Source organism: Cetorhinus maximus, chromosome 25 (genome assembly GCF_964194155.1).
Source record: "Cetorhinus maximus chromosome 25, sCetMax3.hap1.1, whole genome shotgun sequence".
Lineage (NCBI taxonomy): Eukaryota > Metazoa > Chordata > Chondrichthyes > Lamniformes > Cetorhinidae > Cetorhinus > Cetorhinus maximus.
The window spans coordinates 10,672,846-10,741,482 of record NC_135903.1 but is presented as its reverse complement, the minus strand read 5'-3'; the positions used below and the strand labels follow the sequence as shown (position 1 = coordinate 10,741,482).

General features: G+C 43.5%; 3 protein-coding genes across 5 annotated transcripts in view; 2 read left to right on the top strand and 1 right to left on the bottom strand.

Moving 5' to 3' along the window:
* The first annotated feature begins 16,812 nt into the window (after positions 1-16,812).
* atp5mc1 (ATP synthase membrane subunit c locus 1) lies at positions 16,813-21,589 on the top strand. Of its 2 annotated transcripts, none has more exons than XM_078529432.1 (5): positions 16,813-16,894; positions 17,845-17,894; positions 18,461-18,535; positions 20,112-20,302; positions 21,300-21,589. In XM_078529432.1, the coding sequence occupies exons 2-5, from the start codon at positions 17,853-17,855 to the stop codon at positions 21,412-21,414; spliced, it is 423 nt and encodes a 140-aa protein (XP_078385558.1). In that variant the 5' UTR covers positions 16,813-16,894; positions 17,845-17,852; the 3' UTR covers positions 21,415-21,589. The 2 variants fall into 2 exon arrangements, with proteins under 2 accessions (XP_078385558.1, XP_078385559.1); XM_078529433.1 differs by having other exon boundaries at positions 16,865-16,966.
* An 8,480-nt stretch (positions 21,590-30,069) lies between these two features.
* On the top strand, positions 30,070-52,471 carry ube2z (ubiquitin-conjugating enzyme E2Z). The gene is made up of 7 exons (XM_078529429.1): positions 30,070-30,251; positions 37,962-38,034; positions 40,373-40,560; positions 41,198-41,309; positions 42,614-42,726; positions 46,663-46,753; positions 49,843-52,471. Exons 1-7 carry the CDS (start codon positions 30,082-30,084, stop codon positions 50,011-50,013), a joined length of 918 nt encoding a protein of 305 aa, XP_078385555.1. The 5' UTR covers positions 30,070-30,081; the 3' UTR covers positions 50,014-52,471.
* Positions 52,472-59,090: 6,619 nt separating this feature from the next.
* snf8 (SNF8 subunit of ESCRT-II) overlaps positions 59,091-68,637 on the bottom strand; it is a 9,698-nt gene continuing 151 nt past the window's right edge. Inside the window, exons 1-8 of one of the 2 annotated variants that reach the window (XM_078529430.1) lie at positions 68,406-68,637; positions 64,978-65,028; positions 64,695-64,833; positions 63,738-63,842; positions 63,020-63,092; positions 62,368-62,509; positions 60,851-60,925; positions 59,091-59,871 (exon numbers count right to left, since the gene is read on the bottom strand). The exon at positions 68,406-68,637 is cut by the window's right edge and continues 151 nt beyond it. In XM_078529430.1, coding sequence (XP_078385556.1) covers positions 59,734-59,871; positions 60,851-60,925; positions 62,368-62,509; positions 63,020-63,092; positions 63,738-63,842; positions 64,695-64,833; positions 64,978-65,028; positions 68,406-68,459 — 777 coding nt within the window. In that variant the 5' untranslated portion in view covers positions 68,460-68,637 and the 3' untranslated portion in view covers positions 59,091-59,733. Of the gene's footprint in view, positions 59,872-60,850; positions 60,980-62,367; positions 62,510-63,019; positions 63,093-63,737; positions 63,843-64,694; positions 64,834-64,977; positions 65,029-68,405 lie in introns of both variants that reach the window. The other variant, XM_078529431.1, reaches the window with a different exon arrangement.

Genomic DNA, 68,637 nt, shown 5'->3' with positions numbered 1-68,637 from the left:
ACCATGACTGAGAACTTGAATTTTTGGTTTTATAAAAATTAAATCTGGTATGAGTTAGAAACAAGTGAAGCTATCAGATGGTCATAAATCCCAACTGGTTCATTACATGTGACTCCAGTCCTACACCAGTGAGGTACTCTAATTAGCCTCTCAGCTTTATCAAATCAAGGCAACTAAGATTGGGCAATAATTGCCAGTATTTTCCACATCACAGGAAGAAATGAAATCCCCAAAACAGTCATCGCGAGGGGAAGGGGGAGACAATTGGAGGAGGAGGAGGGGGGAGAGAGGAGGAGGGGGGAGAGAGGGGGTGAGGGGTGAAGCTTTCAAAATTATTCTGACGATTGACAAAAGTGATCCAGACAAATCAATCATATTGATTAGGGACCCAGAAATTAAAAGGCATTTAAAATTGGGAGTGGACAGCGTACTCGGGTGAAAATATTTCACACAAGTGAACATGTGGATTAAGTTACCAGCGAAGGAGCGAAGGTCACTTGAGGTAATTATTATAAATAGGTTCAAGAGACAGCTCCATATACTTCCAGAGGAGGAGGGGATTGGTGAGGGGTCAGGAAGTTGGGGTTGAGATCAACCAAAAGGAGACAGACTTTTGAGGCCAAATGGCCTTTGCCTGTAGTTGCAATGTTTTAATCGACAGATCTCCACATTGAGGGCGGGAGCGAATGTCAGGAAGCTCCTGCAGATCTCGCCCGAATTCCTGCTTTCTGTTCCTATCGCAAACCGAACTTCCTGCTCAAATTCCCGCCATATGGTCCGAGACCTCCTTGGCACCAAGGAACCACTGTACTGTTCAACAGTTCCCACAGACAGGCTCTTAGGAGCCTCTATGCAGTCGTGACTGGGAAACGGCCAGTGAATCATTGAATTCTGCTGCATTTTGATGCTTTTGAAAATGCCCCAAAGTGGGGTTTTAAATTCACAATCCCTGCCTCAGGTGTGAGTGCTACCCACTGAGCCCCAGCTGTTTATAATGATAAGTACTCCATCACCGTGGGTCAGGTACAGAAGTCCTACACCACCTGTGGAACTAAATCCCAGGGCCAAGTCTTTACCTTCATTTTGAGGGGAAGCTTAGTTCAAGAGGGTGGGAGGAAGCTCTTTGGAGCATAGCATAGGCCAGTTGGCTCAAATGGCCTGTTTCTGTGCTGGACATTCTATATAATTTCTACATATTCTGAAAACTTTTCCTACTGCTGTGATAATCTGGAATTAAATTGTACAGTTGGTGAGTTACAATGGAAACCAGATGTTTGTTGATGGAAGGTTTATAACTGTCAGAAATTTCTGTACTAGCTCAATTTCACACAAGTAAATGTGCTCTCTCCTAGGGGAGCAGTGGTATTGTCACTGGACTAGTATTCCAGGGTGATGCTCTGGGGTTTGATTCCACCATGGCAGATGGTGAAATTTGAATTCAACAAAAATCTGAATTAAAAGTCTGATGACTAAGAACCCATTTGTTTCACTAATGCCCTTTAGAGAAGGAAATCTGCCTCCTTACCCAGTTTGGCCTACATGTGACTCCAGATTGACAACAATGTGATTGACTCTTAAATGCTTTCCAAACGAGCAATTAGGGATGGGCAATAAATGCTGGCCCAGGCAGTGACGCCCACATCCCAATGAACAATTTTTTTTAAATTCCCAGAAGAAGCAATATATTAATAACCCAGCAAAATATCTGGACACAGAGTAATACTTTGGCCAATGCATACCTGAAGGAATATGTTTTCATTGCTTCAGAAGAAAAGATATATCCAGTTTATCATCACTAAAAACCCATATATAGTGTTGGGAGGAAATGGTCTTTAAATAACATGAAAGCTCATCGTGCTTTCCACAGATATCTCCTAGCTTAGGTGCAAATGATGTACAGATCACAGTGGATGAAACTGGGATGTATATGAAACAGATGTGACAGAAGTAGAGGAGATTACTGCATTGGGGATACTGATTGTCAATCAGAGTCAGGATCCCATCGTGCCAAGCAGTTCAGTCCTATTATTATGGGATGTTAACTGTGTTTGAAATTAAATAACTTCATACTTGAAAATAAAAGTAAAACATATCCATACCCAGAGGGGGTGAGTGTGGAGTAAGGGTCTAATAATTATGAATGCCTTAGCTTCTCACTCATTGTGATGCTGCATGCATGTGGAAGTCCAACTGTCAGAGCCTCTAATTCAGATTACAAACAGGGGAAACATTGCAAATACAACCTACTTATAATGAGGTTGACATCAGGAAACTGCCCCATTTTTCATGGGAAATGTCAACCAGCCAATTCTCTTACCATTTAGCTGAATGGGATCTTGTTTTTTTTTTATTCATTCACGGGATGTGGACTTATATATTTCCAAGTCAGGATGGTGAGTGGCTTGGAAGGGAACTTCAAGGTGGTGGTGTTCCCATGTGTCTGCTGCTCTTGTCCTTCTAGATGGTAGCGGTCATGGGTTTGGAAGGTGCTGTCTAAGGAGCCTTGGTGAATTCCTGCAGTGCATCTTGTAGATGGTACACACTGCTGCTACTGTGCGTCAGTGGTGGATGGAGTGAATGTATGTGGATGTGGTACCAATCAAGTGGGCTGCTTTGTCCTGAATGGTGTCAAGCTTCTTGAGTGTTGTGGGAGCTGCAATCTTCCGGGCAAGTGGGGAATATTACATCACATTCCTGACTTGTGCCTTGTAGATGGTAGACAGGCTTTGGGGATTCAGGAGGTGAGTTACTCGTCGCAGGATTCCTAGTCTCTGACCTGCTCTTGTAGCCACAGTATTTATATGGCTAGTCCAGTTCAATTTCTGGTCAATGGTAACCCCCAGGATGTTGATAGTGGGGGATTCAATGCTGGTAATACCATTGAACGTCAATGTCAAGCAATGATTAGATTCTGTCTTGTTGGAGATGGTCATTGCCTGGCACTTGTGTGGTGCGAAGGTTCCTTGCCACTTGTCAGCCCAAGCCTGGATATTGTCCAGGTCTTGCTGCATTTGGACATGAACTGCTTCAGTATCTGAGGAGTCACGAATGGTGCTGAACATTGTGCAATCATCAGTGAACATCCCCTTATCATGGAAGGAAGGTCATTGATGAAGCAGCTGAAAGATGGTTCGGCCGAGGACACTACCCTGAGGAACTCCTGCAGTGATGTCCTGGAGCTGAGATGACTGACCTCCAACAACCACAACCATCTTCCTTTGTGCTAGGTATGACTCCAACCAGTGGAGAGATTTCCCACTGGTTCCCATTGACTCCAATTTTGCTAGGGTTCCTTGATGCCACACTCAGTCAAGTGCGGCCTTGATGTCAAGGGCAGTCACTCTCGCCTCACCTCGGGAGTTCAGCTCTTTTGTCCATGTTTGAACCAAGGCTGCAATGAGGTCAGGAGCTGAGTGGCCCTGGCAGAACCCAAATTGGGCATCAGCGAGCAGGTTATTGCTAAGCAAGTGCCGCTTGATAGCACTGTTGATGACCCCTTACATTACTTTACTGATGATGGAGAGTAGACTAATAGGGCAGTAATTGGCCGGGTTGGATTTTTCTTATCTTTTGTGTACAAGACATACCTGGGCAATTTTCCACATAGCTGGGTAGATGCTAGTGTTGTAGCTATACTGGAACAGCTTGGCTAGGAGTGCGGCATTTTCTGGAGCACAAGTCTTCAGTACTATTGCCAGAATATTGTCAGGGTCCATAGCCTTTGCAGTATCCAGTGCCTTCAGCTGTTTCTTGACATCATGTGGAGTGGAGTGAATTGAATTGGCTGAAGACTGGCATTTGTGATGCTGGGGACCTCTGGAGGAGGCCAAGATGGATCATCCACTCGGTAATTCTGGCTGAAGATTGTAGCAAATGCTTCAGCCTTATCTTTTGCACTGATGTGCTGGGCACCCCCATCATTGAGGATGGGGATAGTTGTAGAGCCTCCTCCTCCAGTGAGTTGTTTAATTGTCTGCCACCATTTACAACTGGATGTGGCAGGACTGCAGAACTTAGGTCTGATCTGTTGGTTGTAGGATCGCTTAGCTCTGTCTATCACTTGCTGCTTATGCTGTTTGGCACGGAAGTAGTCCTGTGTTACAGCTTCACCAGGTTGACACCTCATTTTTAGGTATGCCTTGCTCTTGGCATGCTCTTGGCATGCTGCTCTTATGCTCTTCATTGAACCAGGGTTGATCCCCTGGCTTGATGGTAATGGTAGAGTGGGGGATATGCCAGGCCATGAGGTTACAGATTGTGTTCAAGTACAATTCTGCTGCTGTTGATGGCCCACAGCACCTCATGGATGCCCAGTCTTGAGTTGCTAGATCTGTTCGAAATCTATCCAATTTAGCATTGTGGTAGCGCCACACAACACAATGGAGGGTATCCTCAAGGTGAAGGCGGGACTTCGTCTCCACAATGACTGTGCAGTGGTCACTCCTACTGATACTGTCATGGACAGATGCATCTGCAGCAGGCAGGTTGGTGAGGTCAAGTATGTTTTTCCCTTTTGCTGGTTCCCTCACCACCTGCCACAGACTCATTCTAGCAGCTATGTCCTTTAGGACTTGGCCAGCTCGATCAGTAGTGGTGCTACCAAGACATGTTTGATGATGGACATGGGAGTCTCAGAGTACATTCTGCACCATTGCCATCCTCAGTGCTTCCTCCAAATGATGTTCAACATGGAGGAGCACTGATTCACCAGCTGAGGGAGGGCTGTATGTGGTAACAGCAGGAGGTTCCCTTGCCCATGTTTGGCCTGATGCCGTGAGATTTCATGGGATCCATAGTCGATGTTGAGGACTCCCAGGGCAACTCCCTCATAACTGTGTACCACTGTGCTGCCACCTCTGCTGGGACATTATCTGTAAGGTATGATTCCGTGAGGATGATTATGTCAGGCTGTTGCTTGACTAGTCTGTGAGACAGCTCTCCCAATTCTTGCACTTGCCTCCAGATGTTAGTTTGCATGACTGGCAGGGCTGAGTTTGCCGTTGTTGCTTCTGGTACCTAGGTCAGTGCCAAGTGGTCATTCTTTTTTCTGAGATTTTGGAGCAGTTTGTTACAACTGAATGGCTTGCTAGGCCATTGAAGAGTCAACCACATTGCTGTGGGTCTGGAGTCACATGTAGGCCAGCAGGTCTCCTTCCTCATGAAGGGACATTAGTTACCCGCCCCTCTCCCTCATATCTCCTTCTCTGGTTCAGAGTGAAATGTTTGTCTAATTTCACTCCTGTGGAGTGAACCAGATGGGTTTTTACAACAATGATCATTTTAATTCCAGATTTTTATTGAATCCAAATTCCACCAGCTGCTGTGACAGGATTTGAACTAGGTCCCCAGATCATTACTCTGGATTTCTTGGATTACTAGTCCAGCGACAATACCAGTACACTATCACCTCCCCTTGAAATTACTACCTACTTACAGTGAAGACCTGAGGGTGAATGCTCTTTTTCTCTGAAATGATTTTTCTTCTTGCCTTAGGTTATTTTTGGGACTGACAGTAAACTCTCCCATCCAGTCATTCACATCATATTGTTTCTCAGGAGTTCACCTTTTCTACTGCACCAAGTCAGCTCACACTTGCTGATGTTTAGAACCATGGAAGCATAGAATCTATGCCTAAAATTTAAAATTTTCATCTGACCTCGCCCTTCCCTATCCCTGTAACCACCTCCAGCCCTACAACCTTCTGAGATCTCTGCACTACTCCAATTCTGGCCTCTTGTGCATCTTGATTTCCTTCCCTCCATCACTGGTAGTCATGCTTTCAGCCATCTAGGTCACCATCTCTGGAATTTCCTCTCCTAAACCATTTTATCTCTCTAAACCTTCTTTTATGCGCTTCTTACAATCTGCCACTTCAACCAAGCTTTAGTCATCACCACCCTCTCCATTCCAATCACCTGCCCCTCTCCAAACCTCTCCGTCATATCTCCTTCTCTGGATCAGAGTGAAATGTTTGTCTGATTTCACTCCTGCGGAGTGCCTTGGGTTATTTTTCTTCTTTAATGGTGCTATATAAATGTAAGCAGTTTTTTTTTGTAGTTTCTGTAACCACAAGCTGCAGGATGTAGAACAAGTCAGAAGCACCTTCAGAGGTGCTGACCCATACATTCGAGAAGATCCAATTACCACCTTCACGCTGGCTGATCTTGGCTGAGTTTTTATGGGATGTTGGCATTGCTGGTAAGGTTGGCATTTATTGCCCACCCTTGCTGTCCTGGGAAGCTGCTGGTGAGCCTCCTTCCTGAACCGCTGCAGGCTGTGGGGTATTCTTTGAGGTTTGAGACAACTGAGTGGCTTCAGGGGGAAGTTAAGAATCTATCACAATGGCATAAGTCTGGAGTCACATACAGACTGGACCAAGTAAGGAGGGCAGGTGTCTTTCCATAAAGAGGTTTCTTCAGCCAGTGGGTTTTTAAGACAATCCCACGTCCTCATTCAATTTTCAGATTTTGTAAAAACCGAATTCAATTTCTCAAGCTGCCATGGTTTGAACTCATATTCTCTAGATTACTAGTCCCATAACGTAACGGCTAACTACTGAACCCACAGGTGATTAGAAGGGTAGCAATAATTTCCCTCAGTTCCTCTGTTTTAAGGAGGAGTCATTGATGGATCCTGACCAACCACTGGCCAGGAATCCCTTCTGGACAGTGTTACTTGGCTATGCTGTGATGACCCCACCCCACATTGGTCAAATCCTCCAACAGAATTATACAGTACAGAAGGAGGCCATTCAGCCCATTGATCCTGTGCCAGCTTCTTCAAAGAACAATCCGGTTAGTCCCAATCCCTCACTCCTTTCTCATATCCCTGCTATTTATTTTCTCCTTCAAGTTTTTATCCAATTGAAGGCTACTATTATCCTTTAGAAGGCTAGTAATGAATCTGTATCCACCGCTCAATGAAGCAGTGCATTCCAAATCCTAACCATGAAAAGAGCTTTCCCTCATATGTCGCCTCTGATTCATGCTACCTGTAATCAGAGCTCTATAGCACAACATAGGGTGCAGCAGTATAGTGGCTATGTTACCAGATTAGTAATCCAGAGTTATATGCTAATAAATCTGGGGATGGGAGTTCAAATCCTACCATGACAATTTATGAATTTTAATTCAGTTAATTAAATAAAAAGCTAGCATCAGTAATGGTGACTTTATCAGTTTGTTGCATGGACCCAAATAGTTCATTAATGTACCCTAAAGAAGAAAATCTGTGATCCTTACCTGGTCTGGCCTACATATGACTCCAAACCACAGCTTTGTGGTTGACTCTTAACTAACCTCTGAAATGGTCTAGTAAGCCACTCAATTGTCACCACCACCTTCTCAAGGGCAATTGAAAATGGGGAAGAAATGCTGCCTTGCCAGCGACTCCCACAGCCTGTGAATGAATAAAAAGAAATAGGTTCACGCATCACGATGGCATAGATGGAACATCACCTCACTAGAGGCAGAACCTTCAAGACAGGGAAGAGGTCTAGAGGGAATTTTTTTTAAAGCACCATCTTTATAGAATTCACTATAACATTCACTGATCTTAAATATGTTGTTTTTGGTTCTGAAATATGCCAATGATCTATCTCCTTTATAACATTATTTTGGATTGGCTGCCAAAGGCAGACTTTTAGAATGGGATGAACAGTAACACTCAGCCCATTCTTTTAATTCTGCTTTAGAGTGTTCAGTAGGTAGAATCATTGAATGGCAACAACACAGATGGAGGTCATTCAGCCCATTGTGTCTGTGCTGGCTCTCTGCAAGAGCAACCCAGCTCATGCCACTCCCCCTGCCCCTTACTTATAATTTCAATTCCTTTTGAAAGCCACGACTGAATCCTTCCACTCTTAGGTCGTGCAAGTGGTGGAGTTATAAAGACAAAAATTCCTGCAAATGTGAAGCAGTATCCAACATAGTCCAGTGCAGCAACTGAAAGTGGAACAAAGGGTTAATGTGGAGATGGCTGCACACCTTCAGTGCAGTCTCTCTGTGATTCTTTGCATGATGTCGCTGAATGGTGAATGCATGGGGCGCGAGAAGGAGGAATTATATCTTTCGAGTTGACTTAAGCATCCATGGCAGTAAATATTTCAAATGCAATATTTTTTGAATTCAGTTTCTGCTATTATCATAAACGAAGACTCGAAACAGTCTGCACCCAGAACTTTATTGGCAATGTCACGTTGCTCCCTTCTTGTCAATTGGTGCCTTGGGAAGATGATCAAAGTGATTGGCTGAGATTCAATTTATCGCAATTTTTGAGGTAGTAGACTAATGCTAGGAGCATTGAGTTTCCATTGGATGAGAATGCCAAGGCTCCCTCTTACTGTAACCTGGATTAGTTGGTTAAAGTTGAAGGTGATGAATGAAAGGGGGGAAAGACTAACTGGCAAAGTGACTCGTAAACTACTGTTCTGGATTTTATCCTTGGGCGCTAGTGAATTGCTCTGTCTCCTACTAATATTGAAAAATGATGACAAATCCAAGCATCCCTTTACAGTCTAGGACACGGACTTTAAATTTTAAATGGATTAATAAATCAGCTTTGTCATTTTGAGGATGGAATTATGGTCTGGATTAATCAGGACTGGTATTAGCTGCTTTATTTAGGTCAGAGATAGGGCCAACAACAGAGACACTGGATTCAAAATTAAAAGATAGGAACCTGAATGGTTGGTGAAAATCCCTGGCCAAGAGTCAAATCCATGTCAAGGGAGAATGTACACCAAAATCCGGAAAGCACAGGTGTATTGTCTAGAGCAGCTTTGTAAGAACATAAGAAATCTAGAAATAAAATTAAACATAACAAAAAATAAAAAACATAAATATTTTAAAAAATATATCCAAATCAGTCCTCAGAGCCTGTTCCCCTATTCAATAAGATCATGGCTGATCTTCCAGTTTAACTCCACTTTCCTGCCTCATTGCCATATCGCTTGGTTACCTTAGCATCCAAAAACTTAGTGATGTCTGACTTGAATAAACTTATCAACTGAACATCCACAAACCACTGGAGTAGAAAATTCCAAAAGTTCACAACCCTCTAAGTGAGGAAATTTCACCTCATCTCAGTCCAAAATGGCCAACCTTTAAACTTTTTCCTTTGTTTCAGACAGTGGGCAATCCCTTCTGTTTTTGATTCACCTAGCCTCAATTACCTATCTTCCAAATCTCATCTACAAGTTTTGGATATATTTTAAAAAATATTTATTTTAAAAAAACTCGATCAAGTTAGTAAGACACGACCTCCCCTTCACAAAACCATGCTGAATTGATAGGACAGTTGGAGCCAAACTATTTACACTAGTGGGCAGAGTTCAGAGCAAGGCAGGTATACCCTTAAAATTAGAGCCAGGCCTTTCAGGGGTGATGTCAGGAAGCACTTCTTCACACAAAGGGTTAGTAGAAATCTGGAACTCTCTCCCCCAATAAGCTGTTGAGGCTGGGGCTTAATGGGTGTGTCAAAACTAAGTTTGATAGATTTTTGTTAGACAAGGATATTAAGGGAGACAGGACCAAGGCAGGTGGATGGAATTAAGATACACATTAGCCACAGTCTAACTGGATGATGGAACAGACTCAAGGGGCTGACTGCCTACTCATGTTTTTAAATTCCTCTAAAATCATAGTGAACATATACTGAAATTAAATGTGTTCTTTGGTCCATTAAACAGGGAAGCTTCTCATGCTGGTGGTCATTTTGTTGCATTCTATACAGGACTTAATCACATTAATATAGTCTTGCTCCTTGCCCATTCCCCATTATACAACAAGCCAACATTGTCCTCACTGTAGAGTGCTTGGGCATTGACTGGGCACAGATTGTTCCTACAATCAAAGTCACTGTAAGCTGTAAGAACATTGTAAAGTTAGAATAGCAACAGCATTATTATCAAGATAAAGTACTAAATGATTCAGCATGGAACCAAGTTATACTTCTGGTTTAGCGAGCTACAAGGTAGCAGTCAATGAAAACTAGAGACAGGTGTGTGAAGAATTCACGTAATTTAATGGGATATATAAATGCACTTTATGTAATCATGGAAATCATCATTACAAGTCATCAAAAAACATTTCTTAATATTTGGCAGTATTATAAATAAAATAACACATGATGGCCCACAGTGTGGCAGCAGTGACTGGGTAACAATCGAGGGGCATGGGTACATAGCATTTATCCTCAAAGACTTGGTGACACTTCCCTGGGGAACTCCTGCAGTGCTCTCCTGCAGAGATACCTCTAGACACCAATGTCCACCTAACCAGAGCATGCACAAGATCGGGAGCAGCAGATAAAATATCAGTGGGGAGAGGAAAATAGTTTGGATCCAGCAATAAAACCTTAGGCCTTGCTTGCTAGTGCATCTCCATAATTGTGCACTTCCTTTTAAGTCCAGGTCCAGATGGACTTCATCCTAGGGTCTTAAAAGAGGTGGGGCTAATGAGGTAGCAGATGTGTTGACGTTGACTTTCCAAAATTCCCTAGATTCTGGAAAGGTTCTATCAGACTGGAAAGTAGCAAATATAACCCCTCCATTCAAGGGAGAGAGCCAGTTAGCTTGACATCCATTATGGGAAAGGTGTTAGAGTTGATCATTAAAGAGGTTATAGCTGGGCACTTAGGAAAACTCAAGGTGAAGAGCCAGCATGGTTTTATGAAAGGGAAACCATGTTTAACCAATTTATTATTCTTTGAAGGAGTAACATGTGCAGTGGGTAGAGGGGATCCTGTATATGTACTGTACTTGGACTTCCAGAAAGCATTTGATAAGGTGCCACATAACAGATTTGTGAGCAAAATTCTAGGTCATGGAACAAAAGGGAAAGTAGGCACTTGGATAAGAAATTGGCTGAGTGACAGAAAACAGAGAGTAGTGATAAATGGTTGGTTTTTAAATAGGAGGAATGTTTGTAGTGGAGTTCCTCAGGGGTCAGTATTGGGACCCTTGCTCTTTCTGATATATATTATGACCTAGGCTATGGTGTGCAGAGCATGATTTCAAAATTTGCAGATGATGCGAAGATTGGGAATGTTGTCAACTGTGATGCGGATAGTCTTGAACTTCAAAAGGACATAGACATGTTGGTGGGTTGGGCAGGCAAGTGGCAGATGAAGTTCAGTGCAGAGAAATGTGAGGAGATTTGTTTTGGCAGGAAAGATATGATGAGACAGTATAAAATAAAGGGAGAGCCTCTAAAGGAGGTGCAGAGACAGAGGGACCTCGGTGTATATGTACATAGGTCATTGAAGATGGCAGAGCATGTTGAGAGAGCAGTTAATAAAGCATACAGTACCTTAGGCTTTATTAATAGGGGCATTGACTACAACAGTAAGGAGAACTTGCATAAGTCACTAGTTAGGCCTCATCAGGAGTACTGCATCCAGATCTGGGCACCATACTTGAGGAAGGATGCGAAGGCTTCGGAGACAGTGCAGAGGAGGTTCACAAGAATGATTCCGGGATGAAGAACTGTAGCTATGAAGTTAGACTGGAGAGGTTGGGGCTCTTTTCCTTGGAGTAAAGAAGGCTGAGAGGAGACTTGATAGAGGTATTCAAGATCCTGAGGGGTATGGACAGGGTAAATAGTGGGAAACTGTTCCCACTCAAGAGAACATCGAGAACTAGAGGGCACAGATTCAAAATAGTTGGCAAAAGGAATAAAAGTGATGTGAGGAATTTTTTTTTCACCCAGAGGGTGGTTGGAGTCTGGAACAAACTTCCTGACAGGGTGGTGGAGGCAGGTTCAATTGAGGTATTCAAAAGGGAATTGGATTCCTACCTGAAAAGAGAGAATGAGCAAGGTTACAGGGATAAGGCAGGGAAGTGAGACTAGGTGGAATAGTCTCTCAGAGAGCCAGTGCAGACTCGATGGGCTGAATGGCCTCCTTCTGCACTGTAAAGATACTGTGATGCTGTGATACATCAAAGGTTATTTTGGAAAATAAAAGCTCATGGTGTAGTGGGTAACATATTAGCCTGGATAGAAGATCGGCTGGCTGGCAGAAGACAGAGTATGCATAAATGGGTCTTTGTCTGACTGGCAGGATGTGACGAGTGGAGTCCCGCAGGGCTCTGTGCTGGGGCATCAACTTTTTACAATTAACGTCAATGACTTAGATGAGGGGAGGGAAGACATGGTAGCTAAATTTGCTGCTGGCACAAAGATTGGTACGAAAGTATGTTGTGAAGAAGACATCAGGAGTTTGCAGACAGAAATAAATAGCTTGCGTGAGTGGGAAAAAAATCTGTCAGATGGAATATAATGGGTAAATGTGAAGTTGTTCTCTTTGGCAGGAAGGATAAAAAAGCAGAGTCTTAATTAAACAGAGAATGACTGCAGAATTCCGAGGTGCAGAGGGATCTAGATGTTCTCGTGTATGAGTCACAAAAAGTTAGTACGTAGGTACAGCATGTAATCAAGAAGGCTAATGGAATGCTATCCTTTATTACGAGGAGAATTGAACATAAAAGTAAGGATGTTATGCTTCAGTTTTACAGGACATTGGTGAGCTCTCATTTCAAATACTGTGTGCAGTTTTGGTCTCCTTATTTAAGGAAAGATGTAAATGCATTGGAGGGGATTTACTAAATAGATACCTGGAATGAGCAGGTTGTCTTATGAGGAAAGGTCGGACAGACTGGCCTGGAGTTTAGAAGAGTGAGGGGTGATTTGATTGAAGTATACAAGATCCTGAACGGTATTGACAAGGTGGACATCGGAAGGATGTTTCCTCTTGTGGGTCAGTCCAGAACTAGGGGGCACAGTTTTAAAATTAGGGGTTGCCCTTATAGGACAGAGATGAGGGGGAATTTTTCTCTGAGGGTTGTGGGACTTTGGAATTCTCTCCCTCAGAAGGTAGTGGAGGTGGGGGTCACTGAATATTTTTAAGGCAAAGGTAGATAGATTATTGTTAGGCAAGGGAATCAAAGGTTCTTGGGGGTGGGTGGGAATGTGGAACTCAAAACACAAACAGATCAGCCATGATTTTGTTGGGTGGCGGAGCAGACTTGAGGGGCCAAATGGCCTACTTCTGCTCCTATTTCGTACATTCATATTACTACCAGGTATGACCTATCTTTATGAGCTTGCTTGACCTGTACTGTAACTGAGCAGCTTATATTAACAGAACACATGTGGCATCTTCTGGTCAGTTACAGAACTACACAGGAAGTGATTTCGAGACAGTGCAGAGTTCAGGCTGAGCATTGCTCCTGCATTGTGGGAAATCAAGGCCGATTGCATGTTTGCTGCTTCTTGCAATTGTAAGAGTTTTCCAGCCGAATGTAGCAGGGGCTGGTGTTAGGATAATTGGGGCTGCTAAAGACAAACGAGTGTGGGCCTTTTTCTCATACTTTCATAGACTTGATACATTGCTTATTGTTCAGAGTTCATTCAAAATTGATTGTTTTATCCATTAATTTCCCACAACCCAGAAACTCTCAATCTCCTCTACCTCTTGCAATCTACATTTTTTTTTAAAACAACAAGCTTGGTGCCAATTGGCTCAGTCTTGAAAAGGAAGGACTTGCATTGATGTAGCCCCTTCAAAGGATCTCAGGATGTTCAAAGCTTTTCAACGCCAAGAAGATACTTTTGAAGTGTAATCATGGTGTCATGTAGGAAAGGCAGCAGCTAATTTGCATAAATCAAGCTCCACATGCAGCACTGTGAGTATGGCCAGAAAATCTGTCGATTGAGGGACAAATGTTGGTCCAGGGAGAACTCACCTGCTCTTTCAAGTAGTACGATGGGAGCTTTAACGTCCACCTGAGGGGGCAGACAGCACCTCCAACAATGCAGCACTCCCTCAGTACTGCACCGGGTGTGTCAACCTGAAATTTGTACTCAAGTCTCTGAAGTTTTTTCCTTTATTCTTTGCATCACTGGCAAGGCCCATCTCCAATTTCCCTTGAACTGAGTGGTTTACTCAGCCAGTTAAGAGTCAACCACATTTCTGTGGGTCTGGAGTCACATGTACGCCAGACTGGGTAAGGATGGCATTTTTCCTTCCCTAAAGGGCGTTAGTGAATCAGATGGGTTTTAACAACAACTGATGATAGTTTCAAGGCCACCATTACTGAGACTAGCTTTTAATTCCAGATTTATTAATTCCGCAAACGGCGATGGTGGGATTTGAACCTGTGCCCCAGAGCATTAATCTGAGCCTCTGAATTAAAAGCCCAGTGGCATTACCACATGAGGAGAGGTTCAGTAGGTTAGGCCTGTACACATTGGAATTTAGAAGAATGAGAGGCGACCTTATTGAAACATATACGATTCTTAGGGGGCTTGACAGGGTAGGTGCTGAGAGGTTGTTTCCCCTTGTGGGAGAGTCTAGAACCAGAGCGTATAATCTCAGAGTAAAGGGGTGCCCATTTAAGACAGAGGTGAGGAGGAATTTCTTCTCTCAGAGGGTGGTCAATTTGTGGAATTCTTTACCGCAGAGGGCTATAGAGGCTGGGTCGTTAAGTGTATTAAAGGCTGAGAGAGACAGATTTTTAATCAGTAAGGGAATCAAGGGTTATGGGGAAAAGGCAGGAAAGTGGGGTTGAGGATTATCAGATCAGCCATGATCTCATTGAATGGCGGAGCAGACTCGATGGGCCAAATGGCCTACTTCTGCTCCTACGTCTTATGGTCTTATGGTCTACCAACTCCCTCAAGTAGGACTAGATTCATATACCAACATAGAAAACTTTCAAAGCAGAAAATCCTTGGAGTGGGAAAACAAATTGTTGTACAGACAATAACTGGATGTTCCTTCAATTGTGTTGGAGAGACAAACAAAACATAAAAAGTCTGAAATGACAAATCCAAAATATTGAAAGCATGAAATGTTGGTACATTAAAAATGACATAGTATATAAATCACTTTTCTATGTCACATGGAGATGTTATTTCACTCGCCCTCTCCAGAGCCAGCTCACAGTAACTGTACCCTAACCAACTCCCTCCTCAGTCACATTGATCCCAATTTTAAAGGGGGTGGGTACAGGGAGCAGACAGTCATCAGTGTAGCAGAAATTAGGATAACAATTTCTTCATGTTATAATCCCCTTCATTTTCTTAACCAAAGGCTGACACTTAGAATAACATGACTGAAGTTTACTGATAGCCATTGTTCAGAATTATCCTTATTCTAATTTTATACTGAGTCCCTGCACTTTTACACCATATGGTCCCAATTTGTACATCGCAGAAGAAGCAAGGAAGAAATCACTAAGTAATAATTACAAGGTAGTAATCTCATCAGATGATTTATTTCATTTATCATAACAGCAATGTTTACAACTTTCATCTAACTTGCAAGAGAAGATTAGATCCCTCGATGTATGTTATTTATACCCTGTGGTTTTTATGGAGTGGTTTCTATTTTGTTTGTGGTCCATATTTTTGGGATTGGTGATATCAAAAAAGACATCAAATGCTATCACTCATCATGCATCATTCTCGCTTGATCCTGACTACACATTAACAGGTTTATTTTGTAAGTGCTTTTTTCCTTTTACTTATTTCTTTCTCTCTTGCTGCTGTTCTGATCTCCATGGGTGCTAGAAGTTTATTAGTAGCTCATCCCAGGAACCATTCATTGCTTCTAAGCCTAGACAGTGAGTGTCGGCAAGCAATTTGACTGTGGAAGCTATCACAGCTCAGCTTAATCCTGCTTTCACACAATGTTGGTATCAATGAGTCACTGGATGGTGACCAACCCCCCAACCCCAGCTGATTTTCCCTTCACATCCCCCAGCTCACTCTGAGAATGGAACGGAGGACATCCTTGGAGTGACTCACTACTTCAACCAACCAACCCATCAAGGGAGCTGCAGGAATAACAATCCTGATATAATAGCTCCAAGTTTATTTGGAGTTTGAAGTCTGAAAGTGTAGAAATTCTGAAGGTTTCTGAAGTCCCTGTATTACTAACACAAACAAAAATAGCTGGAAAAACTCAGCAGGTCTGACAGCATCTGCAGAGAGGAACACAGTTAACGTTTCGAGTCCATTAGCTGTGTTCCTCTCCACAGATGCTGTCAGACCTGCTGAGTTTTTCCTGCTGTTTTTGTTTTTGTTTCAGATTTCCAGCATCCGCAGTATTTTGCTTGTATCCCTGTGTTACTATCTGGCTGCTCTGCATCTTTAATACAATAATATTTAAGTGCTGGAAATGGGATTAGAATAGACAGGTGCTTGATGGCCGGCATAGGCACGATGGGCTGAAGGGCCTGTTTCTGTGCAGCATAACTCGAAGACTATGACTTTATTGAAGTGGTTCTTTGAAAGAACTGTCCAGGTTGCTCAGAGGCCCCAGGATTTTCTCAAAACCCTGCAAATTAATTGCCTTTTGAAAGCTCCTACAGAATCTGATTCCACCAGGACCACCATCCTTTCAGATGATGCATTCCAGATTTTAGCAAACCTCTGTCTGAAGAAATTCACATAGTATCATCCTGCTAAACATTTCCACACTCTCCAAGGCCTTGTCATCCTTCCTAATTATTCTGACATATTTCTCTATGTGCTAGTAAAACGTAGAGTCAATAAATAACAACAGCTCCCTTCACCTCAGTCAATTTCTCCCAGTTTGCAATGACCTTGACAGTGCCACCAGAATATTGTATGGGAGAAAGGACATTGCAGCTCACTGCCGCCATATCGGTCCTCCCAGCCACCAGGAGGACGCAGCGCCACCAGCGCACCAGAGTTCTCTCCTGGCCAGAGCACTCGTTGCTCGTTGTTAGCGCTCTTATTGGGTGGCCGAGGTGCCAGTCGGGAAAGGTGTCCAATCAGAGAAGGGGGAAGTGGGAGGTGGTGGGCCGGACGTCCGGCGGCGGCAGCCAATGAGCAGCGGGGAGGTTCGAGGTGACTTAAAGGAGAAGGTGAGTGAGCGGCGCCGCCATTGGGGAGCGAGGCTGAGGAGAGGGAGAAGGACAGAGAGACTCTGAGACCGGGTAACGACCGCCCCCCCCCGCCCCTCCATGTGGCGCCGTTGCAACTTAAGTCAACCGCTTTCCTCGGCCCGCTAGGCCTCAAAGCCTGGGGCTCGAGTTGGGAACCAGCCCGGGCCAACCCTCGATAGGCCGGGGGTGACGCTTGACCTTCCCCACTCCCATTGCTTTTGCAAATATAAATTAATACGAATTAATATAACAATTGTTCTGCTATTTTTATTCTGCATTAAATATTTTCTTTGCCCCATTAGAGAGTTGCCTTGACCTATTAATGATTTGGAGCTGAAGCTTCTACAAGTGATTGCTCCTGGTTTATTGCAGTGGGTTTAAATCCATTATAATCCACGCTTGCCTCTAATGCAAGTTTTTTTTTTGCCGCGGGATGGGCTCTCTGAACATTGACCTCTCAATTAGAATTCGTTCAATGGAGTCTGCCTGGAAATGTAGAAAATTAGCTAGGTTTCTGAAGTCCCTGTATTACTGTCTGGCTGTTCAGTGTCTTTAATACAATAATATTCCTCTTAAGGTCTACAGTGATTGTGTTTTATTTTCTGCTTTTATTTAATACCTTCAGTATTGTGCCTTGACCTCCAGATTGCAGAAAGGGTCATTATGCTCAGTGACATGTTGCTGACTTATAGGCTCCAATAATGAACTCAAATCATGTAGTTCATGTCCTTGATGCTCTCTGGGTGAAAATTCATGTATTGCTAACTCTAAGCTTTACCTGGATAATAGTCTGCAGCTAGTGGGCCAAGCACTACCAGTAACTGTCAGGTTAACCTTTGTAATTAGTGACCAGTTCTAACCAGGTATTGTGCAGATTAGATTTGTAGTCCTGTTTGTAACTGGAATTTTTTCCCCTTTCTTTCTAAAAGGTAAAATCATGATGTACGCTTGTGCTAAGTTTGTCTCCTGTCCTGCTGTGGTGAGTGTTTTAAAAGAAGGATTATCTGACTTTCTGCCCTTTACTGTGATTTGGGGCTATTCATTGTGTTTAAGGAAATTAAGTTTGTTATCTTGCAATACTTCTGACTATTGTATGTTACTTTGATTGTCTTTATGTACAACTTAAGGGGAAAATGTACCTTAATGAGCTCACCTTATAAATATTTGTGTTAAGTCATTGTGCACCCTTACTGCTCAGTACTGTCTCTTGTCTTGTAATGCTTGTTCTACTTAGAGATTTGACAGGCCTGATGATGTTCAGGAGTTCATTAGGCTAAAAATTAATTAGACTACCTGCAATCAGTGAGCAGATTTCCTGCATAAAATATTAAGGGTGTTGAGAAAGATGGATGGTCTGTAATATAGGTTTGGATTTGCAAATTAATTTTCAAAATAGTACATGTTTGAACATGGAGAAAGTGCTGTTGGGTGGGGCAAGGAGTGACATAGGGCATGAGCCGGTGACATGAGGCATGCATGCACTGTTGGGTAGGGTAGCATGGAATCGGTTGATGGTAGGTGAAACACTTCTGATTTGCCTTCCAGGTTCGCAGTACTTCGAGGACATTCCTTCGGCCAATGTCGGCCTCAGTCTTCAGACCAGAGACCCAAAACGAACAAGTAAGAGTTTGTTTGAAATCTTCTGTGTCACCACCTCTGTGGCAATTGAATTATTGAGTGTTGCATGGCTCCTGGCCTCTCGGTGAGCTGGCCGAGTACACAGCCATGGTGGGGTAAAGACTATTGCCGAATGCAGCAACTATGTGTCAAATTATAGGTAATTGGGGGAAAAAGTGGACCATCAGTGGACAGCCTGGTCCAATGGTGTTAATGTTACCTCAGGGTGCTAATGTAGGAATGTAGTGGCTGTCTTTCAGTCTCCATCTTGCCCCATTTCACCCCCCCGGCCCGCCAATTATGGGCTATTTTTCATCTGTGACTGCTGAATGGTTAATATAAATTTAAGACTGAGGCTGATGGAATTTTGTTGCTTAAGGGCATTGGGGATATGATGTAAAGATACAGGTCAGTCATAATCTAATGGAACGGTGGAGCAGGCTTGAGTGGCCTTCTACTGTTCCATGAGCGCCCAGAGCCCTCTATACTTAACCCCAGGTGAGTCCAGACTGAGCATCTGACATGGAGTGCCTCATTTCTTCCATAGGAACAGGATGAGGCTGTTCTGCCATGCAAAGATTTTAGCTGATCTGTATCCACACTCCATCCACAAACCTTGGCTACATATTCTTTAAAATTCTTGGATAACAAAAATATCTCTAACTTAACATTAATTGAGCTAACATTTACTCTTTTTTTTGTGGGAGAATGTTCTACACTTCTGCCACCTTGTGTGAAGTGTTTCCTAACCTCTCAATGACCAGTCTCTCATTTCAAGATTATATCCCCTTGTCCTAAACTCTCCCAGGAGCAGCAGAAGTTTCTCTTCAATTCATTTCAAAACCCCAAAAACTTCACTCAAATCGCCCGATAACCTTTTATGAGCCTAGTTTATGTAATCTTTAGTCATGCTTTAACCAGTGGAACCCTAGTAACAGATTCTGATGAATCTGCACTGCACTCCTTCCAAGGTCAGTAAATTCTTTCTACCAAGTATGGTGCCTGGTACTCCAGATGTAGTATAAATAGGGCTTAGCAAAGCTTCCTTCTCCTTAACCTTCTAGTTATGAAGGCAAGCATTCCATTTGTCTTTTTGACTAGTTTTTGATTAATTTTAGCAATCTCTGTATGTAGGCTTCTAAGTCACATTGGACTTCCACTGTTTCTGGCTTGTCACCATGTGTATCATTTAAATAAAAATACTCTGATCTCTTGTTAAGGTCAAAATAGATGACCCCACACGTGCCAATATTGAAATCCATCTTTATACCCCCCACTCACTTCATCTAACTTTTTGCTTTGATTTTGCCCAATTTTGCTCTGTGTGTGCTTTGCAGAAGGGGTCGCTGGCTCAGGTGCAGGAAGCTCAACTCTGCCCTCCACCCCTTCTACCTACCCTAGGTATACCTTGCTGCAAAGCCCTTTTGAGTTCAGCTAGCAACACATGATGCATCTCTGACTGCAGCCTCCATCAAGTAGTGAGATTTGGGAACAAACCCTTGACATGGTCGACCATCTGAAAGGAATAGCTTTACATTTTGGAGGTCCTTTAAAATGCCCTCTCACTCTGTTTGTTTAGGCACAGCTCCTCCCTGCACCAGGGAATGCACTGGTGCAGACTGCACGGCGGGACCTCCAGACCAGCGTCACCTCCAGGGACATCGACACTGCTGCTAAGTTCATCGGTGCTGGTGCTGCTACTGTCGGAGTGGCTGGCTCTGGTGCTGGTATTGGGACAGTTTTCGGCAGCTTGATTATTGGCTATGCCAGGTAACGATCCTTATGCATCTATTCTTTGAGTTTTTGCCTCTAATTTGGTGGAACAAACCCCAAATATATTGAATCTTACAATGGCCTATGGTGAGGTTTATGCTCTGCCCCAGTGGAGGCAATCTAATAGAGGTGTTCAGGATAATGAGAGGTTTTGATAGAGAGAAAAACTATTCTCTCTGGTGAGTGGATTAATAACCAGAAGTTCTAGATTTAAAATCATCTAGAGTGAAGGTGAGAATATTTTCACTTGTCAGCATCTGAAATGCAGCACCTTATAAAGGTGGAAGCTGATTCCATAATAATTCTAAAAGATACTTGAGGGTGAAGAACTTAACAGGCTCAGTAAGTACAAGTGCTCTTTCGAAGAGTTCGCACAGGTACAAGGGGCCAAATCTGTGCAATGTGGCGGCGCCTGTTCCACAGGCCCTTGGATTGCACACTGACCATTTGCATCTTCGCTGTACTCTAGTCCAAATCAATGGGAATAAACTTCCTTTTGCTGTGAGGATCCCCAGTGAAAGGTCACACTGCTACCATCATAGGTTAGCTGCCTGCTTTTTGGTCCAAGTTTAGGAGCGAGTTGGAGCAGCTAATTGTACTGTATCTGGAAATGTTCACCCCACTGGTGCTGGGTGTTTAACGGTGGAGGAAGCACAGAATTCCTCAGCATCGACAGAGTATTGGGGGGTGCTGAGGTTATCCATGCTGTTTAGAGAGTGCTTTATAAGTTGGCAAAGAGCAGCTGCACTCTGATTAAAAACAGAAAATGTTGGAAAAACTCAGGTCTGACAGCGTTTGTGGAGAGAGAAACAGCTAATGTTTTGAGTCTATGACCCTTCTTCAGAGCACTCTGCAACTGAGTTCTGCCTCTGACATTACAAAACAGAAATAGCCTGTAACAAATGGCCTCCCCTAGGTCCTGTGTGCTGTTTGAACAGTTAGTGTAGCCATAGAAAGTGAAATTGGTTTAAAATTTTTTTTTTGTCTTCCACAGGAACCCTTCCCTGAAACAGCAGCTTTTCTCATATGCAATCCTGGGATTTGCCCTTTCTGAAGCTATGGGTCTCTTCTGTCTGATGGTTGCCTTCCTGATCCTGTTTGCCATGTAAATTCCTGTGGGAGAATCCGGAAGATGGCTGGGAAGAGTAAATTATTGCAGTGGGTGGCTTTGGCCTCTCTGTCACCACTAAGTATTCAAATGGGATTATTTTTTTCAATCCAATTGTGTAAGAACTCTGATTTAGTCCTGCAGGGGTCACCGTCTGAATAAAATGGTTAAACAAGTATATTTTGTGTATTTCATTAATGAAACTGGGTTTCCATTCTGGGAATGAGGCACTTTGCAGGAGGGGTGGTGGGGGTGGTATTTGGAGATGAGATCATTGGTTTGATGCAGCAATGTAGACTTGGATGGGGGCAGAGGATTAATGCACTTGGGATTGCTTTTTGCACATTGTCCCTTGCTGCCTGCTGCTCTAGTTTTTATTCCTCCGCTTTCTCCCCGTTGAGGGTAAGAGTATAGAATTTGTACGTAACCAGTTGTGTTTCTGCTTGTAATACTGAGACTAGATTTCCCCAGTACTGGATCCGCAGTGATCTAATTCCCAGTTATGTGGCCCACTTGGAGCTGGGCAGCACACCATAGAATCAAATAGCACAAGGTATTCAATTAGTCCCACTGACCATGCACTTTCACCATAGTCCTGCAAATTTTTCCTTTTCTACATATCAATTATCTTTGAAAGTTGCTTTAGAATCTGCTTCTGCTAACGTTTCAAACCATGCAGAAAGACCATTCCATATGACTCTAAATATTCCATGTGGCTTAACTTTCCAATTGGTTCCTGGAGGTCAATTATCTTAGTCCTGGGAGATTGCTGCAGGAGTTCTTCACGGTAGTATCCTAGGCCCAACCATCTTCAGTTTCATCAATGACCTCCCTCCATCATAAGGTCAGAAGTGAGGATGTTCACTAATGACTGTACAATGCTCACCATTCGCAACTCCTCATACTGAAGCAGCCAATGTCCATATGTAGCAAAACCTGGGCAACATTAAAGCTTGGGCTGACAAGTGGCAAGTAATATTCAATGTGCCAGGCATTGACCATCTCCAAGAGAATCTAACCATCTCACCTTGGCATTCAATGACATTGCCATTACTTAATCCCCTATTATCAACAGTCTGGGAGTTACCATTGATCAGAAACTGAACTGGACCACCCATAAAAATACTGTGGCTACAAGAGCAGGTCGGAGGCTGGGAATTCTGTAGAGAGTAACTCACCACCTGACTGCAAAGCACAAGTCAACATCCTAGGACACTACCCTGAAGAGCTCCTGCAGCAATGTCCTAGGACTAACATAATTGACCTCCAGCAACCAATTGTGATGGAGTACACTCCACTTGCCTGGATGAGTGCAGCTCCAACACAATCAAGAAGCTCAAAACCATTCAGGGGAAAGAAGCCTGCTTGTTTGGCACCCCATCCATCAACATCCACTCCCTGCATCACTGATGCACAGTGGCAGCAGTGTGTACCATCTACAAGATGCACTGCAGGAACTCCTCAAGGCTCTTTTGACAGCACCTTTCAAACCCATGACCTCCACCACTGAGAAGGACAAAGGCAGCAGATGCATAGGAACACCACCACCTGCATATTCCCCTCCAAGTCACACACCATCCTGACTTGGAACTATATCGCCGTTCCTTCACTGTTGCTGGGTCAAAATCCTGGAACTCCATAACAGCACTGTGGGTGTTCCTACAACACATGGACTGCAGCTGTTTAAGAAGGCAGCTCACCACCACTTTCTCGAAGGCAATTAGAGATGGGCAATAAATGCTGGCCTCCCACATTCCATGAATTAATTTTTAAAAAGAAATTCTTGCACCTGGAGTGATGCAAACCTAAACTAGGGTCCCATGTCACTCAGTAGATAAATCTGTTGCCCATTGCGCTGACTAATCCAGCCCATGAAGGCCCCTAATATCTCCTGGGTGTAAGATTGGTGTTTTTTTTCTCACTGCCCAGTGAATTGTGCAGGAAATCAGACATGAGCTGGGGCAGCATTAGGTTCTGATCTGGAATGAAATTGCCAGATGGCACTTAATCCAGTCACGTATGTCCACTCGAGCAACTGTACTAAAGTATGAGGTTGTACTCTATCCCATTATAGTTAATGGAGAGGACTGAGAATGGGGAGGGGGAGAACCATTTGAAACAGATATGAACACAAATTCATCCCTTACAGTGGGGACAGCAGCAAGCTCTATATTGCAGGAGACTGCACTCTGCGAATGACATAGAAACTGGGCATTTCACTGAATCACTTCAAGTCAGCATTGACTTGCCAAAGGAGTGTCAGCAGCAGCATTGGCTGAGGGTTGTTTTAGATTTGACGAGCTTTTGCTGTTTTAAGAAGTAGAATACGATGCAGATCCTTAAAGTGCAGTTAGTGTCGACAGAGATTTAATTCATAAATTGAAGCTCGATTAAGTCCCATGGATATCCCAAAGTACATTACGAAGGATCTATTATTGAAATGCGGATTCTGTTATGTGGCAGTTAATTTGCACACACTGAACAATCTCAAAATTGTCTTTATGGGTGAGGGAAGAATATTGAAGAGAGCATCAGGAAATGTGGGCTCTGTACCTTTTACTAAAATTTATTCTCTTGATGCATGTGTCACTAATAAATTTACCCTTCTCAAAAAGGGATTGTCCATTTAGAAATAAGATGAGATATTTCTTCACTGCGTTGTGATGCTTTGGCATTCTGTACCTCCGAAAGCTGTGGATGTTCAGTCATTGAGTATGTTCAAGGTGGAAATCGATTATGTTTTTGGATACTAAGGGAATCAAGGGATGTGAGAATAATATGGAAAAGTAGAGTTGAGATCGAAGATGAGCCATGATCTTGCGGAATGGAAGAGCAGACTCGAATGAATGACTCCTATTTTCTTGTGAAAAGGTCAAGTAAACAAGGTTTATTTCACTGTCTGGAATCTCTTTAGTTCGTTCTTGGGATGTGTGCATCATTGGCAAAGCCAGCATTTATTACTCATTCTGCGATGACTTTGAGACAGTGACAGTGAGCCACCGCCTCCAATTTTTGCAGTTTGTGTGGTTAAAAGGAAGGAGTTCCAGGTTTTTGACCCGACAGTGAAGGAATAGTAACATATGTCCAAATCAGGATGGTATGCAGTTTGATTTCTTGACATGACACAAGTGACAATACAGTGTATCACCTGAGCACTGTGTTGAACTGTCAGTCAAGCTAATGAGATCACCATAATTGGGGTTTGAATCTATGACCACTGGAGCTGGGTGAGAGTTATACTGTTAAACCAGAACTGTATGATGGACATTTTTCTGTTTGATTTGAACTATGATTTACAGAAGTAGATAATGTGTCCTCAACAAAATAATCCATCCCCATATCTAGTATTCCACCAAGTCCTCGGATGTTTTAAAATCTCTCCCTTGTCTCACCCCACCCTTTCTTTGTGCCTTCCTCCAGCCCTACAACCCACAAAGATCCCTGCACTACTTCAATTCTGGCTTGTGTGAAGAAAGAGTTGTCTAAAGTGGGCTGGGAAAATTGACTAAGGGGAAGGTCAGTGGATGAGCAGTGGCAGACATTTAAGCAGATCTTTCATAATGCTCAGCAAAAACTTATCCTAGTCAAAAAGAAGGACTCGATGAGAAGGATGAACCACCCATGGTTAACGAAGATGGTCAAGGAGAGTATCCAATTAAAAACTAAGGCATACAAAGCAGAGAAAACCAGTGGTAGGCCAGAGGATTTGGAATTTTTTAGGAAGCAGCAGCAGATGACTGAAAAGCTAATAAAGAGGGAGAAAATTGAATATGAAAGTAAATTGGCAAGAAATATAAAAACAAACAGCAAGAGCTTCTACAGGTATATAAAAAGAGAGTAGCTAAAGTGAGCATGGGACCTTTGGAGGATGTAACTGGAGAATTGATAACAAGAAACGGAAATGGAAGATAATTTAAACCAATATTTTGCATCGGTCTTCACGGTGGAGGACACCATAAAAATCCCAAAGATATCAGGTAAGCAAGGAGCTAATGGGAGGAAAGATCTTGTAACAGTCTCTATCACGAGGGACAAAGTATTTGACAAACTAATGGGACTAAAGGCAGACAAGTCGCCAGGACCTGATGGGATGCATGCAAGGGTTTTAAGGGAAGTGGTTGCAGAGATAGTGGAGGCATTGGTCGAAATATTCCAGAACTCACTGGATTCCGGGAGGGACCCAGTGGATTGGAAAACCACTAATGTGATGCCTCTGTTCAAGAAGGGAGGGAGACAAAAAGCAGGAAACTATAGGCCAGTCAGCCTAACATCTGTCGTTGGGAAAACACTAGAGTCCATTATTAAGGAAGAAATAGGATATTTAGAGAAGCTTAACACAGTCAAACAGGTGGATCAGTCCTAGGGCCTCAATTATTTATTATCTATATTAATGACTTGGAGGAGGGGGCAGATTGTAATGTATCCAAATTTGCTCACTATTCAAAAATAAGTGGAAGACATGTTGTGATGAGGACATAAGGAGTCTGCAAGGGGATATAGATAGGTTAAGTGAGTGGGCAAAAACTTGGCAGATGGTGTTTAATGTAGGAAAGTGTCAGGTCATGTACTTTGGTAGGAACAATCAAAAGGCAGACTATTATTTAAATGGAGAGAGACTCCAAAAAGTGCAGCACAGAGGGATCTGGGTGTTCTTGTGCACAAAACACAAAAAGTTAGCACGTAGGTGCAGCAAGTAATTGAGCAGGCAAATGGAATTTTGGCCTGTATTGTTAGGGGGTTGAAGTTTAATAATAGGGAAGTCTTGTTACAACTGTACAGGGTGTTGGTGAGGCCGCACCTGGAATACTGTGTACAGTTTAGGTCCCCGTATTTAAAAAAGGATATACTGGCAGTGGAAGCAGTTTAAAAGGCTGATTCCTGGGATGATGGGGTTGACTTATCAATAATGGCTAAACAGATTAGGCCTTTATTCATTAAAGTTTAGAAGAATGAGGGGTGATCTTATTGAAATGTACAAGATTCTGAGGGGATAAAAGCAAAATACTGCAGATGCTGGAAATCTGAAACAAAAATAGAAAATGCTGGAAAAACTCAGCAGGACTAGCAGCATCTGTGGAGAGAGAAACAGAGTTAACGTTTTGAGTCCGTATGACTCTTCAGTATGACAAGATGGCAGGTATGACAGGTAATAGATGCTGCTAGACCCGCCAAGATTCTGAGGGGGCTTAACAGGGTAGATGTTGAGAAGATGTTTCCACTACTGGGGGAATTTCAAACTAGGGGACATAGTTACAGAATAAGGGGACACTCATTTCAAACTGAGATGCGAAGGAATTTATTCTCTCAGAGGGTAGTGAATATCTGGAATTCTCTACCCCAGAGAGTTGTGGAGGCTAGATCACAAAGTATTTAAAGAGGAGGTAGATAGATTTTTGAATATCACGGAATTGAGGGCTATGAGGAGCTGGCATGAAAGAGGAGTTGAGGCCTGGGGCAGATGAGCCATGATCTTATTGAATGGTAGGGCAGGATTGAGGGGCCAAATGGCCTACTACTCCTCCAGTTTCTTATGTTTTTATGTACTGACTCAGGTGAGAGTGCTACCCACTGAGCCACACCGACACCTTGATTCTCGCCGGTGTAGATGTGGTAGAACATTGCACATTGTGTCGGGTAATTGTGGCCACCAATTTGTTTGATTTTTTCCCCCCAAAATACTTTGGTCACTAAAGCCAGATTGACTAATTTATCTAATATCAGTCTTTCGAAGAAAGTTGGGGCAAGAATTGACTCATTATAGGTGAAGCACTTTAAGATGCTTTGAGGATGGGATGAAGAATTGCATAAAAAGCATTAAGCTGCATTAACTCTTACACCATGCATTTATTTTGTCCTTCCATGAACCTTGGCCATTATTAGATTATTAGATCCAGCAACTCAAGACTGGGCATCCATGAGGCGCTGTGGGCCATCAGCAGAATTGTACTCAACCACAATCTGTAACCTGGTGGCCTGGCATATCCCCCACTCTACCATTACCGTCCAGCCAGGGGATCAACCCTGGTTCAATGAAGAGTGCAGGAGGGCATGCCAGAAGCAGCACCAGGGATACCTAACAATGAGGTGTCAGCTTGGTGAAGCTATAAAACAGGATTACTTGCGTGCCAAACAGCATAAGCAGCAAGTGATAGACAGGGCTATGCGATCCCACAACCAACAGATCAGATCTAAGCTCTGCAGTCCTGCCACATCCAGTCGTGAATGATGGTGAACAATTAAACAAGTCAATGGAGGAGGAGGCTCCACAAATATTCCCATCCTCAATGATGGAGGAGCCCAGCACAGCAGCAGTGCAAAAGATACAGCTGATGCATTGGCAACAATCTTCAGCCAGAAGTGCCGAGTGGATGATCCATCTCGGCCTCCTCTGGAAGTCCCCAGCATTACAGATGCCAGTCTTCAGCCAATTTGATTCACTCCACATGATATCAAGAAACAGCTGAAGGCACTGGATACTCCAAAGGCTCTGACAACATTCCGGCAATAGTACTGAAGACTTGTGCTCCAGAACCTGCCGCGCCCCTACCCAAGCTGTTCCAGTACGGCTACAACACTGGCATCTACCCGGCTATGTGGAAAATTGCCCAGTATATCCTGTATACAAAAAGCAGGACAAATCCAACCTGGCCAATTAATGTCCCATCAGTCTACTCTCGATCATCAGTAAAGTAATGGAACGGGTCATCAACAGTGCTATCAAGCGGCACTTGCTTAGCAATAACCTGCTCACTGATGCCCAGTTTGGGTTCTGCCAGGGCCACTCAGCTCCTGACCTTGTTACAGCCGTGGCTCAAACATGGCTGAACTCCCGAGGTGAGGTGAGAGTGACTGCCCTTGACATCAAGGCCGCATTTGACCGAGTGTGGCATCAAGAAGCCCTAGCAAAACAGGAGTCAATGGGAATCGGGGGGAAAACTCTCCACTGGTTGGAGTCATACCTAGCACAAAGGAAGATGGTTGTGGTTGTTGGAGGTCAGTCATCTCAGCTCCAGGACATCACTTCAGGGGTTCCTTAGGGTAGTGTGCTAGGCCCAACCATCTTCAGCTGCTTCATCAATGACCTTCCTTCCATCATAAGATCAGAAGTGGGGATGTTTGCTGAGGATTGCACAATGTTCAGCACCATTCGCGACTCCTCAGAGACTGAAGCAGTCCATGTCCAAATGCGCAAGACCTGGAAAATATCCAAGCTTGGGCTGACAAGTGGCAAGTAACATTCACGCTACACAAGTGTCAGGCAATGATCATCTCCAACAAGAGAGAATCCAACCATCACCCCTTGATGTTCAATGGTATTACCAACACTGAATCCCCCACTATCAACATCCTGGGGGTTACCATTGACGAGAAACTGAACTGGACCAACCATGTAAATACTGTGGCTACAAGAGCAGGTCAGAGGCTAGTCATTGTGTGACGTGTAACTCGCCTCCTGACTCCCCATAGCCTGTCCACCATCTACAATCCACAAGTCAGGCGTGTGATGGAATACTCCCCACTCGCCTAGATGAGTGCAGCTCCCACAAGACTCAAGAAGCTCGACACCATCTAGGACAAAGCAGCCCCGCTTGATTGGCACCCCATCCACAAACATTCACTCCCCCCACCACCGACACACAGTAGCAGCAGTGTGTGTACCATCTACAAGATGCGCTGCAGCAACTCACCAAGGCTCCTTCGACTGCACCTTCCAAACCCATGACCACTACTATCTAGAAGGACAAGGGCAGCAGATAGATGAGAACACCACTACCTGGAAGTTCCCCTCCAAGTCACTCACCATCCTGACTTGGAAATATACCACCGTTCCTTCACTGTCACTGGGACAAAATCCTGGAACTCCCTCCCTAACTGCACTGTGGGTGTACCTACACCACAGGGACTGCAGGTTCAAGAAGGCAGCTCACCACCGCCTCCTCCAGGGCAACTAGGGATGGGCAACAAACACTGGCCCAGCCAGCAAAGCCCACATTCCGTGAATGAATAAAAAAAAATTATCGTCGCACTTACATAGAATCTCACCCTGGCGCCTGTGGTGGTGTTGTTGCCTGTGTAGAGGGATAGCCCAATGCGGGCTGCCATCAGGTGGCGCCTTTCCCTGTCAACGCAGAGGATCAGGAGTTGGCGCTGTTTGCGGGATGTAATTCCCGGAGCTACCTGCGGGTGGCGATGTTTGATGCATGTGATTCCCGAAGTAGCCAGCTGGCGGCACTGTTTGTGGGCGTGTGATTCCGGGAGTAATCGGGCGGGTGGCGCTATATGCGGGGGTGTGATTCTCGGATTTACCCGCAGGCGGCGATGTTTGTGGGGTGTGATTCCCGGAGTTACCAGCTGGCGGCGATGTTTGCGGGGTGTGATTCCCGGAGTTACCAGCTGGCGGCGATGTTTGCGGGGGTGTGATTCCCGGAGTTACCAGCTGGCGGCGATGTTTGCGGGGGTGTGATTCCCGGAGTTACCAGCTGGCGGCGATGTTTGCGGGGGTGTGATTCCCGGAGTTACCAGCTGGCGGCGATGTTTGCGGGATGTGATTCCCGGAGTTACCAGCTGGCGGCGATGTTTGCGGGGTGTGATTCCCGGAGTTACCGGCGGGTGGCGCTGTTGTTGTTGGTTTTCCGCGCATGCGCAGTGTGGGCTGGAGTTGGGGAATATGGCGGAAGCTCCAGTGGAGGAGAGCGTGAGCCCGATCCTGTTACCAGGCACCGGCTCGGTAGCAACCGGCCTCCTGAGCCAGCTGCACGCAACTTCCTGGGACCCGACACTCAGCACCGACTGGGACAGCGAGAAGCCTTCACAGCCCTGCCTGCTCCGGATCAAAAGGTAATAATCATCCGGGGGAGGGACACGGAGCAAGAGACAGCCGGACAACCCGGGGGGGGCGGGGGCGGTGAGTGGAAGCGGAAAGGGGGCTGGTGTTAGCGGGGTAGGGAGAGGAGAGGCGAGGAGGGGTTGTGGGAAAAGGGACAGGAAGGAGGAGAGGGTGCGGGGGAGGGGTTAGAGAAGAGGGTGTGGGGGAGTGGAGGGTATGGGGGAGTGGAGGGGTTGGAGGAGAGGGTGCGGGGGAGAGGAGGGTATGGGGGAGTGGAGGGGTTTGAGAAGAGGGTGCGGGAGGATAGTGGTGGAGGAGAGGGTGCGGGGGAGAGGAGGGTATGGGGGAGAGGAGGGGTTGGAGGAGAGGGTGCGGGGGAGAGGAGGGTATGGGGGAGTGGAGGGGTTTGAGAAGAGGGTGCGGGAGGATAGTGGTGGAGGAGAGGGTGCGGGGGAGAGGAGGGTATGGGGGAGAGGAGGGGTTGGAGGAGAGGGTGCGGGGGAGAGGAGGGTATGGGGAGAGGAGGGGTTGGAGGAGAGGGTGCGGGGGAGAGGAGGGTATGGGGGAGAGGAGGGGTTGGAGGAGAGGGTGCGGGGGAGAGGAGGGTATGGGGGAGTGGAGGGGTTTGAGAAGAGGGTGCGGGAGGATAGTGGTGGAGGAGAGGGTGCGGGGGAGAGGAGGGTATGGGGGAGAGGAGGGGTTGGAGGAGAGGGTGTGGGGGAGGGGTTGGAGGAGAGGGTGCGGGAGGAGAGGATAGTGGTGGAGGAGAGGGTGCGGGGGAGAGGAGGGGTTGGAGGAGAGGGTGCGGGGGAGAGGAGGGTATGGGGGAGAGGAGGGGTTAGAGAAGAGGGTGTGGGGGGAGAGGAGGGTGTGGGGGAGTGGAGGGGTTTGAGAAGAGGGTGCGGGAGGATAGTGGTGGAGGAGAGGGTGCGGGGGAGAGGAGGGTATGGGGGAGAGGAGGGGTTGGAGGAGAGGGTGTGGGGGGAGGGGTTGGAGGAGAGGGTGCGGGAGGAGAGGATAGTGGTGGAGGAGAGGGTGCGGAGGAGAGGAGGGGTTGGAGGAGAGGGTGCAGGGGAGAGGAGGGGTTGGAGGAGAGGGTGCGGGGGAGAGGAGGGGTTGGAGAAGAGGGTGCGGGGGGAGAGGAGGGTGTGGGGGGGAAAGGAGTGTGGGGAAGAGGGGAGGGGTGCGGGGAGAGCAGGGTGGTGGGTAAGTGAGGGGGGGAGAGGAGGTGGTGTATGACTGGGGAGGGATAAGGAGGGAGCGGTGGGTAGGGGATAAGGAGGGATGGTGGGTAGAGCAGGGGATGGGGGAGAGAAGGGGGCAGTGAGTACAGGGGAGAAGGGGTGCGGTGGAGATGGGGTGGTGTGGGGGTGGGGAGAGGAGGGTCGGGAGGACAAGGACGGTAGAGAAGGGGTTGGGGGGGAAGAGAGGAGAGAGGAGGGTGAGGGGAGGGGAGATGACAGAGAGAGTGGAGAGAAGCAGGGAGGGGGAGAAGGGCAGTGGGTGAGGAAGAGAGGTGGGGGGTGAGGGAAGGGATGGTTTGGGAGCCTTGGTGCCCAAGCATTTTCTGATCTGAGCCTGAATATTCTCAACGACTGAGTATTCACAACTCTGAGGTTGAGAATTTTCAAGATTCACAACCCTCTGCGGTAAGATATTTCTCCTCCTTGGTCCTAAATGGCCGGTCCCGCCCCTTATCCTGAGACTGTGCCCCTTAGCTCTAGGCTGTCCAGCCAGCGGGGAAACAAGGTACTCAGCATCTTCCCTGTCAAACCCCTTAGCATTTTATGTTTCAATGAGATTTTTTTTATTATTCTGGGGAACAGAGACCTAGTCTCAATCTCTTAAGGACAATCCACTCCTCCCAGGAACCAGTCTAGTGAACTTTCATAGCACTCCCTCTAAGGCAGGTATAGTTTCCCTTCGGTAAGAAGACTCAAACTGGTTCACATTTCTCCAGGTATGGTCTCAACAAATCCCTATACAATTGCAGCAAAGCTTTTTTGCTTTTATACTCCAATCATAAAGGCTAATTGAGGGTGGGAGGTGGGTGAGACAGTGGTTGTGGGGGAAGGTGAAGTTGACAGGGGAGGGAGAAGCTGGGAGAAGGGGAGAGATGGTGCAGGTGACTGAAGGAGAAGAAACAGGCGGAGTCTGAGACCGTGGGTGTGGTTCAGTAGTCCCCTCAGCTCAGCCGCAACTCCAGTCACACCCCTTCCAAACCCAATGCTCCCCAACCAGCGTCCTCTTTCATTCTTAAAAATTCCCCATCCACTTTCAAAATATCCAGTTAAATTTTTTTATCCTCTGAGCCCAGTAAATAACCAACCACCTACCCCTGCCCTTTCCTCCGAGATCGGGGATTGTGGTTTGGCCGGATCTCTGACCTTTGCTTTCATTATGTGTTGACGGCGTGGGGCTTCTGGTCTTGGGTCGCTCCCAGCTGCGGTTTTGGGGTCTTTTCCCCTTCTTCACTGTCTAAACTCCCAGACGTTGGGCTTCGTATGTGTCGATTGCTGACCAAGACCATGTCAACACTTCAATGGTTTGCAGATGTTCTGCTGAACGTTTTTAACATCATTTGTCTTCTCTAGTTTTAAATGCCCTGTTAGGAATCTTGAATGGTGAGGTTTAATCATTATTTGCAAGCAAGCGTAGACCTTTCTGGAATAAGAGCAGTGTGGAGCTGGAGGCTGGGTAGCTAGTTCCATCTCTTAAAAAAGTACCAGTGAGAGCCTTAAAAAAGAAAAAGCCTGCATTTACATAGCGCCTTTCATGCCCTCAGAATATCCCAAAGCACTTCACAGTCAAACTACTTTTGAAGTGTAGTCGCCATCGTAATGTAGGAAACACAGCAGCCAATTTGTTCGTCTTCATGATCAAATGCACTTTAAATGCTAGAATGTGATCAAAGTTCTGTTTTAGAATTTGTTTATGGTTCACTTTTAACTGCCAATGCTGCTGTTCTGGACAAAGAATTCTGTTCAACCAGCTGCTGGAGAGAGGCATCAATGTTGATAGCACAGTGAGACATCCTGATGGGAGAATATTATTTGAATTAAGGAAATAAGTAGATTCGAACTATATTGGGAATAACCATTTTTTTCAACAATAACAGTTTACATCTTTAATGCAGTGAAATATCCCTAGACACTTCACAGGAACACTATCAAACAAAACTTTGCAGCAAGCCACCTCAGGACAGGTGTCCAAAAGCTTGGTCAAAGAGGTGGATTTTTAGGAGCGCCTTATAGGAGGGGAGAGAGACGGAAAAGTTTTGAAGGGAATTCCAGGGCTTCAAGCCTACGCAAGTCTTCAGCTGCGTAGCTGAATGGGCAGTAATGGCAGACTGAAGGAAATCCCCCAGGACTGAAGGAAATCCCCCCAGGACTGAAGGAAATCCCCCCCAGGACTGAAGGAAATTTCCCCAGGACTGAAGGAGTACAGAGATCTCACTGGGTGTAGGGCTGGAGGAGGTTACAGAGATAGGAAAGAGTGAGGCCATAAAAGGATTTGAATACCAGTATGAGAATTTTCAAATAGAGGCGTAGTAATGATTGGCAATTCTGTGCGATTACTGTTGCTACTCCCAAAATGACTCATAGCTGACATTCTAAGAAACAAATCGCAGCAAACCTTCTTATTCACACAAGGCCATGGGGAAATGCAGCTTTTGGTTAAGTATCAACTAAAGCTTCCTCTCTCTATTCACAGGATAACTGAAACACCTTGCTGAAATCTGATGTTACTGTAGGCCTAGCTGGTGAATACTGTTCACGTGTTCTATCCAACCGGTCCCAGAGGCGTATTAGTCTCTTGAACGGTCGTGTTTGAATGATCACTGTGGGATCTTTGCAATGAATACAATTGGGCAGTAACATGACAGCACACCAAGATTAGGGTTCATGAGATTGGGGGTAACAGCATGGTTTTAGGGCAGAAAACAGAATAAATGGGTTATTTTTGGGAGGGCAGAGTGTAGCTGGTGGAGTGCCATAAGGATGAGTGTTTGGACCTCAGCTATTTACAATCTATATTAGTGAATTAGATGAGAGGACCCAGTATGATAGGAAACAGAGAGATAAATGAATAAATACAACCAAGTTTGTTGATGATAAAAAAACTGGCGTTTATATAGCACCTTTCATGACCCTCCAGACATTCCAAAGCATTTTACAGCCAAATAAGTACTTTTTGAATTGTAATCACTGATATATTAAAAAAGACAACCTGCAAACTCCCCCAAACAGCAATGTGATAATGGCCAGACAATCTGTTTTTGTGATGTTCATTGATAATGCCCAGGACACTGGGGATAACTACCCTGCTGTTCTTTGAAATAGTGCCATAGGATCTTTAACGTCCACTGAGGGGGCAGATGAAACATTGGCTTAATGTTTCATCTGAAAGACAGCAGCTCCGGCAGTGCAGCACTCCTTCAGTACTGTACTGTCAGCCGTGATATTTGTGAACCTACTGAATCAGAGACAAATATGCTACCAACTGAGCCATTGCTAATACCTAACGTAAATGAGAAAGTAAACTGAGAAGAGCACAAAGAAGCTGCAAAGAGATATATACCAGTTAACTGAGCAAAATGGAGAATAATGTGTGGCCACTTTGGTCGGAAGAATGGAAAAGCAGAATATTTTTTAAAACAACGAGAGACTTTTAAATACAGGAGTTTCAGGAGATTTAATGTTCTTGTACACATTACAAGAAGTTAGCATGTATTTACAGCAAGCAGTTAGGAAGGTAAATTGTATGTGTTAGCCTTTATTGCAAGGGGAGGTGGGGGGGTAGTGTTGCGGGTGCTGCAGTATAATGGTAAGGAAGTCTTGTTGCAATTATATAGGGCCTTGGTGAAACCACACCTGGAGTTCTGTGTACAGTTTTGATCTCCTTAAGGATGAGAGGACTGTCCTAGGCGGAGAGATTGAGTAGAATTAGCCTATGTTCTCAAAGAATGAGAGGTGATCTTATTGAAATGTATAAAATTCTTAAAGGGAGCACCGCCAAGATCAAGGGAAGATGGTGGCATAGTGGTAATGTCGCTGGACTAGTAATCCAGAGACCCAGGTTAATGCTCTGGGGACATGGGTTCAAATTTCACTAGTCTCAGTGATGATAACCTTGAAACTATCATCGATTGCTATAAAAACCTGTCTGGTTCAGTTATGTTCTTTAGGGAAGGAAATCTGCCATCCTTACCCAGTCTGGCCTACATGTGACACCAGACGCACAGCAATGTAGTTGACTCTGAAACGACTTGGCAAGGTCAGTTCAAGGGCAATTAGGGATGGGCAACAAATGCCAGCGATGCCCACATTCCGGGGAGCTAGACTTTTGAGCCTTAATAAAGGACCTGTTATCCATTCAGCTGTTGGATCTGGAATTTGCCTTCAAACTTCTAAGGCACCTTATTGTGAGGGTTGCTGGAAATGCAAACCCCAGGTCCGGTCTTCGGCTGCCATTGTTCTGCCTTATGGGCTGCAATGAATCAGTCACCTGGCTTCAGAGCCTACCCGACTGCCGGGTTCCAGTGATTAATGCGTTACGGTGAAGTAAGCTGGGTTACTTAAATCTGGAATCTCTCTTTCTCAACACACAATTTATAGCTCTATGAGACTCATAGTTTTCATTTCTTTGAGAAATAGAATGCATTGTGGAATTCTATCCTATAATGCTGGGAAAAGTTGCTGAATCCTAAGCAATAAAAAATGGAATTTAATGTGACCAGCCACTCGAACCCTGCCTTTATAAAGCAGCCCTAAACTGCACTGCACTCTCAAACTCTGGTTTACTAACCTTCAACAGCAGCAACTTGTGATATTTGCTGAGCTATCAGTCCCTGGGTGATGAGTGAGAGAAGCTCAAGATAACTCAAACCATTGTTTAACTGCCCTTGCTTTGCTTGTGGCAGACGCAGCTCCATTTGGACTGGCGCCACCTGTGATGGTCCACTCTGAAAGCAGGACTTTCTGATTCCTGGCCGTAATCCAATGGTAACCTCTTTACAATGCAAATTCAAAACAGTTAGCTCTGTAAATGGCCTCTGAAGGTTCCATAACCATCGTCCATTGAAATTTACTTTAATTAAGAATGTCACGGGATTATATTCTGACCAGCAGGTCAAGAACCTCTGAGGTGTCCGGATGCTGAAGCATTTGCTTAACTTTCATCTGCATCTACCCGTGAAGTTTGCTATGTTCAGCAGTATACACATCCTTCTCTCTTGTTTTCTTTCCCCATTTCCATTGAAGTCTGTCTTTAAAGGTGTAATCTGTCCTTGGGCAGGGAGATGAACTGGAATAGGCATTCTTCATTTTGATTGTGCTAACTTCATGCATAAGTGAAATGGTGATTTTTGTCAATTGACACAGTTCCAGGACTGCCCCATCATGTCAATAGTTTGGTGAATGGTTATGGATTGCCATGTCTTTTTAAGCTAAGTGCCCACCTCCACTCTGGGGCTCACTTGAAGGGATTGCTAAGCCTGACAGAGCAAGATTGCTCAATTAACAACTTGCTTTGTTACCACACCTTTTCATGTGGAAGAATGCCCCAAGGGGTTAGCAGGAGGAAGTATAAAACAAAATGGATATTGAACCATAATGGGAGAGTTAGGCACTTGGATTGGTTTCAAGAGATGTGAATAAGAAAGGTCCAGAAAATAGCACTAAGGCTACTGAAGGCTTACTGCCTATGGAGAGATAGAGGGATAAAGGATGCTGAAAGGAAATAAGGCTGGAGGAGGTGAAAGAAGTGAGATGGGGTAAAGCCATTGAGAGATTTGAAGATGAAGGTGTGAGGGTGGGGATTTTAAATTCATCGCATTGGCAACGGAACCAACTAGGGACAGGCAGCAGTATCTGAGCAGTCATTAGTGTGGGACAGGTGGGTGTCTGAATTTTGAATGGTTTGGAGTTTATAAATTTTGGAGGATTGAAGGCTGGGAGGAGAAGGTTGGGAAAATCAAGTGTAGAACTGGCTTAGAGAATTGGATAAAGATTTATCAGCTGCAGTACAGGAGCTGATGGTGTGAATCTGGAGCTGAACAATTTTTCTGATTGAGAGGATGTAGATTTGAAGCTCAGCTTTAGGGCAAATAGGACAGGAAGATGAGTCAGACTGAGAGCATGACTAGGTGTCAGTTATGAGGGAGCAGAGTTTACTATGGGTGCTGAAAACAATCGCTTTAAATTCTCATGTTTCAGTAGAACGTCAGCTCACCTTGTATCGTCAGGTTGAGTAACTCACCTCTGTCATTTCTCTAAAGGGGAACAGGGGCTTTCACAGAGCTGGCGCATGCACAATGGAGCAAACATCTCTAGGTGGCTCAGTGTCAGATTTTGTTTGATAATGCTCTTTGGGATATCTTACGATGTTAACGGTGCTGTATATGCTATATGAAGAATGGTCACAAGGCCACAGCGCAGGAGGACTGCAGCGGCTGCGAAATCATACTGCAGTGCCTAATCAAGGCCTTCAGGAGAGATGGAATAAATGGGGTCAGGAGAGCAGAAATTGCTGTATTTATGACCCTTAGTTTTAGATTCCCCAACAAGTAGAAACACTATCTCTACATCTACCCTTTTCATACACCTTCATAATTCTAAAGACCTCTATTGGAATGATTGTTCGGGTTGTCATTTTCTTCCATTCTTTTGCAAATTTAACATTCAATATGTTTTAATATTTTGCTTTATTTTGTGCTGCAGGGATATCATGTCTATTTACAAAGAACCACCACCAGGGATGTTTGTTGTCCCAGACCCGCAAGATATGACTAAGGTGCGATGGAGATGTGTTACCTGGTGCACGGTGCAGTATTTAATGTAGCATCCAAACAGCTAGAACGTTAAAAGACAAAATAACTGCAGATGATGGAAACCTGAAATATGAACAGAAAATGCTGGAAGTACTCAGCCCGTCAGGCAGCATCTGTGAAGAGAAATAAAGTTAATGTTTTAGTTTTGTAATCTTACATCAGAAATTGAAGCATTAACCAATGCTGAGTGTTTCCAGCATTATCTGAACAATATTAAAGCTTTGGATTCATTACTCCAGTATATATTTATTTTAAATTAATTGGCAAAAACCAGAGATAATATTAGAATATTTTAAGTAGTGAGTTGTTACGATCTGGAATGCATTATCTGAAAGGGCAGATTCAGTAGTAACTTTCTGAAGGGAATTGGATAAATACTTGAAAAGGCAAAATTTGCAAAGCTTTGGGGAAAGGGCACATGAATAGGTCTAATTGGATAACTCTTTCAAAGTGCTGGCACAGGCATGATGGGCCGAATGGCCTTATGTGCTGTATCATTCTATGATTCCATATGTATAGATAAAATTAAAGCTACACAATGTCTGTGGTGTTGCATGCACTGAATCGTGGAATAGTGTGGTGATCAGGCGAAACAAAGTTTGAAGGTAGCAGATCATGTGTGCAGATGTAATTCACTCCCCATTTTACAGTCAGATTTTTCTATATTCCATTACAAATTTCTGGAACAATATTTATAATGGAAGCTGCTTGTGTGAACGTATTACCAGATAATCGCACCCTTCTTTCAGTGACATTACAGCACAGGAAGTGGATTGCACTTCACTTAGAGTGTAAGAAGTTTACATACACCTTTTGTATTACAAAAGTGGACATGTGAATTTACAGTGGTAAAAGTTCACAGGAAGTGTGCATTTGGAAGATTTTTTTTTACATCATTACAACACAATGTTATAAAGAGAAACATCAGCCAGATTGTGTTTAGGGAATGAAATTTACTGCAGCTGCCCTGAAGGGTTGATTTGTACATACTGCTTCGTGTGGTACTCAAACTTACAAACCCAGAAATCATTGATATGTACTGGCCTAATGGGTAAATACCAGGGTGGTAGTTGTGTTGCAATTGGCTGTGGGATTCCTGGGTTCGGAAGGCAGGGAGACTTGTCAGGGATGAGGAAATTAGCCAGGGCTCTTGCCGCAGTGGTCCACTGAACCCCTTGCAGGAATGTGCATAAACTGTACTCCACTACAATGCCCCCAGCAAGAAAATGATCAGACAAATATGAATTAGATCTGGAATTCCAGCTGATAGCCAGCACCACCCGCCCTGTCTCCCCCACCTCTAACCCAGTAGCCCTGAAACGGGTCTTATTCTTCCCTAACTGAGATCAGCTTACTCAGTACATGGTAGGAATTGAACCTGGAAATTTCCAACTTTACCTTAGGATGCTCCTTCCAATTAGTTGTAAAGTGCACAGGGAGGATGAAGATCAAGATTTTGTTTCTTTATTCTTTCAGGTGATGTGGGCGTCGCTGGCAAGGCCAGCATTTGTTGCTCATCACTAATTGCTGTTGAACTGAGTGGCTTGCTAGGTCATTTCAGATGGCAGTTAAGAGTCACATTGCTGTGGGTCTGGAGTCTGCTGTGGGTCAGACCAGGCAAGGATGGCAGATTTCCTTCTCTAGAGAGCCACTTGCATCTAGAAGGAAAAGGGCAGCAGATACATGGAACACCACCACCAGGAAGTTCCCCTCCAAGTCACTCACCATCCTGACTTGGAAATATATCGCCGTTCCTTCACTGTCGCTGGGTCAAAATGCTGGAACTCCCTCCCTAACTGCACTGTGGGTATACCTACACCACAGGGACTACAGCGGTTCAAGAAGGCAGCTCACCACCACCTCCTCAAGGGCAATTAGGGATGGGCAATAAATGCTGGCCTAGCCAGTGACGTCCACACCCCGTTAATGAATTTTTAAAAATTAGTGAACCAAATGGGTTTTTGCAACAATTGATAATTTCGTGAGCACCATTACTCAGACTAGCTTTCAATTCCAGAGTAATTAATTAATTGAATTTAAATTCCACCAGCTGCTGTGATGGGATTTGAACCCGTGTCCCCAGAGCATTCGCCTGAGCCTCTGGATTACTAGTCCAGTAGCATTTCCATAATGGGGAGATGTTGATGTAGTGGTAATTGTAATGCTCTATTGGATGCAATAAGAAAGTGTTTTGGTACCAGTTTAATGTATTCCACCATTTTACACTCGAAACTTTCCCCCTGCAGACTTTACTGGGCATTTACTTTACTGGGACTGCTGTTCTTTTTCTTTTCCCTGCAGATTCACGCACTAATTACAGGACCTTTCGACACGCCTTATGAAGGAGGCTTTTTTCTTTTTCTCTTTCGCTGCCCTCCTGACTATCCTATCCACCCACCGAGAGTCAAGCTCATGACAACTGGAAACAGCACTGTGCGGTTTAACCCAAACTTCTACCGGAATGGCAAAGTGTGCCTCAGCATACTTGGGTATGCACAGATTAAATCACAGCTAAGAGTGGATCATGCATATAAAATAATGGGCTGTGGGTAAATAACAGGCCTGGCCTGTAAACTACTGAGTAAATTTGGGGCTAAATCCAAAGACAAAAATCAATTAAGGGATTCACATTCCCCCACCCCAACCCTCCTCCTCCCCCATCTTAAACCATCCCTTATTTTGTCTCATATTTGCAAATAGCTTTTTGAAATTTCTAAGAAATGTGTCAGGAACCTGGATCACATATGAAGAGACCCTGATGTTGAAGCTATACAATTTCACAAGCACAGAGCAACAGTCAGCCCTTCACATCAGAGATGCAAAACATTTGTGCATTTTAATCTGCAAATGTGCAATTACAGTTTAGTCCTTTTCAGGAATATCACAACGGTGTCATGATGTCTGTTTATCTAGGAGATGAAGTCTAGGCTTAATCTGTCTGGAACACCCATTCAAACCAGTGCTGTTGATCGTTTCAAAGAGTGACTACTTTAAGTATCCCTAAGTTTTGCACATGAAACGGAAATTGAAGTGATAGTTCATAAAATATTGGGATGGTTTTGAGTCATCACTAGTCCGCTACTAAGAACTTTCTGCTGTATTTTAAGACACTCTTTTCTTTTAAAGCACATGGACAGGGCCTGCCTGGAGCCCGGCCCAGAGCATCTCTTCTGTACTCATATCCATTCAGTCCCTTATGACTGAGAATCCATATCACAATGAGCCAGGTTTTGAACAGGTGAGCTGAAGTACCTTTTAATCTTGGTAAACTTTTGAGATTTTCTTTTACGTTTGTAACTTTGATTTAAGAATAAAAGCTTTTAAGGCATAGTTGGATAAGTACTTGAGGAAGAAAGGGATAGAAGGATCCATTGGAAGCTAAATGAAGTAGGGTGAAGGCAGGTGCCTATGGAGCATAAATCAGTTGGGCTGAATGGCTTGTTCCAATGCTGTAGGAACACTAATATTATGTCTTGAGAGATTCTTGATGATCTCCAGAGAGCTGGGATGTGTAAAACGTGCTGGGATCAGGGCTATGTACCTGACAAGCTTCAAGTTAAAAATTCCTGTCAATCCAACCCTCTACTAATCTGCAGTTTCAAAAAGTCCAATGCTTTCCCTCGTATCTGTAAGTCTACCCAGTGTGATATTGAACCATAGAGGATGGGACAGTTCCGGGTTCTGGTCAGCACCTGTGTCGAGTTTGCTGACCCCAACAGGACTGGTGGCCTTGATATCTTGTATTGGGAAAAGGAAACGCATCTAGTTATTCCAGTCACCATATATTGACCTCTGCTAGAAGCGTGCATGGGTTAAAGGAACGATTTTGAGTGGTGTCTTTGTTAAATACCTATCACTATCCACTATCAAAGCTCACACATGAGTAATAACCATCTGGATGAGGAATTCAGGGTTGATGCATGAAAACTCCACCAAATTCTTAAGATCTTCACGAGAAGTAAAAAAAAAAAATACTGTTTATCGTTGATGGGCTTAGTTTTACGTGTATAATTGACAACATGAAGTATTCCTAACGTTTCCTTAACAAGAACATCTTGCCAATGTTGGTGTATGGTATCACACTCTCAAATCCAGGTACACATTTGATCTTTTTCTTTTGAACTGCATACTTATGTCCCCACACCCACTCCCTTGATCACTATCCAGTCTTTCTCTGAAGAAACATGTTGCTATCAGTTTGCCTAGATTCAGAACGAGGTGCCAGAGGTTGCAATCCTGAATGTTCCCACATCGACTCCCCCTTCAGTGAGTTTGCGTGAACCTTTGTGTGGCCAGGATTGAACTCACTATGGTGGCTCCCATGGTCGAATAGTCTGCCAGCACTCACTGAACAGAAGATTGGTTGTGAGGCTGAGTACAGAGAGACCGCCAGCCCATTGAAATTCTACCCCTGGCGTTAGCACCTTAAAGTTAGGGTAAATTGGAGGGAAAGGGAATGTGCTGTGTAATAAATATTTAAGATATATATTTGCACATCATCTGTAAATTGCAAAATAAAACTTTTACTTATTTACTGTTTAGGAGAGGCATCCCGGAGATAGTAAAAACTACAATGAATGCATACGGCATGAATCTCTCAGAGTAGCTGTCTGCGACATGTTAGATGGCAAGTGTCTGTGTCCAGACGCACTAAGGTAAATCACATATTGCATTAAGAGGTATAATTAGTAACCTACCATCCACTGTTGTATTGGAGCTAGACTTATCATGCATAATAGGTCTGTTTAACTCTGTGTAAAATTGAATTGGTTTGGTAATTGATGTTCTAAATTGAGGCTTTTAATAAGAGCAGATAAGGAGAAACGGTTTCCACTAGCAGGAGAATCAGTAACCAGATGACACATTTAAGATAATTAGCAAAAAGAAGAGGAGAAATGAGAATTTTTAATGCAGCAAATGGTTGTGACCTGGAATGCACTGCCCTAAAGCATTGTGGAAGCAGATTCAATAGTATTTTTCCAAAGGGAATTAGATATATACTTTAAAAGGAGAAATTTGCAGGGCTGTGAGAAAAGATTTGGGGGTTGAGTAGGACTTATCTTTCAAAGAGCCAGCACTGGTACAGTGGGCCGAATGGCATCTGTGCTGTATCATTCTATTATTTCAAATTACTAGTTCACTATTGTGGTATATTGACACTTTCCCACTGAAATATTTCAGAATTCTGTATTGCTTTCTAAAAAAATTGTTTATAGGTGCTTGCTTTGTTGGTGGAGGCGAAGGAGGGTGTACAAAATAATTGAATCAACACAAAGATGCTTTTCCAGTGAACTGTGTACAGATTGCTGCATTCAAACCAGCTGCAGATGTAGCAGACAATCAGTTATGTGGGAAAATTGTCGAAACCCAAAGCGAAGCTTTAAATCTTTGATTTTTAACTAACATTATAGATTTTTTGACAGTCAATAGGTGGAAAAGCTTGTAAAGGAAGAAGAACTTGCTTTTATATAGTGCTGTGTCAGAGCCTTTGTATCTCAAAAGGCTTTGTAGTTAATTACATTTGGTCACGTGGGCCAATGCGGCAGCCAATTTGCACACAGCAAGAATCTGTAAACTGCTTTGAGTTGATCTGTTTGGTGATTTTGCTTGAACAAATCAATTTTGGCTAGACCACTGGGGAAAAGTTCCTACTCTTATTTGGCCAGTGCCAGTGGATCCTTTACATCTACCCGAATATATAAGTGGGGCCTCGCTTAACATCTTGCCTGAAAGGTGACTCCTCCAACAATGTAGTACACTCTCTCTCAATACTACACTGTGTTGTCAGCTTAGATTTTGTGCTTAAGTCTCTGGCGTCGGCTTGAACCCACAACCTTTTGGTTCAGGGCTGAGAGTACCCACTGAGCATAACTGATATTGTGATCAGAAAGCAGATTACTATACATAATACATGACTTCCAGTAAATTACGCAGCTTCTTCATAAAGCCACCTCCTGCCTGTTCAAACATGTTGCAGAGGACAGCACATGTCTAATTTGTGCAGTAGTCAGCTGTGTTTGCATTCAGTACACAGGGAACAGGACTCTGAGCAAGTTTCAGCTGTCGGCGTGAGACTAGAATGCATTCTAGAATCCTGTGGTCCGTGAAGAAAGTTTTAATCTCTGATTTTTAAAAAAATGTGGAGCTTTATTACCTGACTTTTGCAACCCACCTCTGTCCCTGAGCAGACTGGCAATTACTCTAGCAGGTATTTTTCAGTTCAGCATCTTTCTGCTGGCATCTTCTGGCTGCATTGGGAATTTCTGCAGTATTTTTAAATCCTACACCAAGTAAAGCAAGCTTTCATCATCTTTGCCCTTCCATTTTAGACCTCAGAGGGATATTGTAGACAGCTGAACAGAACAGACAAAACACCTATTCTCAAATCTTGCCTTTTAAATGCGGCGTAGTGCTTAGCATTTAACACTAGAAGGCTGAAGCATAGCTCCATGTCCAGCCTGATCACCAGCTGGGCTGCAAACTACACATCAGTCAACACTATACCGCCTATTTGCAGCTCCTGAAACGTCATCCATCTCCATCCCTATCTCACTCTAACACCTGAAAATTCATAATTTCCTTTGCCATCTTCAGTCTCTGCTTTGCCAATACACTTCTCGATAATCTCCAGCATAGACTCCACATAAGCTCCTAATTCTTCCAGATCCTGCCACCCACTTCCTATACTGCACCATGTTCCCCTTATCTATCTTGCTTCTCCTTGGCGACCTCCATTGACCTTCTCCATTCTTCACACATCAGTTTCAAAATTTTCAACCTCATTCTTTTGGCTTTGCCCTTAGTTGCTTGCAACCTTCTCCAATTCTGCATCACTCCACTCTTCCAACTTAAACGAACCAAAAGTTCTTCCCCCACCCCTCCCAATCTACCATTGGTAGCTCTAATCAACCGTGAAGCACCTACATTATGCAATCCCTTCCCTCCAACTTACTACATTCTTCCCCAACTTCAAAGGTTTCTTCAAAAGAATACCTTTTCAACAGTGTCTTGGTGACCTCCATGACCCATCTTTCCTGCTCTCGCTCAGATCTGAAACTCAATTGTGAAGCACTTTGGTGGGTTAAAAGCATTTTATAAATGTAAATAGATCTTTTGTTGTTGTGTTTCTCACCCAGGCACTGCCAAATCACATCAAGTAAGCAAAGCCATATATAATTGTTCAGCCATCATAACTGCATCTGGCATATTGGAGGGCCCGTGGTGAATAATGAAAGTTGATGGATAATCCAGATTGTTGGCTCACATGTGGCATAGCATTACATTTGGCATGGGAATGAAGTCAAAAGCACATTGAATTTAATCTTTCTTGGGTTTTGTGGTTGATTTATTCTGGGCAGGAGGCAGTTGGTATTCACAGAATCACTGAATTGTAACAGCGCAGGAGGCCATTGGGCCCATTATGCCTGCACCGGCTGTCCAAATGAGCAGTTCCCTTACTGCCATTCTCCTGCCTTCTCCCAATAACCCTCCACATTCTTTCATTTCAGATAACAGTCTAATTCCCATTTGATGCTTCGATTGATTCTGCTTCCACCACGCCCTCAGGCAGTGCATTCCAAACCCTAACCACTTGCTGCGTGAAAAAGTTTTTTCTCATATCGCTTTTGCCAATTACTGTAAATCTGTGCCCCCTCTTTCTCTATTCTGTACTATCTTATTACTATTTTGCACAATGATTTGTTGGTTACCTAGGTTTACTTTAAAATGTCTTTTTTTTTATTCAGATTCTTTGAAGACTCACAAAGTTCATAATACTGTGATCATAGTTAAACCTAGCAATCTTGGTAGCAACTGTTACAGGCACAGAGCATTTAGCCAATTCTATAGGCAACTCAGTTGTCCAATGAGTAGATATATTTTATGAACTGACAAATATGGGGTTCTCAAATATCACAGAGGCTGAGAGTTGCACAGGAAAACAGTGCTTCTTTGCAGAGTGATCCCTTTATCCCTTTCAACCACCTATCTGGTGAGTGCTTCAATTTAGGAGCAATGGACTGTACGCAATTTGGAAGTGATTTCTTTCAGTTAATAGTGAATAGTTATATAGAAAACAGGTACTAACCATTTATTAAGTAACAAAAAAGACAGCACCACTGTAACTTTCTATTTTTAGACTGTGCTTAGTACACAGGAAAATCACAAAGTCGCTCAAAGACATTGCCTGATAGCGTGCCTAAATTTGGCCCAATAGCAACAATTTGGCAATTATTAAAAATAAAATTCTGTATTCGAAATGACTCGCTCAAGCTTCTGGCTTATAACTGGAAAAAGGAATTTGGAGATTTCAAGTCCATGATTTTGCACAGAATGGATCAAAACAGCTAAGATTCTGCCCTGTTTACTCAAAAGACTTGCTACAAGGCCATTAATCAATTACTGAACATTTCTGTTAATGGTTTTTTCACATGGTTAGGTTTGCAAATTAGTTAAAAGTCTGTAAATATAGGACCTGAAAGCATTTTTACTGGAGTAAATTAAATTTTATTTCAATATGGGTGCACCAACCTGAAATATTCAACAGTTAAACTACTGAATGATAATTATTGTGATGTTTTCTGTTCACTCAGAAGTGTGATGGAGAAATCTTTCATGGAGTTCTATGATTTCTATGAACTGTCTTGTAAGGACCGGCTTCATCTGCAGGGACAGACCATGCAGGTATCATCATCTCCTTCTCCACTTGCTCTTGCTTATCACAAGTTGTCCCTAATCAGATGTATCTCCTCAAACCCCTCCCAACTTAGCTCTTGACCACTTCTGTCCTCAGCTAAATGATCACTGACTTTGTAAATAGCTCCCTTTCCATGTAAATCATTCCTGCTGCCCCTTTAAGACTTCCATCAGCCCCTAACTTTTATAACAAGCCAAACTTTAACTGCCCCATTCCTAATTCTTATCACCTTCTAAGATTAATAGATAAGGAGTATGTTTACTTAAAATTTACTGCTCAAAACAATAGGGTTCGCAGTATTATATGTTAGATGTTCACAGATCTATTAATTGTGCAGTAATAATTGACAACAATTAAACAAGCACTTAATTTTGCACTTGCGACAAAACTTTCTCACGTTCCAGTTCTGAACTACCTGTACGTGGTTGGTCAGCCCTTCAAATTCTTGAATATCTGTTCTAACACCCAATTTTTTTGTACTTTTATTTTCTAATCCTTTGGTGTAACAAACCACACATTTCTGCGTTACCTAATGCAATTTAGCCTCTTGTCCCTTATTGGTAGCTTGGAGAAGAAATCCCAAACCAGCAGCATGCCCAAAATGCAATTTTGGCCTATTTGCAACATGACCTTTCAGGCGCAGATCAGCCTTAACAGTCATCTATGTACCCATTGAAACCCTACCAAACATCCCAGATGATTAATATGGTCAACTTCGCCTCGAAGAACAAACAAGACAGAAGATAAGGGGAAGAGTTTTAACAAACTCTTTTTCCATAGTCCGGAACAACTCCTCGGCTTCTTTACACTACTTAACTTTCTCAGGCAGGTTCTTATCTTTAGGCCTTCCTAACAAAGGAGCCTTTTCTGCCTCTTCCTGTGCATCAACCTCCTGCTTTTGAAAAGGTTAATGTCATCCCTTCAGAACTTACCAACTAATTACTGGAATGTCTTTGAATTAGGTTTATTGTTTAAACTGACCATTGCTTCTCAGTCAGAATTCATCGGTTTGGTGGTCACTGCATCTAAATTAATTCATACTTCCTCAGATGGTCACATCACTACAATATAATGAGATCAATAGCAGTATAACAGCAGATTTCAAGACAACTGTCTTAACCCTTTCCTTGTGAATATGTATCATCACCCAGCTTTGTGCTCGTCTCACATTGCTGCCTGTTCAAAATCCGCCACTCTGATTTCTGTCTTGCTTATGGCACAAAAATCATTATAAAAAAGACATGCATTTGTATTGTGCCTTTCATGAATATTGGATGTCTCAAAGCACTTTATAGCCAATTAAGTACTTTTTGAAGTGTAGCCACTGTTGCAGTGCAGGAAATGCAGCAGCCAATTTGTACACAAATTCCCACAAACAGCAAAGTGATGATGACCATATAATCTATTTTTGTGATATTGATTGAGGGATAAATATTATCCAGGACACTGTGGAATAGCTCCCCTGCTCCTTCTTGAAATAGTGCCATGGGATCTTTTACATCCTCCTGAACAGATAGACGAGGCCTCAGCATAACACCTTATCTGAAGGACGGCAGCTCTGACAGTGCAGCACTCCCTCAAGTACTACCTGGAGTGTCAGCCTTGATATTTTTCTACTCAAGCCCTGGAGTGGAACTTGAACATGGAACTTTGTGATTCAGAGGCAAGAGTGCTACCAATTGAGCCACAGCTCACATAGCTATGGTGAAAGTCAGCAGCTGCTTCCTTTTGTCAGGGAGACTGCAATGCATTATCCCTCCTTGACCATTCTGTGACTTTGGATATGATCAACTACTCCATCCTCCAACACCACCATCTTACCTGTCCTAGGGTAGCCAATGTGTCTCCTATGATGGATACTCCTAATGGCTGCTTCTTCATTTAGAATACCCCAAGGTTCCTTCCTTGGTCCTCTTCCATTCCACATCTGCATGCCATTCGTTTGCAATCTTTTCAAAAGCAGAGGGTCAGCTTCTATATGCCCACTGACAACACCAGATTCACTTCCCTGACACCTAAATCTGTTATTCTGCTGTCTGATTGCTTGTTCACCTTGAAATTTTGGGCAAAGCAGTGTTATCTGCTGCTTAACATTAACAAGGTTAATAAAAGCCATTCTGTTTGAGTTCTGCTGGAAACTGCATCCCATTTCCCCAATTCCATCTCTGTTACTGGCTGCTGATTGACTCTGAAACCAACATGATCTCCATGTCCTGTTTGACCTGTGCTTTAGATCCCCATATCTTATCCATTCCAAAGAACGCCATTTTCCTCCACCACAGGTAATGACACCCACCTCCATCCAAACCCCTTTGTCACCAAAACCCCTTCATTATCTTCAGCCTCAAATTTGCCAATGTTCTTCTCACTGGCTCTGAAGAACCTACAAATCATTCAAAACACCACTGTCCATAGCTGCTCCTGTACCACCACAAAAACAACAAATACTGGAAATACCAACAAGTTGGGCAGCACTTGTGGAGGCATCTCTCCACAAACAGACTGTACCTGTGTAATTCCAGCTTTTCCTCTGTTTGTTTAGTTCTAGCAGTCCTGTAGATTTTTGCTTGTTTACTCCTTCTCAGCAGCTACCTCGGTCCTCTTTTGAAATTACATTCCCCAAAACATTCAAATCCTTGCCTTTGTTTGCAAATCCTTAAGGCATTCTCGCCCCCATCTTCCTAGCTCCTCAATGTCCTCCTGTCCCATGTCCCAGCTCACACGCACTGTTCTGCCCATTCCGACCTTTTTACTTTGAAATGTTAACAACAGTCAGTAATTGTGTGTGTGTGTTTTTTTTACAGTGATTATCGCTTGAGTGCTTGTAAAACGCATCAATAAAACTAAACAATTGTGTTTATATGGATCAGGAGCATAAAACCACTGAAAGCTGAAACTAGTCAAATTCTGTTTTGGTTTAATAGAACTGTCTTTTCTGGTGTGGTTTCAAATTGAGATGTATATTGTTAAAGAGAAAAGAAAATGTCAGGGGCACTTTTTGTTCAATGTATTAGATGGTATTTGTTTTTAAAAATTCACTGTAAAATGCATGAGCACGTTTTTGTTCCTTTCACAGGATCCTTTTGGGGAGAGGCGAGGTCATTTTGATTACCAGACCTTACTGAATCGCCTGCAGGCCATAAGGCAGCGATTGAAAAAGAAAAATGAAGAGGAAGCAATGGAGCCAGACTCTGACAGCAGCTCTTCAGGAACTGAGCAAGACAGTCAAGGCACTACCCACCCCTAGAATACGAACACTGGGGCAGGCCATGTCTGTGATGGTGAGGATCCAAGGGAAGCTGAGCTGAAGCTCAGGTGTCCAGGAGCGAGTCCTCTCGCATGGTTTTGTACATAGACCAAAGATCTGGCATCTTTGAGGGCAGCCTGTTTTACTCAGCTTTCGCTTTGTAATGGTAGAAAGGAGAGAATTGGCTTGGGTAAGAATCACATGATTATAATTTTAAAAAATATTTTAGCTCTCCAATCCATACTCTTTTTTGCAGGGCACTGGTTTCACTGTAAAGTGTTGCTCTGTAATGTCCAGTGTACCCCACAAGATTTAGCCTTGTGCCTCATCCACATCAGTATAACCACCTGTAAGAGACAGTGTGGACAATTGAGTTTTTTTATACTGAGATACACGTGAGAAACGTCCAAGTATTCACAGGTTACAAGTTTAGTCATCTTGCAACAGCACCGTGTAGAGGAGTGCCCTGAGGCTGGTTTCTGTCAACTGTGTTTAAATGTTAACCTCAAAAGCTACAGAATTAATTTACTCCAAAGAAAACTTTTCTTGAGTATGTTGTCAGATCTGTTGCAAATGAGCACATGTACCTGTTTTAAAAGACCCTTTGATCTTGCTAACACAGTCCAACACTCTTTTGTTAAATGCACAGCAAGTGATACAACTTGAAAGAAAAATTGTTTACTAAAGGTTGCTTTTTATAAGCGTCCACATTAATGACATTTGATTGTAAAAGTTTAAATGTTCCCGTAATGAACAATAGCTCCTCACATTTAACTCACTTGGATAAAACCTGCATTATTCGTGTTTCTCTTTAATGGAGGATTTCTATAAAACTCTCAAAACACACCCCTCACTGACTTATGGTACTGTATAGTTTGTGTTTATGGTCCCCTCTCCTGGCAGAGTACAAACTTTAAAGGAAAAACGACTCTGATTTATCATAATGTGTTTTATTGGGCTTCCCAATCATGCATATTATTTAAAGGGAGATGTCTGCTGTAGTATATAACCGATCACCCAATTGAGAGAGACTTGATGTGACATTCAGTGCAGTTTGACATCTTTATTCCACACATTGGCAAATCTAGATGAATTTATCTCAGTCTGTGTTCTAATCACACAGGTTGTATGTGGGCTGGTAATTTTATGATCTGTTATCCATGTTTAATAGCAGGCTTGTATGAGGAGAAGGGCTGTGGAGAATTAAGTGGAAACCATGATAAAAAATCAACCAGGAGCAATTTAGATTACTGTTTTAGAAAAATCTGCTAAAACATCCTATTGGCCAGTTGTCTCAAAGTCCTACATTGTGTATCTATAGGTAGATGACCTCCTTTCACATCTCTCTAGGTCAGATTTGGGGATGATTTGTGGTCATAACAAATGCAGTCCTGGTTCAGCAATGTGTTGTTCAATTTTGTTTAAGTGACTTAAATCTTGAGGTAAATATAAATCTTTTTTCATATAGTTTGGCCTACGTACTATACCAATGAGATTGGACCCCCTCAACCCCAACCAATTCCCTGAGTTTCCAGTGTTACCCCCTCATTCTCTCAAATGCAGGTTCAAATAGAGTCCAAGAAAAGAGACTGCAAAGCTATAATTTTATCATCTCAGTCTGACCCAGTCAGCGTCTTTCTAACCTGTTTGACTCACTGTTGTCCATTCAGGATTTACTAGTTGGGTGAATGATATAAACTTACGTATTGCTGAAAAAAGGACATGTCTTTTTTCAGCAATGCTCAGGCTCTGTACTATCAAACAACTATAAACTTATGTCTGCAAACACAGGAAACTTTTAAAATGAGGTTCTAGTTTCTATTTGGACAAACCTGACGTCACCATAAATAATTGTCACACCCAATCGAATAATTCTCAGCACTGCTCGTAACGATTTCATTCTCCCCACACCACCCCCACCCCCACTCCCACTGACTTCCTTCCTTTACAAAGCAGAGTAGGTTTTTTAAACTGAGTACATTTTTTATTTTATAATTTCTGTATGTCTCCCATTCATGACTCCTGGCAGGACAAACCCGATTTTGCTTGTGAGTGTCTGACTGAAAGGCGAAAAGTTCAACCAAGGTTTGTTGATGGGAATAATTTTTGTCAGACCAGAACAGGTGCATTACTGGGTTTATTAGGTGAAAAGTTCAGAAAGTGGTGGGGTCACTGACATCAATGAAACATATGCCCACCCTCTTTTGGAAGTAATGAGAGTTCCTGTGTCCTCTATCATTACAAGGGAGTCTCCCAAGCCTTGCTCCCAGTTCCTCTGGTCTTGGTCCTGTGAACTAGTCACTAGAAATATAGAATACCTGGAGCATTGTACCTGATGTCCCAGTGCTATGATGCCACACTTTATATCACTCCTGAAACACGGCAACCATTGCTGTATTCCACAGTCATACAATGTTTAAAGAAGCATTTTGGTGCCAAGATTTTACGTGTGCAAAGTGACGAGGTCCAGGGTACTTAAGTGACTAGTTAACCAGACTGCAATGAGTCTTTTGGAGACCAGACTTTTCCCCATCAAACACTGTCAGAGGGCCACACTGCAGGTCCAGAGTTTGAGAAGCTTGTACACCCATGTGGCTGCACAATATCACAAGAAGTACAGCTGAGAGTTGTTCACCCCATCACTTTGTTTCCATTGATCCAATTTAAAGCGAGTTCAGGGACAGCTCACTGCAGCTAACACCTTCCCCTCCATGTTACTAGACCTGCGCCTTTCAGCTGAAGTACACTGTTGGAGACAATAGCATATTTGAACCTCAGGAAAAAAGACACTGCTTTTGTTTCTTCAGCTGCTCAGAACATGTCAGGAGTAAAGCAGCTCTCAATTCTCACAACTGATAATCTAATTCCCAATATTACAGTCAGTCAAGTAATCTAAAATGAATTTTCAAATGATTCAACCCAAACCATTGACTAAGGAGCAATAATAGCTTAAAATCTCATGTTCTTTTATGCTTTAAATAACTATTACTCCTTATTCCCATTTCTGGAGCCACCTTAATCATATTATTGTCATTAACTAAAAATATCTAACCCATTGTTACATAAGTTAGAGCAATGGGATAGTTAGCCTTCTCTAAATAATTTGCTGCTTTATAATGCCAGATTCTGTTAATAATGATTAACCCATTTGTTGCCATGTTGAAAAGTGATTCCACCATTCACTCACAAGCCATGTGAAAACAGGAATGATTGTACAATTCTATGCACTGTGGTTTGTGCTGGTGTAAGTTAAACTGCAAAGAGACAAACCATAAAGTTTTCCTGTCTGTAACTAATCTAAGCATTTGATTCACTTTCATGGAATCAGATAAACATTTAGTTTCAATATTTCAGTACAGTTAGCTGCAAAGAAACCTCAGGTCATGGGGCAGAACGGAGAGTATGATTTAGTGCTGGGTGTTTAGCTCCTGATCTGTACGTTGATATTATAAGCCACCTCTTCACTTCTTATGATCACTCTGCAAAAGTGACCAACAGAGCTTCTTTAAAGTTAAATCTCAGCACAGTATGCTACTGGGAAGTATTTGTGACAACATTGCTGGGAGCTTACTGCAAAATTACTCTTGCAGGTGTTTGCAACTTATAGTCACTCCACCGGCCATACTGTGTGTGGCACAGTACTGGGACGGTCCCCGGCTGGTGTTGATTGAGCTGATCTCGGTGCTACAGTTGTTCTCAACACCCCATGCCTGGGAATTGCAAACAGCAGGGCAGCAGTTCCAATCCTAGATCAATGCCCTTGACTCCTACAGAACATGAGCGTCACGTGAGCACATGGATTGGATACAGCTACAGTGCCCCAGACAAATGAAACAGGAGTGTTTAACTAGGAATTGCACGTGGAAAAGTTGCAAGAGGCAGACAAGAGTGGAACTGCTCCCAGCGATATTTGATGCCCTACTGTTATGGTTAAAATCTACAATGACTTATTATCCCCAAACACCCCAAATATTGGCTGGAGTGCAGCCACTGCAAATCTCTACATGATGGTAGTGTGCTAAACTATTGCTGTTTATCCTGTGAACTGTGGCTGGTTACGGTGCCATGCACCTAGTTCGAGTGAGGGGCTTGGAACTGTTTAGGAGTCAGTGGTTTTCTGAGATTTGTCGCCTTTAATATTGATCGGGTGGTTGGGTGGTCCATGGTGAGTGGGGCAATGGGGCTTAGGGTGTTATGACTGATCGCAGCAGAAAATGAGTCAGCCCTGTTGGTTGGTTCTAATTGAAGAATATCAGTTACCATATGGCATCATACAGATCGGGCTTGTCCCTGGACGCCCAACCACGATTACCATTTCAGGCGGACCAAAATGAAGACAATTTCTATGTTTAGCACCAAGGACCACTTGGTCATAATGAATGTGATATGAATCCTTTGAGGTTTACCCAGGAGGCAGTATTACACTGAACTGCAGCCATTAATTGGAGTGTACTGCTTAATGGACAGTCATCCTGAACTTTTTTCTCAAAATAATACAAAGTATTTATTATGTTCTACAGGCCTCCAGAAACCCATAAATGTATAACGTCCTTGGGTAATAAAGGAAAAGAATCCTGATTTGTCTAAAGTTTGAGGCAGATGATTTGAAACTTGACATAGAGACTTTACATCTCAATTTTTTTTCTCTCTAACTGATGTCTCCAATTAACCTAAAATGGTTTGATGAGCTCTCCTGTCCAGTTGAGTTTGTAAATATGCCTGCCACTGTGGAACTAAGCCACACAGACCAGAGCTCACCAAGGTCCAAGTCATTGGGCTGTAGCAACATTTGGGCTGTTATCATTCACCTCAGCATCCATGGGTGAGGGATGTAGGAAACAATCCAGCCACTGTTCCTGTTCCTGATCAGTGTTCAGAAACACTGCTGGAAAGTGCACGTTTGTTGAGTTTCGGTCAGGTTAAGGTGTGATGAGGCACAGTCAAGCAGCCTGCAATTTGCCTATTAAGAATGGCATCTTGGACAAGGTACCAATAGACCCTCAGCTGCTTGGCAAACATGCCTGGCAAGAGTTTGGTACTTTCAGGAAAGATGGGGAATTCGGGGGTGGGGGGAGAGGGTAAAGTTAGATGGGGGATTGTTTTGTGGAAATACCTTTGTCTGGTAAAATATTTCTAAATTCCCTAAAATTAAACCACATCGAAGATGATATCCAGTGAGATGATCATTCCTGTTGTCCTTCTCATGTTAAGCAGTACACTCCAATTAATGGCAAAGACTTGTGTGAAGGTTTGATATACATAGAACAACAAATCACTTTCTGGTTGAGTGTTAAGATCCACATGGTTAATGTTTCCAGTCATAATGAATTTCAGAACACTGTAGCAGCCTTGTGATTTCTGTTAGAATGTTGGCCAGGGATCCTGTACCCACTATTTTGCTGCAAAATCACATCACAAAAGAGATCCGAAGACCTGCATTGCAGTTTGTGTGTATTTTATAATCTATGTCATAATGTACTGTTACCATTCAGGCTCCTACCAAATGCATAACAAAACAGAACAATAGTCCAATAAAGGAAGGCAGGGATGTGATACCACTTTCAGTTCATAGCCTAGTTTACGCTGCACATATTCAAATCCTAGCTCGTTACAAAAAGCAGAACCCCTTTCACAGTTAAATCTCATTTGCAATGGAAATGTTTCACTGCACCCAGAACGGTTGACCGATCAGTGCAGTTACTGACTTCAATCCAGAACTGGTGCTGCATTTCTTTCTGCTTTCAAGCAGGTTTGTCCTTCTGACCAGAAACCAACTATGTATTAAAGCAAGTGTCCTCTCGACTCAATCCTGTCACTAGAATGGAACAAATGCTTTCAACAGATATATTTTAATATGATTGGTCAGTTACAAATTAACATAGTGTTTGACTAGTCGCATGGAATTCTGGTCATTTGAGGATTGAGCTGTAGTTTGTCAAACTGGAATTTTATTGTACAATAAACATATTGAAGGGAGTAGCTCTGTTAACATCCAGGATAGGTAAGTTATATTTGTAACTAAAAGGCTTGTATGAGTTTTGTCTGCTACAAAAATGTAACATCTCCAAACAGAATAACCAACATTGCATTAATGGGCTTGGAACATGATCTCCAGTAGAATGTGAAAGATGGGGGTTGGGGTGGAAGAGAAAGTTGAAAAATTCAACGCCAAAGCATTGGCCTATGGTGTATTCATCAGGGTAATGTTGAAATACTGGTTGGGATTTAATCGAGTGCTTATAGCATGCTGTGCCTCCTTTTTAAAACTATTATTGAATTGCCAAAATTCACCCAGGAGACACATTTTGTATTTCAGTCATCCCTGCTGCTGCTGCTTGTTCTGTTTAATTGAGTGATGCATTCAATATGGTTGCTGGTGACAGAAGTTTGTTTCAGTTTAGGGCCTCACCTTAAACTGTGGCACACAACTGTTTCCGATTCCCATACCAGGCAAGACAGCAAATAGTCACCACCTGTGACCCTTTGACAGCCACAAAGGGGAGTTCCCAAGGCTGGAGATGATGGAGTATAATCAGAGTTAAAGCTGCTTAAAGCACCATGTCAAGGGAGTGCTATGTGTATGGAGCTACGAGATATAGTTAATGTAAGAAATGTTTCTTGCTTAAAAGGGAGGCTCCTCTTTTAAATGCTTAGTAACCAGAGTTCCTTTCACAACATGCTAGGTACTTGTTTGACCGGCACAGACTCGATGGGCCTTTTTCTATGCTGTAGACCTCTATGACTCTATGAACCAGGATGGACATGAAATTAATTTCGGTCAGATTTTCCAAGGGTTTTTTCCCCCCCCCCTTTCCCCCGGGACAGTATTCACAGCCTTCCACTGGTGTACTTTGATTCCCCCCCTCCAATTCCTTCTCTGCGTTAATGTTACCTTTCACTTCTTTTCTGTTAAACTCAGTTGCAGGGACTGAATTGTAATATTATCCAACATTTGATATCTGGTGTAATCTTGGATGGGTGAATGTGGAGTGTTACTGGACCATCTAGAGCAAGATATTCTCTGATTCATCCCCTAGTTTGAGTGGAGTTGCTAGCAATTGGCCTCAGTACTCAGCCAGCCTTGCCATCCCCAGACACACACTATGGCACCTGTTGGAAAAGTGCTTGTGCGTCAGGCAAAAAGAAGCACTTTGCCACCAGTGACTCACTATGCCCTTGGCCAAACACACTGCCAACAGTTACTGCAGAAGCTTAAGCAGTGAGCAATGGCTATTTGCAGGAGGTCCTGAATAGGCCACTAGTGTCTGTGAGCTGCACTTCAGCAGTGAGGAAAAGACAATATCACCTGAGGACGAGTTTTATATAAAGCACAGCTCCTTTAGATTTTAAACGTTTTTTTTATTACCATGGTTTCTCATGTTACCTACACCTCACTGTTATGATGCCTTATAAAATAAACCACCTGGGCCAGATGGGCACTGGAGAGTGTCTGGGTATTTTAAGTACCAGATGCATTGCTGTGGTAGTTTGTCTCTACTTGTCTCCCCTCTTCTCGTGAAGAACTCCCATACTTGGTTGGTGGTAATTCATTCACCAGCTTGTCGTGGCACCCCTGAAGTGGGTGCTGGGTGTAATTTTCCTACTGGTTTACTCACTGTGGGTTATACACACGTTATTGAGCTGGTACTTCATTCAAGGTAACAGGGAGGGGAAGGTAAAGCACCAGTGAATTTGCCAATGCAGTAATGTTGGTTAGACTGGGCTACGACACCAATTTAACAGATGCAGCTGGTTAAAGACTGTCTAATCGTGGTTAACAACTAATATGCAAACTAGGAAAAAGCACTGATGTTTATATTGTATATAAGTGACAATTCAAATTTTTGGTGCAATAAAATTTGCTGATGACGGAAAATTTACTAAATTGCATGATTCTCATACTTTGCTTCATTCTGTTTATAATGCATCACCAGAGAGGGGCCAATGGGTTTGTCGCGGTTATTGGTTGTTTAAAGCAACAAGCTTACATCCCAGCACAGAAGAGAGCCATTTGGCCAATCGTGCCTGTGCCTGTGCCAGCTCTTTGAAAGAGCTATCCAATTCCCCCTGTTCTTTCCTGTAGCTCTGCAAGGATTTCTTTTAAGTATTTATCCAAATTCCCTTCTGAAAGTTATTATTGAATCTGTTTCCACCCCACTTTTCCAGCAGTGCATTTTAGATTGTAACAACTTATTGTGTAAATGAACTTCTCATTTTCTTCCCCACCCCCCCAATTCTTTCGCCATTACCTTAAATCTAACCCTCCTATTTACTTTATCAAAACTCTTGTATACTTCTATTAACCTGGAGAGGGCGCAGAGGAGATTTAAGAGATTGCCCTATTAGAGATTTTTTCTGCTCCGATTTCTCTTCAGTTAATAACACCAGCAAGTGGTAGTGGAGACGAGCTGGCAAGTGTCACACAGACTATTCAGCTGAGAGGAATGTCCTGTCTTCATTTGGCACACATGCAAATTCAGCATGAATCATGGAATAATGCTTAGCAGAAGGAATCCTGGCTGATTTTAATTTCCCCCTCCCCCAGTAAAGCCCACAGATAGAGCGAGATGACACTATGGAGCGATTTGAGCGAGAATTTTAAAATTGAGGCTTGGAATCGCAAGCTGCCTGTTCCCTCCCCTGACAGCAACATATAAGCAAAGCTTAGTTTCTAGCAGCTGTTGGTTTGCAGTTTGCACAATGAACCACTACACTGGGTAGTTTGTGACGACGGAAGAGACTAAGTCAAGTCACGAACTGCCCTGGAGGCAGGAAGGAGATATTCAGAGGGTGACCTAACTCGGTTAGTTCAACTGTTTAGAATGACACTTTGAGTGATCAAAAGCCAGTTATATGATTGCCAACTGCTTCAGGGCATAGGGCCATCCTGATTAGCAGAAGGAAAGGAAAAAAACTCGATCCTCGGTCAGTATTGATCTGCATTTGGATTCAATCATAAGAGCTAGATTTCAGCAAGCTGCTGTTAATGAATCACAGGGAAATGATGTGTGCGCTGCTGGAAACTGTTTATTACTTTTTAAACACAGTGCAAAAAAAAACCCCTCTTCATTAGCTGGTTTGTTTTCACAAAATTTAATTGAAAGATTTGAATTACAAAGCCCAGCTGCTGGTGACAGGGTTCTTCCTCCTCAGGCGGTGACTCCTCCCTCAGCCGGTGGGGTTGAGGGGGATGGTGTGTGAAAAAGAGTAGGAAACATTTAGTCTCAATGTTTATGACAGACTCAGCTGGTCTTTTCCTGCCCATTGTATTGCTAACAAAATTAAAAGTTTTAAAGAGGTTTAATGGTTCGGTTGACTTATCCAGATGTTCTGCAGGTCAAACTGCGTTGCTCCTGACTCTTGCTTTAGCAACATTGCCTCGCCTTCAGTTCTCTGAAATATGCTTTTTAACCACAACTGTGTCAAAGGACTTCTCCCCCCCACCTCCTCCTCTCAAAATCAAAACCCTGCCACCAGCACTTTACAGTCACTTCTGGACACAAACTCAATTAGCTGAGATGGAAAGACAGAGAAAGGTCTACTGTTTGACTGTGCAAGTATCACATACAGCAATACTGGAAGTTGCCACCTACAAAAAGACCCTTAACAATCCCAGAATTTGAACAGCCACAGTTTTACACTAATCTTTCATGCTGGTACCAGAACTGTAAAGTTGCAGACTTTTTTGACTCCCCAGATTGAATTCAGTTTTCATTTTTCTCACGGCAAACTTTCATCAGCTTCTTCTGGAGTGACATCTTGGGAGTATAGATCAGAGAAGAGTGCAGGCAACCAGTACTGAGGCTCTTCAGGAGCTTGTTTGTCAATCCACGCCAAGCCTTCCTTCAACAAATGTTCCTGAAAGAGGTTATAACTCTAAGGTTTAGGACACAGTTCTCAATTAACTTATTGACTATTTATTCATGGGAATCAGCTAATTTCCCATTCTCCCAAGCTGTAATTAAAATAAAACTACTTTTGAGAGTGGTGAGATAATGGAACTCAACACTATAAGGAGTGTTTGAGGTGACAAGCATGGATGGGAAACTAGTTAATCATGAGGGAGAAAGGATATGTTGATGGCGTGAGATAAAGTAGGGTGGGAGCATGAATACTGGCATGGACCTGTGATTGTGCTTTAAATACAATAATTCTAGGTAACTTGCTAAGGTGGAAAAGTCATGAAGAATCTAAAATATGAAAGTGTTGAACGTGAACAGCAACTTTTAACCAAGAACTAAAGGAAGGTATTGTACTGAAGTTTTCCTACAGATCCAAGTCCGTACAAAGTATAATGACCAGTGCTTTTATTGACATGCTTCATATTTATCATCCATATTGAAAGTGGCTATTTTGACTAATCACTGTGGACCAAGATCACAAGGGAAGATTTCTCCACCCTTTCATCTTTGTTTCAATCTATGGTATTCCAACTGACTCCAATGTATGATCAAGTGAGGTCCAACAGTTTGTTGGAAGCATTCCATTGCCAATGGACACCATGAGATATTCAATGTTTTATAGGCAGGAATTTTGAAACTGTAGTTTAAACTTGCTGACAGGCATTGTTAATTTAGATGGGCCATTCATTCTTTATTAGCAGTGTCTCTTATTTGAAAGAAAGCAGCTTTGCAAATAGAAGCAGATCCACGTTTTGATAGAGAAATAGAATCAACATTGTGACTCCGGCTCACTCCAGTGATACCATTCCCCCTCGTTCTATCAGGTTATGAAAGGTGGAATGCGGTTAGCATCAGCGGACAGTCTAATCCTGACCATAACAGAATAGGACACTAAGAGAGAGAGAATACTGCATCAGGTGTATAGATATACGTACCAACACCTGGTTAGTGCGTTCAGTATCCCACTTCAGGCTGGATTTAATTTCACTGATTGTCACATATCCATTTTTCTGTAAGACATGAAGTGGATGAGTTTGATTTATCTCCACATCATAACAAAAATGCTGTGAAACAACAGACGGAGGATAGTTTTACCCCCAGTTTCTCATTCATGCCCTTTGTCTTGTCTCATCACTGTGATCAAGTACAGTTTGAAGGGCTCAGTGGGTAACACCTCCCCTGAGTCTGAGGGTCACATGTTCAAGTCCCACTTCAGAAACTTGAGCACAAGAATCTAAGCTGACATTCCCAGTGCAGTACTGAGGGAGTGCTGCACCAGAGGCATTGTCTTATGAATGAGAACATTAAACTGACTCCCCAAAGCCTATCCACCATCTACAAGACATAAGTCTGGAGTGTGATGAAAGACTCTCCACTTGCCTGGAGAAGTGCCGCTCCAACAACACTAAGCTCAACACCATTCTGGACAAAAAAGCCTGCTTGATTGACACCACCTTTAACATCCACTTCCTCCACCACTGATGCACAGTGGCAGCAATGTGTACCATCTACAAGGTGCACGACAGCAACTCACCAAGGCTCCTTCAACAGCACCTTCCAAACCTGTGACCTCTACCACCTAGAAAGGCAAGGGCAGCAGACACATGGGAATACCACCACCTGCAAGTTCCCCTCCAAGCCACACACCATCCCTACATGGTACTAGGTCACCATTCCTTCACTGTCACTGGGTCAAAATCCTGGAACATCCTCCCTAACAGCACTGTAGGTGTACGTACACCACGTGGGTGCAGCAGTTCAAGGCAGCTCACCACCACCTCAAGGGCAATTAGGGATGGGCAATAAATTCTGGCCTAGTCAGTCACCCCCACATCCCATGAAAGAAAAAAAAAGCATTTTGGAGTGTCATGAAAGGCATTATATAAATGCAAATCTTTCTTTACCATTAAGGCCTCGAGGAGAAACATACCCTCCATCACGTGCTTAAAATGCATTTTCTTGGCTTCAGTACCCAATCCAGAACAATAAGGGAGGGAGCCTACACACAAGCTTGATCTGAAGTGTGTGAATGATGCGAAGGCAAAAAAAAAAACAAGGGGGTTGCAAGGACAGCTCTGTCACCTTAGGTCACCTTACAAAACCTGAACACGGCATCTCTCTCGCACACGTACCTTCTTACACATCCCCAATTTTAGTTGCTCTACCATAGGTGGCCATACCTTTAGCCGCCTAGGCCCTAAACTCTGGAATTCCCTCCCTACGTCTCTCCAAGTCTCTTCCTCCTTCTCCTCCTTTAAGCCACTCCTTCAAACTAACCTCATTGACCAAGCTTTTGATCACCTGTCCTAATATCTCCTTATGTGTTGAATTTTATTTCACAATTGCTCCTGTGAAGTACCTTGGGACATTTTACTACATGAAAAGGTGCAGGTTGTTACTGAATAATCTCTCAGTCCAACAGCAGCCTCACAAAACAAATGACGTCACTTACCTCAGCAATCTGCAGCACCACCGTATGATCCATGTTAAGCTCTGCAGGGACAGACTGCACCAGGTACCTGCCTCCCACTGGGATTATACTGAAGCCATTACCCAAGGATTTCAGTTTCTTTATGGCCCGAATGAGATCGTCCCTGGATATGGAAGGTAAGAGAGGAAGAAGTTGGGCCAAAGTCATTGCTCAAAGGGTAGGTGGGCGTCAGAATTAATAAAATCAGTCAATGTCAACAACAGAACAGGAGGCCATCTAGTCCCTCAAGCCTGTTCCACCAATCCATAAGATCATGGTTGATCTGCAACCTAACTCCATATACCTGCCTTTTTCTGATATCCCGAACTACCTTTGGCTAACAAAAATCGATCAATTTCAGATTTAAAATTATCAACTGATCAAGAATCAATTGCCGTTTGAAGAGAGCTCCAAACTCCTATCAACATTCTATCAGTGCACCTTTCAAAGAACCAGTATAAATACGATGGGCCAAATGGCTTCCTGCTGTGCTCTAAATTTCTCCGAGTCTGAAATGTAATCTCAGCTGATCTTGGTTACTGAACAATAACAGTTAGTCCCATGGTAATGAGGGCAGGAGCAGACTTAGTCAATGAATCAATCCACTTCATTCAGGGTTCTCAGTTGTACTCACTGACTGACGTCTTGAGCAAACTTGCCTCTACCTTTGAGCACACGCTGGTGCAGCTCATCCAGTGTGATCAGACCTGGCAAAGTTAAGGATACAGCATGAGAAACTTTTCCCAATCATTTTCGCCCAACTCCCGCTCACCCATCACCTGCATGCTTGCTGACCTACTACTAGGTCCCAGTCCAGCAACGCTACAGTTTTAAAAGTCTTAACATTGTGTTCAAATCCCTCCATGGTCTCGCCCCTTCCCTATCTCTGTAACATCCAGCCCCACCAACCTCCAAAATCTGCCTCGCGCGCATTTCCAATTTTCATTGCTCCACCACTGTGGCTGTACCTTCATACGCCTGGGTCCTAACCTCTGGAATTTCCTCCCTAAACCCCTCCATATTTCTAGCTCTCTCTTTCTACAAGTCACTCCTTAGAACCTACCTCTTTAACCAAGCTTTCAGTCACCTGTACCAATATCTCCTTATGTGACTCAGTATCAGATTTAGAAAAGTGCTTTACTACATTAACAGCGCTATATAAATGCAAGTTGTAGTTGCACAACAGATTCCCACACATTTTAAACTAAAGTTCTGCACTTTAGAACCCTGCAACAGGCTGCATTCAGAAAACAAGAGTTCAACCTGGGTTAAAGTACAATGATATCTCTGCTCATGGCCACAGCCTCAAGCAAATCACCGAACTGACAAACAACTGATAATGAGAGATTCACCTCCGTTTCTGTGTTTCAGAGCCAGACACACTTCAATAATCTGCACTCCCAGTTCATAGTAAAAGTCTCCAACGCCCAGCATCTCCGACCAGAATCCTTTGCCAGCTGCATATAGGAAATTAAAAATAAACTTGTATATATGACATCATTTTTGAGTGAATTTTCTTTGTTCATTAATGCAGAGAAACAGAACTCTTTAAAAACTCCTCCCAAATTGCATCACCACTTCCAAACAGGTACAGCATTGGTTTAGATACAGAATAAAGTTCCCTCTACACCATCCTATTAAACACTCCCAGGACAGGTACAGCACAGGGTTCGATACAGAGTAAAGCTCCCTCTACACTGTCCCCGTCACTCCCAGGACAGGTACAGCATGGGGTTAGATACAGAGTAAAGCGCCCTCTACATTGTCCCCGTCACTCCCAGGACAAGTACAGCACAGGGTTAGATACAGAGTAAAGCTCCCTCTACACCGTCCCCATCAAACACTCCCAGGACAGGTACAGCACAGGCTTAGATACAGAGTAAAGCTCCCTCTACACTGTCCCCGTCACTCCCAGGACAGGTACAGCATGGGGTTAGATACAGAGTAAAGCGCCCTCTACATTGTCCCCGTCACTCCCAGGACAAGTACAGCACAGGGTTAGATACAGAGTAAAGCTCCCTCTACACTGTCCCCATCAAACACTCCCAGGACAGGTACAGCACGGGGTTAGATAAAGAGTAAAGCTCCCTCTACTCTGTCCCCATCAAACACTCCCAGGACAGGTACAGCACGGGGTTAGATACAGAGTAAAGCTCCCTCTACTCTGTCCCCATCAAACACTCCCAGGACAGGTACAGCACGAGGTTAGATACAGAGTAAAGCTCTCTCTAGAATGACCCAAACACTCTGAGATCAGGGGAGATGGGAAGTCAAAAGGAAATTGGAGAGATATGAGTAAACAGGATTACAAGCGAGGGGGTCCACTCCAATTGTTGCACACATGTCCTGAAACTGAACACGAAACTGTGAGCTTTTCCGAATCTCCTGCTTGTGCTTGCTGGCAAATTCCTCCAGATGTGTCCTGAACATTTCCAGCTGCTTTGACATCTGCACAGTGAGAAAAATTCAGTAAGATTTGGATCACAAGGACCACTGGTCCCTCAGTACTAGAAGGTGCTGAAACTAAAAGTGTCAGCATCAGACAGTAAAAAGATCAATGAATTGATTGAGTTTAAGAGTATATCCACTCACCTGAACCAGCTGATCTTCAGCCATCACTGTTCCTCGCTCTTTATATTTGGCCTAAAGCAAATCCAGTTAGGAAATGTTAGGCAGCAAAATAACATTGACAGATTAAGAAAGCAAACACAGGCAGACTTGCTTTTCTATAGCACCTTTCACGATCTGAGGACATCCCAAAGCACTTCACAGCCAAAGAAGAACTTTTGAAATGAAGCCAGTGTTGGAATGTAGGGAACACAAAAACCAATTTGCACATAGCAAGATGCCACAAACAGTAATCTGATAATGACCAGATAAACTGTTTTTTGTGATGGTGGTTGAGGGACAAATATTGGACTTATAACACCAAGACTAACTTCCCTACTCTGCTTCAAAATAGTGCCATTGTGATCCAAGAGTGCAGGCAGAATGTCTTTGGTTTAATGTCTCATCCAAAAGATGACAACCCTGACAGTGCCATGTTCCCTCAATCCTGCATTGGTTGTGTCAGCCTAGATTTTAACCTCAAGGTCTCTCCATGGTACTTTGTACTACAGTGTTCCAATTAACAACAGTATTACAGTGATCTGCAAAATCCCTTTCCATCAATTCCCCATCACTAGTTCTCATGTTCCTTTTTCGCACCCTCCTGTAGCTCAGTATGCCCAAGTCAGAACTCTACATCTGGCCCTGGATTGGAGGGCAATTCACATAGGAACGAGCAGGCTGATCACTGCAAAGATTGGTCCCGTTCTCATCAACCATTCAGCAGGTATCACCAAATTGTGAACAGAGCAAAGACTCTGGCTGATTTACCACCCCCTCCATCTCCCAGGCCACTGAAACCATCCTAACAGTGCATGCAGACAAAGATGTCCTGGGTGTCTTGTGAGTCAATAACATTTACCTCAAGTCCCATACCGCACATGAGCAAATAATCCAGGCCTACGCTCCCAGTGCAGTACTGTGGGAGTGCTGCACTGTATGAGGTACTGTCTTTCGGATTAAACTGAAGCCCATCTGCCCTTTCAGGTGGGCGTAGAAGATCCCTTGTCACTATTTCAAAGAACATTAGGGGAGTGTTATCCCTGGTGTCATGGACAATATTTATCCCTTGACCAAATAATCTGTTTTTGTGATGTTGGTTATGATTTGTGGAGCTTGCTCTGCACCAAACTGGCTGCCACTTTTCCTACTTTACAACAGTAACTACACTTCAAAAATACTTCATTAGCTTTAAAGCCCTTCGAGATATCCTGAGGCTGGAAAGGCACTATATAAATGCAAACACTTGTTTTTTTAAGGACAGTTCTAATTTTAAAAAATGGAAGTCAGAAGTTATATTTCAATATTCATACACAGGATTTTTTTAAATTCATAAAATATACTTTATTCATAAAATATCTGAAAGAACAATACAAAACATTTCTAAATTGCCATCACAAAAAGTGCAATCATATTCAACTTTTACACATGGATCACGAGGTGCAATGGTATTGGAGTTATCAACATACATCATGTTGCACTCTGAGGTGCTTCAATACAATTATAATACATTTAGTATTTAATGCATACATTCATTTTGAACTGTACAGCCCGAGGGGCTCTCAACAGTTCCCAGCCTCTCAGTGCACTATGGCAGAAAGGTCTTAGACAGCGACCTTTCCACATTGTGCCGGCTGCCCCAAGCTTTAGTGCGTCCCTCAGCACGTAGTCCTGGACCTTGGAATGTGCCCGTCTGCAACACTCGGTCGTGGACAACTCTTTGCACTGGAAGACCAACAAGTTTTGGGCTGACCAAAGAGCGTCTTTTACTGAGTTGATGATCCTCCAGCTGCAGTTGATGTTTGTCTTGGTGTGTGTCCCTGGGAACAGCCCATAGAGCACGGAGTCCTGTGTCACAGAACTGCTCGGGATGAACCTCGACAGAAACCACTGCATCTCTCTTCAGACCTTCTTTGCAAAGGCACAATCCACAAGGAGGTGAACAACGGTCTCTTCCCCACCACAGCAACCTCGAGGGCAATGTGCAGAGGGGGTGAGACTCCTGGCATGTTGGAAGGATCTGACGGGGAGGGCCTTTCTCACCACCAGCCAAGCTACATCTTGGTGCTTGTTGGAAAGTTCTGGCGATTTTTTACACAGGATTTGTTTTGAGTGGCAGTGCTGCACTGGAATGTGAAGCTAGGTTTTGTGCTCAAATCTCTAGAACAGGGCTTGTACCTATCACCTTTTTACTCGGGGTGTGGGGCGGTGGGGGGTGGAAGAATACTACCCATGGAGGCAGGCCCAGCAGCGCTGATTTTCTCTGCAAGATGCACGTCCTCCATTCACTGATCCTCTAATATTAGTTTGACAAGGCAACAATCCCTCTCCTCCTGACAGGCTATGCTTTAATATGCTCCTCCTCCCCAAAACCAAATCCTTTATAGGTATAGTACGCTCATTTTTATAAGTGACACTAAACATTGCCTGTGTTTTTAAATAAATATTTATCTCTGATACAACTAACAAGATAGAAACAGTCACCTGGCAGAACAGAACTTGAATGTTGCTGAAAAGAGAGACATATTGCCAAAGCTTTTCCTCTTGCATTCCTCAGGACAAATGCAAGAATGCCAAAGCTCAAAGGATCGCAATTTATACTACAACACCCTCTTCTCCTGCAGTATAATTGTGATCCTTTGAAATTTGGCCTGCTTGTGTTTTTCCTGGTGATTCCAAGGGGAACAGCTTTGGCAACGTGTCTCTCCTTTCAGCAATATCCACGATAGAAACAGTATATAATACTGTGCCAAGACACCCCGGTGTGTGAAATATACAGGACTACACACTTCGTCTTTTAAATTGGAACTCCCTTCATGAAAGACTAAGATTTATACAGCTCCTTTCACAAAACAGGCACACAACACTGGTGGGAAAGGGGCAATAGATTGTAACTGGGGAAATGGGGCAATAGATTGTAACTGGGGAAATGGGGCAATAGATTGTAACTGGGGAAATGGGGCAATAGATTGTAACTGGGGAAATGGGGCAATAGATTGTAACTGAGGAAATGGGGCAATAGATTGTAACTGATGGGGAAAGGGGCAATAGATTGTAACTGGGGAAATGGGGCAATAGATTGTGACTGATGGGGAAATGGGGCAATAGATTGTAACTGGGGAAATGGGGCAATAGATTGTAACTGGGGAAATGGGGCAATAGATTGTGACTGATGGGGAAAGGGGCAATAGATTGTAACTGGGGAAATGGGGCAATAGATTGTAACTGGGGAAATGGGGCAATAGATTGTAACTGGGGAAATGGGACAATAGATTGTAACTGGAGCAGGGGGAAATAGACTGGAGAGAGACGAAATAGATTGTAAATGGAGAAATGGAGCAATGGATTCTGACTGGGGATAAGGGGCAATAGATTGTACCCGCTGAGGAAAAGGGCAATAGATTGTAACTTACTTCTGCCAGTTTCTTCTTGGCGATGGCACCGGCTCCAACTCCCCTTCTGTGCATCTTTGCAGAACTTTGGGTCTGGTTTTTTTTTTGCTGAAAGACAATAATCAGAAACCGGGAACCCGATTCACCAGCTCCGCTCTCCAGTCCTGCCCCGCTTCCCCGTCTCTGTCTCGGTCTCCGGCTCCGCCTTGTTGCCGGTTCCACACTGACTCCATCCGCCTGCGACACGGAGGCG

Excerpts from the sequence above, each read along its gene's own strand:
- atp5mc1 (XM_078529432.1), top strand. The coding sequence starts at position 17,853 with ATGATGTACGCTTGTGCTAAGTTTGTCTCCTGTCCTGCTGTG. Across the intron at positions 17,895-18,460 it reads TTGTCTCCTGTCCTGCTGTG|GTTCGCAGTACTTCGAGGAC; the intron begins GTGAGTGTTTTA and ends TTTGCCTTCCAG. Across the intron at positions 20,303-21,299 it reads TTGATTATTGGCTATGCCAG|GAACCCTTCCCTGAAACAGC; the intron begins GTAACGATCCTT and ends TGTCTTCCACAG.
- ube2z (XM_078529429.1), top strand. The coding sequence starts at position 30,082 with ATGGCGGAAGCTCCAGTGGAGGAGAGCGTGAGCCCGATCCTGTTACCA. Across the intron at positions 38,035-40,372 it reads ACCCGCAAGATATGACTAAG|ATTCACGCACTAATTACAGG; the intron begins GTGCGATGGAGA and ends TTTTCCCTGCAG. Across the intron at positions 46,754-49,842 it reads TGCAGGGACAGACCATGCAG|GATCCTTTTGGGGAGAGGCG; the intron begins GTATCATCATCT and ends TTCCTTTCACAG.